The sequence below is a fragment of the Homo sapiens genome, chromosome 18, assembly GCF_000001405.40.
Source record: "Homo sapiens chromosome 18, GRCh38.p14 Primary Assembly".
Classification (NCBI taxonomy): Eukaryota; Metazoa; Chordata; class Mammalia; order Primates; family Hominidae; genus Homo; species Homo sapiens.
The window spans coordinates 60,001,361-60,073,449 of NC_000018.10; the positions used below are offsets into that span (position 1 = coordinate 60,001,361).

General features: G+C 38.0%; 1 long non-coding RNA gene and 3 pseudogenes across 1 annotated transcript, besides 2 other annotated features; 2 read left to right on the forward strand and 2 right to left on the reverse strand.

The window, feature by feature from the left end:
* Positions 1–8,424: 8,424 nt before the first annotated feature.
* ENTR1P1 (ENTR1 pseudogene 1) lies at positions 8,425–9,904 on the reverse strand (annotated as a pseudogene).
* A 5,325-nt stretch (positions 9,905–15,229) lies between these two features.
* SINHCAFP2 (SINHCAF pseudogene 2) lies at positions 15,230–16,124 on the reverse strand (annotated as a pseudogene).
* On the forward strand, positions 17,265–17,371 carry RNU6-567P (RNA, U6 small nuclear 567, pseudogene; annotated as a pseudogene).
* LOC105372152 (uncharacterized) lies at positions 25,706–43,100 on the forward strand. The gene is made up of 2 exons (XR_935549.2): positions 25,706–25,823; positions 42,943–43,100. It is a non-coding gene; the product is annotated as an uncharacterized LOC105372152 (long non-coding RNA).
* Positions 65,102–65,638: an enhancer, noted in NCBI's record as "OCT4-NANOG hESC enhancer chr18:57733694-57734230 (GRCh37/hg19 assembly coordinates)". NCBI's record gives its function as "activates a minimal SCP1, AML or CMV promoter by ChIP-STARR-seq in primed H9 embryonic stem cells {active_cell/tissue: H9 hESC(primed)}" and the evidence as "EXISTENCE:reporter gene assay evidence [ECO:0000049][PMID:30033119]".
* Positions 65,958–66,509: an enhancer, noted in NCBI's record as "NANOG hESC enhancer chr18:57734550-57735101 (GRCh37/hg19 assembly coordinates)". NCBI's record gives its function as "activates a minimal SCP1, AML or CMV promoter by ChIP-STARR-seq in naive H9 embryonic stem cells {active_cell/tissue: H9 hESC(naive)}" and the evidence as "EXISTENCE:reporter gene assay evidence [ECO:0000049][PMID:30033119]".

Genomic DNA, 72,089 nt, shown 5'->3' on the forward strand with positions numbered 1-72,089 from the left:
TCTGGGTGCTCCCGTGTTGGGTGCAGATATATTTAGAATAGTTAGCTCTTCTTGTTTAATTGTTCCCTTTACCATTATGTAATGCCCTTCTTTGTCTTTTTTGGTCTTTGTTGGTGTAAAGTCTGTCTTGTCAGAGACTAGGATTGCAACCCCTACTTTTTTTTTGCTTTCCATTTGCTTGGTAAATTGTCCTCCATCCCTTTATTTTGAGCCTATGTGTGTCTTTGCATGTGAGATGGGTCTCCTGAATACAGCACATTGATGGGTCTTGACTCTTTTTTTTTTTTTTTTTTTGAGACGGAGTCTCGCTCTGTTACCCAGGCTGGAGTGCAGTGGCACCATCTTGGCTCACTGCAAGCTCCACCTCCCGGGTTCATGCCATTCTCCTGCCTCAGCCTCCCGAGTAGCTGGGACTACAGGTGGCCACCACCATGCCCGGCTAATTTTTTTGTATTTTTAGTAGAGACAGGGTTTCACTGTGTTAGCCAGGATGGTCTCGATCTCCTGACCTTGTGATCCGCCCATCTAGGCCTCCCAAAGTGCTGGGATTACAGGTGTGAGCCATCATGCCCGGCCGGGTCTTGACTCTTAATCCAATTTGCCAGTCTGTGTCTTTTAATTGGGGCATTTAGCCCATTTACATTTAAGGTTAGTATTGTTATGTGTGAATTTGGTCCTGTCATCACGATGCTGCTGGTTATTTTGCACACTAGTTGATGCAGTTTCTTCATAGTGTCATTGGTCTTTATATTTTGCTGTGTTTTTGCAGTGGCTGATACTGGTTTTTCCTTTCCCTATTCAGTGCTTCTTTCAGGAGCTCTTGAAAGGCAGGCCTTGTGGTAACAAAATTCCTCCACATTTGCTTGTCTGGAAAGAATTTTATTTCTCCTTTGCTTATGAAGCTTAGTTTGGCTGGATATGCAATTCTGGGTTGAAAATTCTTTTCTTTAAGTGTTGAATATTGGCCCTCAGTCTCTTCTGGCTTGTAGAGTTTCTGGTAAGAGGTCCACTGTTAGTCTGAGGGGCTTCCCTTTGTAGGTGACCTGGCCTTTCTCTCTGGCTGCCCTTAATATTTTTTCCTTCATTTCAACCTTGGAGAATCTGATGATTATGTGTCTTGGAGTTGATCTTCTCATGGAGTATCTTAGTGGTGTTCTCTGTATTTCCTGAATTTGCATGTCGGCCTGTCTTGCTAGGTTGGGGAAGTTCTCCTGGGTAATATCCTGAAATGTGTTTTCCAGCTTGTTTCCATTCTCCCTGTCTTCTTCAGGTATTCCAATCAAATATAGGTTCAGTCTTTTTATGAAGTCACATATTTCTTGGAGGCTTTGTTCAATCCTTTTCTTTCTTTCATCTCTAGTCTTATCTGCATGCCTTATTTCAGCAAGGTAGTCTTCAAACTCTGATATTGTTTCTTTTGCTTGTTTAGCTTTTGATACTTGTGTATGCTTCACAAAGTTCTCGTGCTGTGTTTTTCAGCTCCATCAGGACATTTATGTTCCTCTCCAAACTGGTTATTCTAATTAGTAGCTCCTCTAATCTTTAATCAAGGTTCTTAGCTTCTTTGTATTGGGTTAGAACATGTTCCTTTAGCTCAGCGTAGTTTTCTATTACCCATTTTCTGAAGCCTACTTCTGTCAATTTGTCCAATTCATCCTCCGTTCAGTTCTGTGCCCTTGCTGGAGCAACACTGCAATCATTTGGAGGAGAAGAGGCAGTCTGGCCTTTTGGGTTTTCAGGTTTTTTTGTTGATTCTTTCTCATCTTTGAGAGTTTGTCTAGTTTTGATCTTTGAGGCTGCTGACCCTTGGATGGGGTTTTTTGGAGGCTTTTTTTGTTGTTGATGCTGTTGTTGCTTTCTGCTTGTTTTTCCTCCAATGGTCAGGTCCCTTTTCTGTAGGGCTGCTGTGGTTTGCTGGGGGTTCACTTCAGGCCCTATTCATCTGGTTTGCTTCTGTGCCTGGAGATGTCAGTCAAGGAGGCTGGAGAACAGCAAAATGGGTGTCTGCTCCTTCTGGGATCTCTGACCTTGAGGGGCACCAACCTGATGCCAGTGAGATCGCTCCTGTATAGGATGTCTGAAAACCCCTGTGGGAGGGTCTCACCCTGTTGGGTGGCCCGGGGAACAGGACCTGTTTAATGAAGCACTTTGTCTCTTGGTGGAGGGGGTGTGCCTTTCCCTGGGAGGAAACCCACTAGTCTGGGCTGCCCGGATTCCTCGGAACTACCAGGAGGGAGGGGTGGCTGCAGGTTCCCCCTACGGGCTCAGGCCCGGAGAGATCCAGGTTCTGTCCCTGAGCCTGTGGCTGGAGTTGTTGGAGTTTCTGCAGGGAAGCCTTGCCCAGTGAGGAAGGATGATTCAGGGTTAGGCCTGAAGAGGCACTCCGGTCGCAGTCTGCCATAGCTGGTGTGTTGGGCTGTGGGGACATGTCTTGAGACGAAGCCGTCCAGCTTCCCTGTCTCCAGCAGGGGAAAAGCGCAGCATGGAGCTATAGAGATAGATGCTGCCTTTCCCCCACCCAGAGAGCTTAGGGTGTTAGGCAGTTGTGAGTCCCAGCTCTGGCTGTTGCCCCTCCCTCAAGGAGCTCAAATGGCTTAGACAGCAGGCAGCTGTAGCTGTGGTGCTGCTCGCCCCTGCCCACCGGGAGCTCAGTAAGCTTAATCAGATTCCAGCTGAGAGGCTGTTGAGATTCTGCAGGGCTCTGGGGTTGGGGCGCTAGGCCCTGGAGGTGTGGGCTTGCGAGTGGGATCTTCCGATCCACGGGTTGCGCGGTTACATGAAAAAGCATGGTTTCTCCAGCTGGGTAGCATGTTCAGTTACCGCCTGTCTTGGCTCCAGGGTGGGGGCTTCCCTGCCCCGTGTGGCTCTCAGGTGGATCACCATACCACGCTGCTCTTCCTTCCTCTCTGTGGAACACGCCAGTCTCCTAGCCAGTTCTGAAGAGAGAAGCTGGATACCTGCTGGAAATAATGAAATCCTCATCCCAGAGGGTCCTGAGCCCCAAGTTCCTGTGCCCCTCTCAGTCTGTGGTTGCTATTCTTATGCCTTCCTCTGTTACTATTAATTGAAGGAGGGGCCTGTGGATCTCCTCCTGAGTCGTAATTTTATTTATTTTATGTTATTATCTTTTTTTTTTTTTTTTTTTGAAACAGCGTCTCACTCTGTTGCGTGGGCTGTAGTGTAGTGGCACGATCTTGGCTCACTGCGACCTCTGCTTCCCAGGTTTGCGATTCTCCTGCCTCAGCCTCCCAAGTAGCTGGGTTTACAAGCATGTGCCCCCATGCCTGGCTAATTTTTGTATTTTAGTAGAGAAAAGATTTCACCATGTTGGCCAGGCTCGTCTCGAACTGCTGACTTCAAGTCATCTGCCTGCCTTGGCTTCCCAAATTGCTGAGATTACAGGCGTGAGCCACCGTGCTCGGCCTTATTTTTTTATTTATTCTTTCACTTTTTTGAGTATCTTACAATTTTTAATTTCATTTTGTTATAATTTTTAAATTTATGTTTTATTTCAATAGTTTTTTAGGAGCAAGTGGTGTTTGCTTACATGAGTAAGTTCTTTAGTGGTTATTTCTGAGATTTTGGTGTACCTATCACTGGAGCAGTGTACACTGTACCCAGTGTGTAGTCTTTTATCTCTCGCCCCCATCATACCTTTTCCCCAAAATCCCCAAAGTCCATTGTATCATTCTTATGCCTTTGTGACCTCACAGCTTAGCTCCCACTTATGAGTGAGAACATAGGATGTATGGTTTTCCATTCCTGAGTTACTTCACCAAGAGTAATAGTCTCCAATTCCATCCAGGTTGCTGCAAATGCCATTATTTTGTTCTTTTTAAGGGCTGACTAGTATTCCATTATATATATATCTATCTCACATTTTCTTTATTCACTTGTTAATTTATGGGCATTTGGGCTGGTTCCATATTTTTGCAGTTGCAAATTGTGCTGCTATAAACATACATGTGCAAATGTCTTTTTCGTATAATGACTTCTTTTCCTCTGGGTAGATACCCAGTAGTGGGATTGCTGGATCAAATGGTAGTTTTACTTTTAGTTCTTTAAGGAATCTCCACACTCTTTTCCATAGTGGTTGTACTAGTTTACATTCCTACTGGCAATGTAGAAGTGCTTCCTTTTCACCACATCTTGCCAACATCTATTCTTTTTTGATTTTTTGATTATATTATGGCCTTTCTTGCAGGAGTAAGGTATTATCATGTTGTGGTTTTGATTTGCATTCCCCTGATAACTAGTGATGTTGAGCATTTTTCCATATGCTTGTTGGCCATTTGTGTATCTTCTTTTGAGAATTGTCTATTCATGTGCTTAGCCCACTTTTTGATGGGATTGCTTGTTTTTTTCTTGCTCATTTGTTTGAGTTCTTTGTAGATTTTGGATATTAGTCCTTTGTTGGATATACAGATTGTGAAGATTCTTTCCCATTCTGTGGGTTGTTAACTTTAGTGATTATTTCTTTTGCTTTGCAGAAGCTTTTTAGTTTAATTTGGTTCTACTTGTAAATTTTTGTTTTTGTTGCAATTGCTTTTGAGGACTTAGTCATAAATTCTTTGCTAAGGCTGATGTCCAGAAGGGTATTTCCTCAGTTTTCTTCTAGGATTTTTATAGTTTTACATCTTAGATTTAAATCTTTAATCCATGTTGTGTTAATTTTTATATATGGAGATAGGCAGAGGTCCACTTTAATTATTCTGCGTATGACTAGCCAATTATCCCAGCACCATTTATTGACTAGACAGTCCTTTTCTCCTTGCTTATTTTTGTTGAATTTGTTGAAGATCAGATGGTTGTAGGTGTGTAGTTTTATTTCTGGGCTCTCTATTCTGTTCTATTAGTCTATGTGTTTGTTTTTGTACTAGTACCATGCTGTTTTGGTTACTCTAGCCTTGTAGTATAGTTTCAAGTTAGGTAATGTGATGCCTTTGGCTTTGTTCTTTTTTGCTTAGGATTGCTTTGGCTATTTGAGCTCTTTTTTGGTTCCATATGAATTTTAGAATAGTTCTTCTAATTCTCTGAAATATCATATTTGTAGTTTGATAAGGATAACATCAAATCTGTAGATTGCTTTGGGCAGTATGGCTATTTTTAACTATATTGATTCTTCCACTCCATGAGCATGAAATGTTTCACCATTTATTTGCGTCATCGGTGATTTCTTTCAGCAGTCTTTTGTAATTTTTATTGTAGAGATCTTTCACCTCCTTGGTTAGATGTATTCCTAGGTATTTTATTTCCTGTGGCAATTATAAATGGAACTGCCTTCTTGATATGGCTCTCAGAATTACCATGATTGGTGTATAGAAATGCCACTGAATTTGTGCATTGATTTTGTGTCCTGAAACTTTACTGAAGTCATTTATCAGTTCTAAGAGCCTTTTGTTAGAGTCTTTAGGGTTTTGTAGGTATAGGATCGTATCATCAGCAAAGAGAGATGATTTGACTTCTTCTTTTCCTATTTGGATGCCTTTTATTTCTTTCTTTTGCCCCACTATAATTTTATATCCTAAAGACAATTTGTTTTGGAAGTGTCTTTTTAATTTAGTACATTGCAGAATACCAAGAAGGAGATAAAAGGGCTCCCAGTCTCAAGAAGCTTAGTTGTGCAATTATTAAGACATTCAAATTTAAAACAATACAAAGAAAAAATAGTGAACTGAAACAAAAAGAAGACAACCTTTGGATTCAGCATTCCTAGATTTCCCAGCTTCTCTATTTAGTAGCCATAATCTCTGAAAGTAACTTAACCTCCGAGCTTCAGTTTTCTTATCTATAAAATGGAAATTTTAGCAATACCAAATGTAGGTAATGAGGGTCAGGAGGTAACATCTAAATCATTTATTCATATGAGAGTTTATATAAAAATTAATAGCAGAATATGGGATACAGACAAATAATATTCTAGAATTATACAGGAATGATTACTTATGCTATAGTGGCTTGACAGGATTTTCAATTTTTAGCAGAATTTTGAAAAGTGTGGAATAATGAAGGAGCTAGTCCAATTATGGAGAATAATGTGAACAAAATTTTGGAGCATTATTTATCTAATGTAATAAAAAACGTAACCTTGTCCAAAGTAGGTTTGTTTAGGGAGCTGAGCAAGATAAGCCTGACAAAATGAAGACAATTTGAATGCCTGGATGGCTGTCTATTTAAGGAGAAGGATGAAACCAAGATGAGCTTTTAGGCTGTATTATGCAGGAATTCTTGGACACGATTCATTCTTAGCCCCAAACATCTGTTTACTGTCCCTATATTTTTGTCTTTTCTAGAATGTCATCTAAGTAAAATCATACACTATTAGCCTCTTGAATCTGGCTTCTTTCACTTATAATTCATTTGAGTTTCATTTATATGGTCGTATGTATCAGTAGTTTGTTCCTTTTTATTGCTGAGGAATATTTTATTGTATGGCTGTATCACAGTGTGTTTATTTACCAGTTGCAAACATTTGGGATGTTGCCAGGTTTTGGCAATTATGAATCAACATTTGTTTAAAGGTTTTTACATGAATATTCAATCTTCTTTTCTCCTGGGTGACTGCTTAGAAATGGGATTGCTGGGTCATATGGTATGCTTATTTTTATAAGAAATGGTCATACTGTTTTTCAAAGCGACTATAATATTTTGCATTCTCTTCAGCAATGTATGAGAATTCATCCATATGTCATTTTATTTGCTTGTTTTAAAAAATGAACTTCATTTTTTAGAACAGTTTTATGTTTACAGAAAAATTGCCAAGATAGTAAAAAGAACTCATATGCCCCACACTGAATTTCTCCTGCTGTGAACAACTTACTATTACATTATATAATTGTCACAATTCATGAAGCAATATTTATTCCAGCACTGAACCAACATTTTTCCAATATTGAGTATATTTTAATACTGAACTGACATTATTATTATTAATGGAAGTCCATCCTTTATTCAGATTTCCTTAGTTTTAACCTAATGTTCTTTTATTGTTCCTGGATGCCATCCAGGATCCCACATTACACTTAGTCACCATATCTCTTTAGGTTGCTCTTGGCTATGACAGTTTTTCAGACTTTCTTTGTTTTTGATGACTTTGACTGCTTTGAGGATTATGGTCAAGTATTTTGTAGAATATCCCTCCATTGGGATTTGTCTGATGTTTTTCTCATTGTTACGCTGGGGTTATGGGTTTTGGGGAGGAAAACCACAGAGGTAAAGGGGCTATTTTTGTGTCATAACAAGGGTACCTATTATGATTTAGGCATAATTTACCACTGTTCATGTTGACTGTGACCACTTGGCAGAGGTAGTGTGTGTCACATTCCTCCATTCTAAAGTTACCTTTTGCCTCCCCTTAACTCTATATGTGATTCTTTTTTAAAAATATTTTTAATTCACAAATAATAAGTATATATATTTATGGGGTAAATTGTGATGTGATATTTTGATATATGCATACAAAGTGGAATAATTAAATTAATCTAATTAACATATCATTACTTCACTTATCTGTTTTTGTGGTGAGATATTTGAAATGTACTCTCTTAGCAATTTTGAAATATACAATGCATTAACTATAGTCACTATGCTGTGCAATAGATTGCAAAAACTTATTCCTCTTGTCTAACTGAAACTTTTTCTTTGACCAACATCTTTCCACTCCCTCCCTCCCTCCATCAGTCTCCAGTTACCACAATGCTACTGTCTACTTCTATAAGTTCAACTTTTTTAGTTTCCACATATAATTGAGACCATGAGGTGTTTGTCTTTTTGTGCCTGTGCCTGGCTTATTTCACTTAGCAGAATGTATTCCAAGTTTATCCATGTTGTTGAAAATGACAGAATTTTCTTTTTTTTAAAAAAAGGCTGGCTAGTATTTCACTGGCATGTTTAAAAAAATACATGTATCCATTGGTGAATGCTTAAGTTTATTCCATGTCTTGGCCATTGTGAATAACGATTCAATAAACATGGAAGTGGAGGTTTCTCTTCAACATATTGATTTTATTTCCTTTGGATATGTATTGAGAAGTGGGATTGCTGGGTCACATGGAAGTTCTATTTTTAGTTTTTTGAGGAATCTTCATACTGTTTTCCATAATGGCTGTACTGTTTTACATTCCCACCAACAGTGCACAAGAGTTACCTTTCCTTTACATTCTTATCAACGCTTATCTTTCATCTTTTTTTTTTTTATAATAGCCATTCTAACAGGTATAAGGTAATATTGCATTGTGGCTTCCATTTTCATTTTCTTAATGATTAGTGATGTCAAGCATTTATTCATGAACCTGTTAGCTGTTTGTAAGTCTTCTTCTTCTTTTTTTTTTTTTTTCTTAAAATCGCTGGCTTTTATGACGATGTCTTCTAAGAGCTCATTAGAATCTATAAGATAGCAGGAATTTTGCCAACAAGGGCTGCATAGAAACCACAGGGGCAACTCGGCCAGGGCTGCTCCCATTGCGGTGGCCAAGAACTGGCTGAGGGCACGACACTGGACTCTTGGGATAAACACTTTACTCTGGGTGAAGGCTGCATATTTAAGGACACAACTGCACATTTAGATCAAGCAGTGGTGATCTCAGGGCATACACGGAGCTTCATGCTGAGAACACCCAGGGGTCCTCTAGAGTCTTCCTCCTCGTCTTTAATTTCAGAAATTCTGTCTACAGATTTAAGGATTTCGGCAGCAAGATTCAGTATCTCAGCTCTGGAAACCAGTTGCTTAATGGAAGCCTGTGCGCTGTTCATGACCACCCAGAGGTTCTGCAAGGCCACGTCGGCGTTCTGCTTCACCACTGTCAGGCTGGCCCCCTGGTCGCACCGCAAGGCTTCATTCTCTCGCTGGAAGCTGGAGACCTGCGCCTGCAGCAAACTGATTTCCTGTTTCAGTTTCACGACATGGTTTTCTGCCTTTACAGCCCGTTTGGTCATCAGCTCCAGGTTCTGCTCCACCTGCTGAACCACCAACTCCAAGTCGTGGTAGTCGCTTTCCTCGTTGATCATTTTTGCTTCTAATTTCCGCACAAGCGTCCTCACCATTTCTGTTTGAGCTTCAGAGAAGCTCTGAATCTCATTCAGCTTTCTTCTCAGCTTAGAATTTTCACCTTTCAGTGCTTCGTAACTTATCTGCAGCGTCCGCAGGTGCCTGTCTCCCAGAGACTCTCCCTGAGCCGCAAAATCGGTGCTAGGACTCCCTGCCGGAGAGGCCGGAGACACGCGAGAATCAGTGTCACTCAACGCCCACGGGAGCAGAGACTCGGGCCCTGCCAGCTCTGACGGGGTGGAGAAAAAGGAAAGGTATGTGCTGCAGGGCGACGTGCAGGCAGGGACCCTCTCCGGGTGAGTCTGCTGGATGGCGGACGGCAGGTAGGCCCCACTCCATCCGGTGTCCTCATCCTCCTCCTCATCCAGGAGGTCACCGGCCCCTGTCGGGTCCTCGAAAAATGGCTGCCGATACTCCAGGCCATACCCCCCGGTTTGGGAGAGTGGGGAGTTGTGGTCAAGTCCCAGTGAATGCCTCGACGCTTCCTTTGCATAAATTCTGCTGACCGGGTCCTCTTTTGACAGGCCGATGTTCTTGGTCTTCAGAAACTCTTTAAAGGAGAATGGATTTGCCTCTTCAAGATCTTCAAATTTGTCATCTCCAAAATGTGTCTCGTGGGCTCCTGACGGGCTCTGCTTAGAACATTTCCCCTTTCCATAGCCCAAATCGTCGGGAATGGCGAGGCTCCGGGCTCGGGACAGCGGGGTGACGCCCCGGCGGCGCGGGTAGCTCGACATCGCCGTGGGCCAGGCGGGGCAGGCGGGGCAGGACCTGCCTAGCCCGGCAGCGGCGGCTCAATGGCCCCTGCTCTGCCCGTGCCGCGGCCCGTGTCAACCGCCCCCGTCGCCCGCCGCTCGGCCGCCCCCGATCCTCCGAACCTCTCGTAAGTCTTTTGACCAATGTCTATTCAGGTCCTTTGCCCATTTTTAAAGCAGGTTATTTGTTTTTTTGCTATTGAGTTTAGTTCCTCATATGTTGTGTTAGGCCATTCTTATATCACTCTAAAGAAATACCTGAGGCTAGGTAATTTATTAAAAAAAAAAAAAATAAGAGGTTTAATTGGTTTATGGTCCTGCGGGCTGTACGGAAAACGTGGTGTTGGCATCTCCTTCCGGTGAGGGCCTCAGGGAGCTTACAATCTTGGTGGAAGGTGATGGGAAGCCAGCATGTCACATGGTGACAGTAGGAGCAAGAGAGAAGGGGGGAGGTGCCATACTCTTTTTAACAACCAGATCTTGCCTGAACTTAGAGTGAGAACTCTCTCATTACCAAGGGAATAGAACTAAGCCATTCATGAGGATCCATCCTCATGATCCAAACACTTCCCACCAGGCCCTACCTCCACTACTAGGGATTACATTTCAACATGAGATTTGGAGCAAACATCCAAACCATATTATATGTTTTGGATAGTAACCCCTTATCAGATGTATGGTTTGCAAATATTTTCTCCTATGCCATGTATTGTCTCTTCACTCTGCTATTTGTTTCCTTTGCTGTGCAGGAGCTTTTTAGAGTGATGCAGTCCTATTTGTCTCTTTTTGCTTTTGTTGCATATACTTTTGGGGTTATATTCAAAATATTGTCCAGACCAATGTCATGGAGCTTTTCCCTTATGTTTTCTTTTAGTAGTTTAACTACTAAAATAAAGTTTCAGTAGTTTAGTGAAACTACTAGGTTTCAGGTCTTAATTTGTCTTTAATCCAGTTTGAGTTGATTTTTGTATATGGTGAAAATAAGGATCCAATTTCATTCATCTACATTTGGATATCCAATTTTCCCCACACCATTTATTGAAAAAGCTGTCCTTTCCTCATTGTCTCTTCTTGGCACCTTTATTAAAACTCAGTTTTCCATAAATATTTGGGGTTATTTCTGAACTCTATCCTGTTTGACTGGTTTTGTGTCTGTTTTTATGGCAGTACTGTGCTGTTTTGATTACTATAACTTTGTAATATATTTTGCAGTTAGGTACTATGATGCCTCCAGCTTTTTTCTTTTTGGTCAAGATAGGTTTGGCTATTCAGGGTCTTTTGTGTTTCCATACAAATTTTAGGATTGTTTTTTCTATTTCTTTAAAGAATGACGTTGGAATTTTGACAGGGATTACACTGAATCTGTAGATTGCTTTGGATATTATGGATATCCTAACAGTATTAATTCTTTCAATTCATAATCATGCCTTTCCATTTACTTCTGTTTTCTTCAGTTCCTTTCATCAATGCTTTATAGTTATCAATATATAGATCTTCACTTCCATGGTTAAATTTATACCTAGGTATTTTATTTTATTTTTTTGCTATTGTTAATGAGATTGTTTTATTAATTTCTTGTTCAGATAGTTTGTTGTTAGTGTTGAAATGCTACCGATTTTTGTATGTTGATTTTGTATTCTTCAAATTAACTGAATTTGTCAGTTATAATGTTTTTATTTGGTAAAGTCTTTAAGGTTTTCTATATGTAAGATCATGCCATCTGTAAACAGGGACAATTTAACTACCTCCTTCCAATTTGGATGTTTTTTCATTTCTTTTTCTTGCCAAATTGCACAGGCTTGGACTTCCAGTAAAATGTTGAAAAGAAGTAGTGAGATTAAGCATTCCTGTCTTGTTCTAGATCTTAGAGGAAATGCTTTAAACTTTTCACTGTTACAAATATTAGCCGTGGACTTGCCATTTAAGGACTTTATTGTGTTGTGGTACATTTCTTCTCTACCGAATTTGTTGAGAGTTTTTATTATGAAACGAATTTGAATTTCATCAAATTCTTTTTCTATATCTACTGAGATGATCATATAATTTTTGTTCTTCATTCTATTAATAAAATCAGAAACAAAAGAGGAGACATTACAACTGATAGCACAGAAATACAAAGGGTCCTTCGGGAAGCCGAGGCAGGCGGATGACCTGAGATCAGGAGTTTGAGACCAGCCTGGCCATCATGGTGAAACCCCGTCTCTTCTGGAAACTACAAAAATTAGCCAGGTGTGGTGGCAGGCACCTGTAATCCCAGCTACTCAGGAGGCTGAGGCAGGAGAATCGCTTGAACCCAGGAGGCGGAGGCGGAAGTTGAAGTGAGCCAAGATCGTGTCATTGCAGTCCAGCCTGGGTGACAGAGCAAAACTCTGTCTCCAAAAAAAAAAAAAAAAAAAAAAAAAAGAAATACAAAGGGTCACAAGAAACTACCATGAGCAATTATACCCCAATAAATTGGATAACTTAAAAGAAATGGGTAAATTCCTAGACACATATAACCTGCCAAGACTGAATCATGAAGAAATAGAAAATCTGAATAGACCAATAATAGATAAGTAGATTCAATCAGTAAGAAAAAGTCTCCCATTAGGCTGAGGCAGGAGAATGGCGTCAACATGGGAGGCAGAGGTTGCAGTGAGCCGAGATCACACCACTGCACTCCAGCCTGGGCGACAGAGCGAGTCTCCGTCTCAAAAAAAAAAAAAAAAAAAAAAAAAAGTCTCCCATTAAAGAAAAGCTCAGGACTGATTGGCTTCACAGATGAATTCTACCAAACATTTAAAAAAGTACTAATGCTAATCCTTTTCAAACTCTTCAAAAAAAATTGAAGAGAAAGGAATATTTTCAAATTCATTTTATGAGGCCAGCATTACCCTGATACTAAAACTGGACACAGACACTACAAGAAAAGAAAGTTACAGGCCAAAGTCCCCGATGAACATAGATGCAAAAATACTCAACAAAATACTGGCAATGCGAATTCAATAGCACATTAAAAAGATCATTCACTATGGTCAAATGGGATTTATCCCTGGGATTCAAAACTATTGCAACATATGCAGATCAATAAATGTGATACTCTATATGTGGTTTTGATTTCACCCCCCCCCTTCTCAATTATTTTCTCTGTCCTATACCATAAGTGTTTTTTTCTATATAGTCTTACTATCAGCCTTGAATCATGCTTCAGAAAAATTATCAATCTTTTTGCTTTTAAAGCTTATCGATTTGTTCTAATTCAAGAAACTTAAAAAACAATGGAATTTGGGTGATTCTGAGTGAATTGATTGGGGTGGGGCACAGGCATCAGTATCTTTTAAACAGTCCTCACATTTGCCTTCCCACTGGGTACCCCCTTACCTGATGAAATCCTGTTTACCCTCCAGGGCTCACCTGCATATCATTTCCTCAAGGACATCTTCCTGAAGAGTTTGATCTAAATCAGGTGCTCTCATAGCTCCCTGTTTCCTTTCTTTCTTTTTTTTTATTTTCTAATAAGACTAGATTTATTCAATACCCTAGTAAAAGTTTTGATTATAAGTATCCAACAGTATAAAAAGTACAAAACAGATCTGTAGATTTCTAATATATTAATACAAAGTGCATGACTACATACAGTACATCCTACAGGCAAAGAGAGGTGGAAGGGGAAAAAGAAGACTGTGGTTGAGGTCTAGTAATAAATAAATAAATACAGAAGTAGAGATGATCCATATTATAGTATATTCTACCACCAATACTGCAGCCAAAATGTACAAAAAAATCATTTCAAAATAACTCAGGAGGATGATAATGGCTGGACTTTTGTAATTCGCCTCAAAGACTGTGGGAGAAGCCAACTCAACTCGCTGTATAGTCTGTGCATATGGTGGCTTGTAGCATGTAGGTTTTTTCCAAAAGAAGGAAATATAAAATGTTTAGATTAAGAACTATAAAACTACAGGGTGCCTATAAAAGGTGGCTTACTCCTTATTGTTATTATACTATCCAATTTTTAAAATGCAGTTTAAAAAATGAGCACTGAGTCTTGTTATTACAAGGCAGGCAAATGTTTCTCCCTCATTCTGAAAAGACCGAACTGGCGATGCTTTTCCTGAACATTTAGAAAAGAGGCAGTAAGAGTACTCTGGTTTAGGTTCAAGTGAGAGGCTTTTCATGAAAATCTTAGGATTGAAGAGCTCTAAGTTCAGGATATCTCAATGTTCAGAAAGCCTGACTAAAAGAAGCCAAACCAAAACCATTTAATGTGAACACAAACCTCTTTTCTTTTAGTAAGTTTTACTTTTAATACAGAGTGAAAGAAAATAAAAACTTAATAGGCTAAAACAAGTCAAACACCCATTCTACACAGATAAAAACCTTCACAAAGGTCAACTGAAGTAATCCAGAGCTGAAACTGAATTGTAAAGATTTTCAATGAAGTCACAGAACACAAACAAAAGTCGATTATATTTACACACTCAGCAAGCCCTCTAAGAAATGTGCCCCAAGAAGCATTAACCTTTGTTTTGTGCCATCCTGAGGACTTGTACATTTTATTTTTCAGATAGCTTAACATTTTTAATCGAGTGTGTTCTCTACCATGCGGTAATGCTTTGGTACTATTCATACAGGGTCTCGCCTGTCCTAAAGACTTGCCATTTCCCCAAGAGGAGCTTTGATTCTGCTTTAGAAGTTTTACAAAAATTAAAATCTTTATCAAATATTAATATGAAGGGAGGCACAGGATGCAACATATATAGTCAAGTTACCTCTCTGTATATTTAGAAGTTACTTTCTCCTCCAAGGTATTTGCAACAGAAAGCTCAGTCTGTCCTGCTTAATAATCAGTAGTACAGGTTTGAATCATCACAAGCTTGGCAAGACCTTAATATTTCAAAATCATTAACAACTACCTCTAGGGGCAAGTTCATGTTACTGAGTTATGACAAATTTATTATCATGAGGGAAAACAAGTAGCCAGCCATCTTAAAAATGCCCCAACCACTGCATCTCAATACAGAAAGACTAAAAACTACATACAGTTTATCATACAACAAATCCCATCTCTGTCCCCTGAAATTCCCCTAGTTTCATTCATTAGAAGGGGATTAAAAAAAAAAAAGACTTAAAGAGTACTTTACAGCAGCATTCATCTTTCCTATGAAATACTCAGCATCTTAAATATTATGTACCACTCTTTTTTTAGTAAGCTGGACACTGGCTTCAGAGTTTGTGGGACTAGGGGATATCAACCCATTCAAAACTACTGTAGAAATTGTCTTTTGGCAGAATAGCAGGTATCCAAGTTAAAAATAAGAGGGTCATTTGAGACCAGCCTGGCCAATGTGGTGAAACCCCGTCTCTACTAAAACTAAAATATTAGCCGGGTCTGGTGGCGGGCACATATAAACCCAGCTACTTGGGAGGCTAAGGCAGGAGAATCACTTGAACCCGGGAGACGGAAGTTGCAGTGAGCCAAGATCACGCCACTGCACTCCTGCCTGGGTAACAAGAGCAAAACTCCGTCTCAAAAAAAAAAAAAAAAAAAAAAAAAAAGAGGGTCAGTTTGCTGCTTTGTGGTCTTTTCAAAATTCAGATTTTTTTTGTTCCCCTTCTACATAAAAACCTCAGTCACCACTCCTGAGTGGAGATGGGCAGAGGCTCTGGCCCCTGCTCCTCTGGCTTCTCGGCAGCTGCTTTCTTATTGCTGCAGCAAGGCTTGAAGGGATGTGTGTCAATGAGGACTTCCCCAAAACGGCCTTTATAGTTGATCCCACAACATATCTTCTGTCTTTTCCAGTATGTGAGATCTAAAAAGGAAAAAACTGGTGTTCTGTTAGAACCAGAAGCCATCTCTGTATCTGAGCCGTCATCTGACTGGTTACTGTAACGAGGAGATGGAGCTGGGGAGGCACTTGAGGTGGTATTGTGAGCATCAGAATTATGACGTTTAAATTCCTTCTGCAGTTTACTGATCTGGTTGCTTTTTATCCTGTTCCCAGATAGAGTTTTCACTTTCTTTGGTTTCAATGTAGTCTTTAGACTGGGTCCAACCCTTGCATCTACCACATGATTCCAGTTTTTTTTTTTGATCCTGCTGGCAACTTCTTCCATCTTTTCACAAGCAGGACACAGGCATTGCAGATGTCTCCTGAACGAGTCTCATGCAATCCAAAACAGCTCTGGAAGTCCTTTTCATAGCGTTTACTGTCAGTGAATCGAGAACTGGAGGACTTAGCTCTGCAAATACAGTAGCCCTCTATACTTCGGTACATCTTTGGCTTGTGAAAAACAAACATCTTTTCTTCTGGGTAATAGTCTTCCGTAAATCGCGCTTCCCCCTCCGGCACTCCGGTGACTGCTGAGAGAGACGCCGAGCCAGCAAATAAGAATGCTCCCTGGTGGATTTGTTGGTAAATAAGACATCTCGCGTCGGGGGCAGCTCGCCGGGGCGAGGGCGAGGACAGCAGGAGGTGAACCGCGTCGCTGGCCGCCGCCTCCCTCACCTGCCTGTTTCCATTCTTAGAGCGTTGATCATATCTCTAATTCAGAGTTTCTTTATTATTATTATTATTATACTTTAAGTTTTAGGGTACATGTGCACAATGTGCAGGTTAGTTACATACGTATACATGTGCCATGCTGGTGCGCTGCACCCACTAACTTGTCATCTAGCATTAGGTATATCTCCCAATGCTATCCCTCCCCGCTGCCCCCACCCCACAACAGTCCCCAGAGTGTGATGTTCCCCTTCCTATGTCCATGTGTTTTCATTGTTCAATTCCCACCTATGAGTGAGAATATGCGGTGTTTCGTTTTTTGTTCTTGCGATAGTTTACTGAGAATGATGATTTCCAATTTCATCCATGTCCCTACAAAGGACGTGAACTCATCATTTTTTATGGCTGCATAGTATTCCATGGTGTATATGTGCCACATTTTCTTAATCCAGTCTACCATTGTTGGACATTTGGGTTGGTTCCAAGTCTTTGCTATTGTGAATAATGCTGCAATAAACATACGTGTGCATGTGTCTTTATAGCAGCATGATTTATAGTCCTTTGGGTATATACCCAGTAATGGGATGGCTGGGTCAAATGGTATTTCTGGTTCTAGATCCCTGAGGAATCGCCACACTGACTTCCACAGTGGTTGAACTAGTTTACACTGTTGGTGGGACTGTAAACTAGTTCTAATTCAGAGTTTCTAACCCTCTGCACCACTGACATTTTGGGCTGGATATAACTGTGTTCTGGTGGTCTGTCCTGTGCCTTGTGGGATGTTTTGCAGCATCCCTGGACTCTGCCCACTGGATGCCAGAAGCACCTCATCCCCAGATATGGCAACTGAAACTGTCTCCAAACATCGCCAAATGGCCCCAGGAGGGAACCTCTATCCCTCACTCCATTAGAACCACTGCTCTAACACATGGTTATTTTATATGTAGTCTGTCTCCCCCCCATACTATAAACTCCAGCAGGGTGCTTGCTTTGGCAATACATATATACCCAAATTGGAATGATACAGAGATTAGCATGGCCCCTGTGCAAGGATGACACACACTTGTGCAGCATTCTACTAAAAAAAAACTGCAAAACCATCAGAAGAGCTTTCTTCTCTCCTAGATTCCCAAGGACATACCCCAATGCCTAGGCACATCCCAGATGGTGGACAAGAATTTGTTGAATAAATGAATGACTGAGATGGCTAAGCCAGGATTTCACAGCTCTAATGACGGTGAAGACCACAGGTGTCAACAGCAGAGAAGAAAAGGAAGGAATACATCTGAGCCACATTTAGAGAGCAGAAATTAAATTTTATGGGAACACAGTCACTTCCATTCATTTGCATATAATCTACGGCTGCTTTTTGTGCTACAGAAGGCAGAGCTGAGTAGTTGCAACAGAGACCACATGACTCATGAAGCTTTAAATATTTACTTTTTGACCCTTCACAAAAAGAGTTTGTAGACCCCCTTTTTAGAGATTGTGTTTAGAATATAAATCCTAAGTAAACTATTATGAAAGTAGCTAAATGATTTTAATTATTTGCAAAACAGATTTCTATTTTTACACATTTTACCATTGCCCTATTTCTCACACACATGAGAAATTTGCATGCACAAACATGCATTGCAGAGACGTTCTTTCCTGATAAATAGTTTATCCTGTTACTGGATTTTTTTTTTTGAGGGGTTTTGAATGCCTTCCACTCCTCTTTTCCTAGAATGTCAGAACTTCTTTTTTTAAAAAATTTCAATCTTCTAGTTTTCTAAAGATTTTGTTGGGAACAAGGGAAAATTAAGAAAAAGGGTCTCAGTCCTCTGTGTAAAAAACTATTTTTTTTACAGCTTTTGTCATGCTAAAGACACAAATCTGTTTATTTTGTGGTTGCTGACGGAATATATAAATTCTGTCTTGAAGATTGTGTGAAGCTTTCATAGTTCATTCGCTGATTCATTCAACAAGCATTAAGAAATGCCTTCTGAGCACTGGGCCCTGCGGATGCAGAGATGCATAAAATGCATTCTTTGCCGGTAACCTACCAGCAGCAACAGACTGGAAGCAATTACCTGGAAGACAGCCTTGTTTGTGCTAAAATAAAGTGAAAATGGGAGTGCAGGGAAGTTCCAACCAAGGCTGCTTTACAGAATGGAAGGAAGCATAGGTTTTGTATCTTAAATTATACTTTTACTTGTTATTAATAGATCCTAAGGTGCCAGTATCGTTGGTTAGAAAAAGTTTTACCCCCAAATCTAAAACTCAAATGTAGCATCAACTATAAGAATCATGTTTAATTATTTTCCACCAGTCCTCTCCCTATTAGCATGAAATATAAGAATCAAGTTGGCCGGGCGCAGTGGCTCACGCCTGTAATCCCAGCAAATTAGCCGGGCGTGGTGACGGGGTGCCTGTAGTCCCAGCTACTCGGGAGGCTGAGGCAGGAGAACGGCGTGAACCCGGGAGGCGGAGCTTGCAGTGAGCCAAGATCGCTGGGCGACAGAGCGAGACTCCTTCTCAAAAAAAAAAAAAAAAAAAAAAAAATCAAGTTTTATTTGATCATTTCCTGAAAATCCTCTCCTAACTGCTGCTGTTAGCACAGGTGATGTCCTTAGGATTGAGCTCTGCGTGCAGCATGGAACATCTGGGTACTCAGGAGAAGACTGTGGGATTCAGTACAGTTCTGGGTAATCGGGTACCTGCATCTGAGTTCACATGTAACCAAGGTCTCTTCAGGAAGGGTACCTGAGGTTTGTGTCCTTTACTAAGTATCTCTTAGGTTCCAGCCCACTGAGCTGGCATCTTTTCCCAGACAGTATTATTTTCATGGGTGGAGTGAAATAAGGTCTGAGGCAGTGTTTCTGTCCTTGAATGTTGCTGTGTATTGGAATTACCTAGCGAGCTTTGAGTCCTGAAACCAGGCTACTTCCCAGACAAATTACAGTACAACATGGTGTCTGAGGGCAGGACCCAGACAGCTGTAGTTTTTAAGCTCCTTAAGTGACTCCAATTTGCAGCCAAGTTTGAAATGGCTGCTATAAAATCAACAACTCTGAAATGTTAGCTTGCCCTAAAAGTTCCCACTGGGCCTGTTAAACAGATTGCTGGGCTCCAGCCCCAGAGTTTCTGATTCAGTGGGTGTGGGGCAGCTGGGGAATTTGCATTTCTAATAAGTTCCCATGTGATGCTGATGTGCTGTTCTGGGGGAAAACACTTTGAGAACCACTGCTTTAAATTAAAGTAATGAGAAGGAATGACTGTGGGAGAATAGTGGTTCTGCCTATTTCTTCACTAAGTTGGTCCAGTCTGCTTTTTGAAGAACGAGAGTGGAGAGGGTCAGGCTGGAGATGTTACTGCAGTAGTTACTGTGTGCCTTTAAGACATTCTTGGAATGATATATAACCCATCTTTAGAATGCACTTGCCCTATTTGGGAAAACACAGTACTTTTCAGGGTCTCTCACTTTGCCTCTCTCTCTCCCCCTTTCTTTCTCTCTCTCTCTCTCTCTGTCTCTCCCCCTTCCTAGAAAAAGCTTGAGAAGGGAAATTTGTTAAAATACTAAAGGGCATCTAAGGGAATCAGTTGCATTCAAAACACTTTTAATGTTAGAGGAAATTTGACATGTGAAAAAGTTTTTGTAAATAGCGATCTTAAATGCTGTAGGTATTTCTGATGGTTTTTTTTTTTAGCCCTACGGGAACAACTTGTAGCTAATAGCAGAAAGACTCATTCCACATTAAATAACAGTGAGTTCAAAAGTAATACTAAATACAACACAAATAAATAAACATATTTTAACTGTCTATATTGACATCAGCAAAGAGCACCATGGCCACACCTTAATTACCTTAAGCATTTATGAAGCAGTCTCATACCACCCCAAACTGATTTTTCCTTCAGCCCACCTCTTATGTGACATAAAACCAGATATTTATATTACATTCTAAATACCCTTTCAAACACTTCATATCCAACTGAAGGAATACTCTTCTTGCTAGTCATGATTATTTAGCATCTTCTATTTATATATGCCATTTAATGAGTGAAAATTTCCCAGTGGCTGTGAAATTCTAGAAAGTAAATCAGAACAGAGGACACATTCACTAGTAGATAATTACAGTCCCTGGAGAATTTATAACAACATAGATATTTTAGGAAGGAAGTGGTAAAGTCAATTAGGCAAAATCTACAGAAGTAAAATGGCAAGCTGGCCAGTGTTCTCTGAATTTGAGTCCTTATCCTCTGAAAACCCAAGAGCTCTTTGATGTGATGTTTTCCTTTTCCTTATTTAAAGAAAGACTTTATTTTTTAAGAGCATTTTTAGGTTCACAGCAAAATCAAGAGGAAGGTACAGAGATTTCACACATATCCCTTGTCCCCATACAAGCACAGCCTCCCCCATTACCAACATCCCCCACCAGAGTGGTACGCTTGTAACAATCCACAAACCTACACTGACACATCATTGTCACCCAAAGTCCATAGTTTACATTAGGGTTCCCTCTTGGTGTTTCACATCCTATGGGTTTGAACAAATGTAAAAAGACGTGTATCCACCATTGTAGTATCGTACAGAATATTTACCCTTCCTACAGATCCTCTGTGTTCTGCCTGTTCATCCCTCCCTTTCCCAAAAACCCTGACAATCACTGATTTTTTTTTTTTTTTTTTTTTTTAAGACGGAGTTTCGCTCTTGTTGCCCGGGCTGGAGTGCAATGGCATGATCTCGGCTCACCGCAACCTCTGTCTCCCAGGTTCAAGTGATTCTCCTGCCTCAGCCTCCCTAGTAGCTGGGATTACAGACATGTGCCACCATGCCCGGCTAATTTTGTATTTTTAATAGAGACAGGGTTTCTCCATGTTGGCCAGGCTGGTCTAACTCCCGACCTCAGGTAATCCGCCCGCCTCGGCCTCCCAAAGTGCTGGGATTATAGGTGTGAGCCACCGCGCCTGGCTCTGACAATCACTGATCTCTTTACTGTCTCCACAGTTTTGCCTTTTCCATACTGTCATCTCATTGGAATAATACAGTGTGTGTTGCCTTTTCAGATTGGCTTCTTTTCCTTAGTAATAGGCATTTAAGTTCCTTCCATGTCTTTCCACAGCTTGATAGCTCATTCTTTTAGGACTGAATAATATTCCATCATCTAAATGTACTTCCTTTTCTTTTTTTATTCCTTCAAATGATTAATCTTTCTTTCCACTCTCTGTTGCCTGTTTATACAATCCAAGGACACTTAAAAACTCCTTGCTATAAGAGATTATTCTTGTATGACTAAGAGTTTATAAATGATCCAGAGTTGTAGAAAGCAATCTGTTTTAAGAAGAAGAAGCAAGAAGGAGCAGAAAGAAGACATGCTTTGGAGTTGCCTTTCAGCAGTTCCGGCAGGTTGAATGTGAAAGCTAACATAGCCCCTTGCAAGGCTCTCGTGACTACTAACAGGGAAAATACAGAAGTGAGTCTGCTACTGAGTGGGTTCTCAGTCTGTAAATGTTGGTTCCTTCACTTTCAATTGCTTGAAGAGTTTATTTCCTTCAGCAAACATTTACTTAGAGACTTCTCTGTGGCATGTTTTGGGAATACAGAGATATGAAAGATAGTTCCTTCTTCTGGAGGACTTCATAGTGTAAAAGAAAGGTAGAAAAATAAACAGGCGGCCAGGGGCGATGGCTCATGCCTGTAATCCCAGCACTTTTGGAGGCCGAGGCGGGTGGATCACGAGGTCAGGAGATGGAGATCAACCTGACTAACATGGTGAAACCCCATCTCTACTAAAAATACAAAAATTAGCCGGGCGTGGTGGCATGTGCCTGTAGTCCCAGCTACTCGGGAGGCTGAGGCAGGTGAATTGTTTGAACCCAGGATGTGGAGGTTGCAGTGAGCCGAGTTCGCGCCACTGAACTCCAGCCTGGCAACAGAATGAGACTGTCTCAAAAAGAAAAAAAAAAAAAATATATATATATATATATATATATATATATATATACACTGATTGAAAAACTTATTGTAACATTAGTACAGCCAGAGTCTGTGGAAAAACACAAGGCTCAAAAAGTTCAATTTAACAACAATTTATTGAGCATCTACTATGTTTTATATATTATTCTTTGCTCTTGAGATGTATTTGTTACCATTAATAATAACAACAACCACAGTGAACCAAAAAGATCCCTGCCTGAGGAACCAGGGCAGGGTAGGTGTGTATGTGTACAGAAATAAACAGTAAACATCATAAGTTATATGACATTTATAAGTCAAATCCATGTTACTTTAGAGGGTAATAAGTAATAATGATAAGCTGTAGAAGAGAAAAGATCAGAGTAAGTAGGATGGGTCAGGTTGGGGCAGGCAGTTTACGATTTCACATAGGGTGGTCAGCGTAAGCACAGCTGGCCCTTGAACAGCATAGGTTTGAACTGTGTGGGTCCACTTACATGTGAATTTTTTTTTCAATAAATATATTGGAAAGTTTTTTGGAGATTTGTGACAATTTGAAAAAACTTGCAGATGAACCACATAGCCTGGAAATACTGAAAAAATTAGGAAAAAGTTATGTTATGACTGCATAAAATATATGTAGATATTAGTCTATTACTTACTATCATAAAATATACACAAGTCTTATAAAGGTAAACATTTATCAAAAAGTGCACACACTTACAGACCATATGTGGCACCATTCATAGTAGAGAGAAATATAAATGAATGTAAAGATGCAGGATGGAATCATAACTGCATAAAATTAACTGTAGCACATACTGTACCACTGTAGTAATTTTGTATTCACCTCCTGTTGCTATTTCATGAGCTTAAGTGTTGTGAGTATCAGCTTAAAACTGTGTGACCCTAATCATCTCTGAGTGAGCAGTTAATCTCGCCAGTACATTGTGTATGGAAGTAAAAAGTGATGTCTCAAGGTTCTGGCACATTGTGTTTATTGCAATACCATAAACCTTGAATAACATCATGGGGCTCATACAAAGTGCCACCAGTGATTCTGGGAGCACTGCTGAGATGCAGAGAAACGTCAGACACGTCTTGTAAACAGGCAACATATTTATGGCATCAATAAATGCAGTATGGTATTGTGAATGTATTTCTTCTTCCTTATGATTGTCTTAATAATATTTTCTTTTCTATAGTTTGTTGTATGAGTATAGTCTCTAATATATTTAACATTAAAAATTGTGTTAATTGGCTGTTTACGCTATTGATAAGGCTCCCAGTCAACAGTAGGCTATTAGTAATTAAGTTTTTTGGGAGCCAAAAGTTATACATGGAGTTCTGGCTCCATAGGTTGGCACCCCTAACCCCTGCATTGTTCAACTGTGGTCCTCATTGAGAAGATGATCTTTAAGCAAAGACTCAAAGGAAGTGAAGAAATTTACTAGGCTAATTTTAGAACAGACTGTTCCAGGAAGCAGGGATTTGTTGAGTATGCCTGGAGTATTCTAGGAAAAGCTGAAAGACCAGTATGGCTGGAGAAAGAACAAGAGAGAAAGAAGGAAATTATGGTCAGGAAAGGGAACAAGGCAGAGAGAGATCATTTAGGGCCTTAAAGATTGAAGAAAAATCAGTGTAACCTATGACATAGTTTTCAACATTAACTGAATAAACACTATTCTCTACTTGTAATTTTCTATAACAGATATTTCTAATTTCACCATTACAAGTCAACAATCCTCAGAATTTTTGAAATAGATTTCTGAATAATGCAGGGAGGATTGCTGACCTTATTAAACAGACATACTGAGGAACCTAGCTTTATCATGACAAGATTTAATAAGCAGTGATTCAAGATAAACTTTGTGGAAACTGTCATTTCACTACTTTTTATCCTTCTTTCTACCTAATTAAATAAATGTTAATGGGTGGCCTAATGCTTTGTACCATCAAAAGCATGTGATGTGTTTCAACAGCTCCTTTCCTTAAACATTGTTAGGTGCTATTTAACATATCATTTCACACAAGAATTTTACAATGGTTGAATTAAAAAATTTAGAGCTTTTAGTAACTTATTTTTTTATTTCCTGATTTCTCATCAAATATCAGGGAGGATACCCAAAAAGACAGAAGTAAAAAGAAATGTTAAGGAAGCAAAAAAATAGAAGCCTCAACCAAATGTGTCAGTTGTAACAAGAAAGTACATAGAACATCCCTCCCACCATTTTTTTGTTGATATAGATATTTTATTGGTGGTTGTCTGTTTTAGACAGTTGTGCTATATGAACATTGTTATTATTTTAAATGTTGAATTATAACAGAAGTATCAATATGTCACAAATTTTATAAACACACATTTGGAAAATGATACATTTTCCATTTACCATGGTTTATTTCTCCCTACTATTATTGTGTTTTTTGAGCTCTTTCTAATTTTTCTTAGAATAACTAATGATATTGGGCACTTCTTCACAGAGAAAACATCCCTCTCTTTCTCTCACTGTCAATCTATTTATCATATTTTTCTGTGTATATGAAACAAATTCTTAACCTAACAGAAAAAAGGAAATTTACAAGGAAAAATATGTATTGTCTAAGAACATGCCCCTGGGCTTCTGACGCACCTGCTTTTGAATCCTGCCTCTTCTGTGAGACAAACCTGCTTATTGCTGAATCTATTTAATATTTGAACTTATTATATATAAATTTACTATCTACCGCACAGAATCATAATGCAGAATAAATAAGATAAAAGTAAACTATTTTATCACACCCCTTTTCAAAGGACAAATGTTTGACCTTCCAGCAATGTAACAATCTGAGCTTATGCAAATGGGACATCTTGTAAATGCTTATAAACATAAAATGAGCTCAAAAGACTGTAATTTCCAGGACTAACGCCAAAACTGGAAATAAAAATGAGAATAGCAAGGAGACACTGAAAGCCCACAGTGATTGGGGACTGGGTATATGTGATGGCCAAATAGTGGTCGCAGGTGCATATGAAGTGAAAGAGCTCGGAGCAAGTGTCATGCCTGAATCTTAAACTTCAACTCCACTCACTTTCCTTGAACAGTACTGGGAAGCCTGGATGGGAAAAACAAGTCAGCCATGAGGAATTTGTTCCTTTGGCCCTTTCTCAGATGCAAATGTAAAATTTTCTTGTAACCCAAGGTACAGGAGACACTCATAGAATAATAAGTCACTGCTAAAGACAAACTCAAAAAATAATAAAAAATATTTCTACTATAAATATATCAAAACATCCCATCGAAGAGCATAAATTTATACAATTATTATTTGTCAATTAAGAAAATCTAGTGAGGAAAGCAAATGATGTTGCAAAGATGAGTGTTAATTGCATAGGAATTGGAAATACTAGAACAATTTAAAAATTTTAAAAAGGGTTAAAATGATGAAAAAGAGAAGTCAATTTTTTCCCTTTTTTTTTTTTTTTTTTTTTTTTTTTTTGATACAGAGTCTCACTCTGTTGCCCAGGCTGGAGTGCAGTGGCATGATCTCAGCTCATTGCAACCTCCACCTCCCAGGTTCAAGGGATTTTCCTGCCTCAGCCTCCGGAGTAGCTGGAATTATAGGTATGTACCACCACACCCAGTTAATTATTAAACTTTTAATAGAGTGGGGTTTCACCATGTTGGCCAGGCTGGTCTCGAACTCCTGACTTCAAGTGTTATGCTTGCCTCAGCCTCCCAAAGTGCTGGGATTACCGGTGTGATTCACTGTGCCTGCCAGTGAGAAGTAGATTTCAAGTAAAACAAAAGATTATGAAAAAGAAACAAGGGATTCGAAAATAAAGTCCTAGGAATGAAAAATAGGATCGCTAAAATTAAATACTCAATGAATGTACTAACAGCAGACAAAATACAGATAGGAACAGAATTGTACAGGGATTGGTATATTTGAAGAAACTATATCCAAAATACACTGTGAGAGATAGTATCTGAGCAGATACAGGACACAGAATGTAGAATGCACATATGCCCGTGGGGCTGGGCATGCAGGCTAACATGACCAAGCAACAATTGGCCCTGTGTGTCTCTGTGTGTTTGTTTCCAGTTGCTGCTGGAACAAAGTACCACAGTTTCACCAGTTTGTTCATCATTGAATCAACATCATGCTATTTGAATACTGTGATTTCATAATGAATCTTGTTGGTAGTGAAAAAATTTCAAATCTGTTCTTAAAATTCGATCAGGTTTTTTGTTTTTTGGTCTTTTTCATTTCCATATAAAATTTAGAATCATCTTATTGATTTCCCCAAAACACCTGCTGGATGAATGGGGTAAGATTGAATATGTCGATAGATTTGGGGAAAATTGACGTCTTTACAAATGAGTCTTCAATTCATGAGCATGGTGTGTTCATTTATTTAGTTATTCTCTCAGCAACAGTTTAGTTTTCAGTAAATCAAAGGGCACGTCTTTCAATAAGTTATCCCTGTGTATCTGGTTTTTTGCATGCTGTTGTGTACGGTATTGATTTTTATTTTATTCTTCAATTTTTAAAAGTAATATGTACATATATACCATATGAGTTTGCATCCACCAACTTTGCTAAATTCTTTAAAAAATCTTATCGTTGGAGTTCTTTTGGCTTTTCTATGTATGCAATCCTGTCATCTGTGAATAATTACATGATTACTTTTTTCCCAATAATTATACTATTTATGTATTTATTTTGGCCTTATTCCACTGGCTAGGTGTAATAGAGGTGATGAACATCTATGTTTTTTCTGATCTCAGGAAGAAAGCTTTCAGTGATTTCTCTATTATGTATAATGTTAGCAGTAGGTTTTTTCATACATAATATTTATCAGAAGGAAGTTCCCTTTTAGAGTTCATTTGCTGAGAATTATTTTTTAATCATGAAATGATATTAAATTTCATCAAATGCATTTTCTGCATGTCATTTCTCTCATTTATTCTATCAATGTGGCAGAAATAAAGCTATTAGTTGCCAATATTGAGACAATTGAGGAAATTTGAATATGAGCTGTGTATTAGATAACATAGTTAAAGCAATCTTAATTTTTTTCATTATGATGATAGAATTCTGTTTATGTAGGAGAGTGTCCTTGTGTCTAGGGTATACATGTTGAAATTTTTACATCTAAAACTTATTTTTAAGTACTTGTACAATAAATAATATCTATCTCTGTATTGAGGTCCATGAAAACACATACAAGTTGTATCTCTCTCTCTCTTGTTATTTCTCCATCTCTCTATCTATCTACAAATGTAGCAAAATGCTGACAGTTGGTGAATCTAAGTGAACTGTAAGAGTGCCTGGAGTATTCCTTTAATCTTACTATAGGTTTGCAAACAAAAGACGTTTGGGGGAAAATAAGGATAAATCAAATGCAGATTTAATATTGAACTTTTTACCCTTTTAAGTAACTGTACTTTATTTCCATTGCAAAGGTAATATTTATAAAAGCATTTGTATGTGAAACCCAAAGAAATCTCAATAAATCTAAAAACTGAAGTTAGAGACATAATTATCTTACCATATGAAATGAAATATAACTAAAAATTAGTTATAATGTTTAACTATAATACAAACACTTTTAAAGTTTAAGTGAAAACTTTAATTATTATTTAGAAATTAGAAACAGAGATAACCATATCACAACATACCAATTCCGAACAACCAGTAACCAGAGAAAAATTCACATCTTAAATATTTTATCTTGTTGTTACATAAGAAAGATTTAATAATGAACTAACATCCATTATATGCAATAAATATATACACCTATTATGTACTTTCATAAAAATTAAAGTTAAAAAATTAAAACACTCCATCCATTTTATGAATATACCACAATATGTTCATCTAGTCACCTGTTGACAGACATTTGGATTGATTTCAGTTTTGCTTATTACAAATAATACTGCTATGAACATCTGCATACTACTCATACGGGAATACATTTTTATTAACTTATTTTTGGCAAATACTAGGAGCAGAATGGTTGTGCCATGTGGTAGGTATATATTTAACCTTTTTTTTTTTTTTTTTTTTTTTTTAAGATCAGAGACGATCTTTATTTTTCTTTGTGCTCTATATATTTTTTTTTTTATTATACTTTAAGTTTTAGGGTACATGTGCACATTGTTCAGGTTAGTTACATATGTATACATGTGCCATGCTGGTGCGCTGCACCCACTAACTCGTCATCTAGCATTAGGTATATCTCCCGATGCTATCCCTCCTGCCTCCCCGCACCCCACAACAGTCCCCAGAGTGTGATATTCCCCTTCCTGTGTCCATGTGATCTCATTGTTCAGTTCCCACCTATGAGTGAGAATATGCGGTGTTTGGTTTTTTGTTCTTGTGATAGTTTACTGAGAATGATGATTTCCAATTTCATCCATGTCCCTACAAAGGGCATGAACTCATCATTTTTTATGGCTGCCTAGTATTCCATGGTGTATATGTGCCACATTTTCTTAATCCAGTCTATCATTGTTGGACATTTGGGTCGGTTCCAAGTCTTTGCTATTGTGAATAATGCCGCAATAAACGTACGTGTGCATGTGTCTTTATAGCAGCATGATTTATAGTCCTTTGGGTATATACCCAGTAATGGGATGGCTGGGTCAAATGGTATTTCCAGTTCTAGATCCCTGAGGAATCGCCACACTGACTTCCACAATGGTTGAACTAGTTTACAGTCCCACCAACAGTGTAAAAGTGTCCCTATTTCTCCACATCCTCTCCAGCATCTGTTGTTTCCTGACTTTTTAATGATTGCCATTCTAACTGGTGTGAGATGGTATCTCATTGTGGTTTTGATTTGCATTTCTCTGATGGCCAGTGATAATGAGCATTTTTTCATGTGTTTTTTGGCTGCATAAATGTCTTCTTTTGAGAAGTATCTGTTCATGTCCTTTGCCCACTTTTTGATGGGGTTGTTTGTTTTTTTCTTGTAAATTTGTTTGAGTTCATTGTAGATTCTGGATATTAGCCCTTTGTCAGATGAGTAGGTTGCAAAAATTTTCTCCCATTTTATAGGTTGCCTGTTCACTCTGATGGTAGTTTCTTTTGCTGTGCAGAAGCTCTTTAGTTTAATTAGATCCCATTTGTCAATTTTGGCTTTTGTTGCCATTGCTTTTGGTGTTTTAGACATGAAGTCCTTGCCCATGCCTATGTCCTGAATGATAATGCCTAGGTTTTCTTCTAGGGTTTTTATGGTTTTAGGTCTAACGTTTAAGTCTTTAATCCATCTTGAATTGATTTTTGTATAAGGTGTAAGGAAGGGATCCAGTTTCAGCTTTCTACATATGTCTAGCCAGTTTTCCCAGCACCATTTATTAAATAGGGAATCCTTTCCCCATTGCTTGTTTTTCTCAGGTTTGTCAAAGATCAGATAGTTGTAGATATGTGGCGTTATTTCTGAGGGCTCTGTTCTGTTCCATTGATCTATATCTCTGTTTTGGTACCAGTACCATGCTGTTTTGGTTACTGTAGCCTTGTAGTATAGTTTGAAGTCAGGTAGTGTGATGCCTCCAGCTTTGTTCTTTTGGCTTAGGATTGACTTGGCAATCCGGGCTCTTTTTTGGTTCCATATGAACTTTAAAGTAGTTTTTTCCAATTCTGTGAAGAAAGTCATTAGTAGCTTGATGGGGATGGCATTGAATCTGTAAATTACCTTGGGCAGTATGGCCATTTTCACGATATTGATTCTTCCTACCCATGAGCATGGAATGTTCTTCCATTTGTTTGTATCCTCTTTTATTTCTTTGAGCAGTGGTTTGTAGTTCTCCTTGAAGAGGTCCTTCACATCCCTTGTAAGTTGGATTCCTAGGTATTTTATTCTCTTTGAAGCAATTGTGAATGGGAGTTCACTCATGATTTGGCTCTCTGTTTGTCTGTTGTTGGTGTATAAGAATGCTTGTGATTTTTGTACATTGATTTTGTATCCTGAGACTTTGCTGAAGTTGCTTATCAGCTTAAGGAGATTTTGGGCTGAGACAATGGGGTTTTCTAGATATACAATCATGTCGTCTGCAAACAGGGACAATTTGACTTCCTCTTTTCCTAATTGAATACCTGTTATTTCCTTCTCCTGCCTAATTGCCCTGGCCAGAACTTCCAACACTATGTTGAATAGGAGTGGTGAGAGAGGGCATCCCTGTCTTGTGCCAGTTTTCAAAGGGAATGTTTCCAGTTTTTGCCCATTCAGTATGATATTGGCTGTGGGTTTGTCATAGATAGCTCTTATTATTTTGAGATACGTCCCATCAATACCTAATTTATTGAGAGTTTTTAGCATGAAGGTTGTTGAATTTTGTCAAAGGCTTTTTCTGCATCTATTGAGATAATCATGTGGTTTTTGTCTTTGGCTCTGTTTATATGCTGGATTACATTTATTGATTTGCGTATATTGAACCAGCCTTGCATCCCAGGGATGAAGCCCACTTGATCATGGTGGATAAGCTTTTTGATGTGGTGCTGGATTCGTTTTGCCAGTATTTTATTGAGGATTTTTACATCAATGTTCATCAAGGATATTGGTCTAAAATTCTCTATTTTTGTTGTGTCTCTGCCTGGCTTTGGTATCAGAATGATGCTGGCCTCATAAAATGAGTTAGGGAGGATTCCCTCTTTTTCTATTGATTGGAATAGTTTCAGAAGGAATGGTACCAGTTCCTCCTTGTATCTCTGGTAGAATTCGGCTGTGAATCCATCTGGTCCTGGACTCTTTTTGGTTGGTAAGCTATTGATTATTGCCACAATTTCAGATCCTGTTATTGGTCTATTCAGAGATTCAACTTCTTCCTGGTTTAGTCTTGGGAGAGTGTATGTGTCCAGGAATTTATCCATTTCATCTAGATTTTCTAGTTTATTTGCATAGAGGTGTTTGTATTATTCCCTGATGGTAGTTTGTATTTCTGTGGGATCGGTGGTGATATCCCCTTTATCATTTTTTATTGCGTCTATTTGATTCTCCTCTCTTTTTTTCTTTATTAGTCTTGCTAGCAGTCTATCAATTTTGTTGATCCTTTCAAAAAACCAGCTCCTGGATTCATTAATTTTTTGAAGGGTTTTTTGTGTCTCTATTTCCTTCAGTTCTGCTCTGATTTTAGTTATTTCTTGCCTTCTGCTAGCTTTTGAATGTGTTTGCTCTTGCTTTTCTAGTTCTTTTAATTGTGATGTTAGGGTGTCAATTTTGAATCTTTCCTGCTTTCTCTTGTGGGCATTTAGTGCTATAAATTTCCCTCTACACACTGCTTTGAATGCGTCCCAGAGATTCTGGTATGTTGTGTCTTTGTTCTCGTTGGTTTCAAAGAACATCTTTATTTCTGCCTTCATTTCGTTATGTACCCAGTAGTCATTCAGGAGCAGGTTGTTCAGTTTCCATGTATTTGAGTGGTTTTAAGTGAGATTCTTAATCCTGAGTTCTAGTTTGATTGCACTGTGGTCTGAGAGATAGTTTGTTATAATTTCTGTTCTTTTACATTTGCTGAGGAGAGCTTTACTTCCAAGTATGTGGTCAATTTTGGAATAGGTGTGGTGTGGTGCTGAAAAAAATGTATATTCTATTGATTTGGGGTGGAGAGTTCTGTAGATGTCTATTAGGTCTGATTGGTGCAGAGCTGAGTTCAATTCCTGGGTATCCTTGTTGACTTTCTGTCTCGTTGATCTGTCTAATATTGACAGTGGGGTGTTAAAGTCTCCCATTATTAATGTGTGGGAGTCTAAGTCTCTTTGTAGGTCACTCAGGACTTGCTTTATGAATCTGGGTGCTCCTGTATTGGGTGCATAAATATTTAGGATAGTTAGCTCCTCTTGTTGAATTGATCCCTTTACCATTATGTAATGGCCTTCTTTGTCTCTTTTGATCTTTGTTGGTTTAAAGTCTGTTTTATTAGAGACTAGGATTGCAACCCCTGCCTTTTTTTGTTTTCCATTGGCTTGGTAGATCTTCCTCCATCCTTTTATTTTGAGCCTATGTGTATCTCTGCATGTGAGATGGGTTTCCTGAATACAGCACACTGATGGGTCTTGACTCTTTATCCAGTTTGCCAGTCTGTGTCTTTTAATTGGAGCATTTAGTCCATTTACATTTAAAGTTAATATTGTTATGTGTGAATTTGATCCTGTCATTATGATGCTAGCTGGTGATTTTGCTCGTTAGTTGATGCAGTTTCTTCCTAGTCTCGATGGTCTTTACATTTTGGCATGATTTTGCAGTGGCTGGTACCGGTTGTTCCTTTCCATGTTTAGTGCTTCCTTCAGGAGCTCTTGTAAGGCAGGCCTGGTGGTGACAAAATCTCTCAGCATTTGCTTGTCTGTAAAGGATTTTATTTCTCCTTCACTTATGAAGCTTAGTTTGGCCGGATATGAAATTCTGGGTTGAAAATTCTTTTCTTTAAGAATGTTGAATATTGGCCCCCACTCTCTTCTGGCTTGTAGGGTTTCTGCCGAGAGATCCGCTGTTAGTCTGATGGGCTTCCCTTTGAGGGTAACCCGACCTTTCTCTCTGGCTGCCCTTAACATTTTTTCCTTCATTTCAACTTTGGTGAATCTGACAATTATGTGTCTTGGAGTTGCTCTTCTCGAGGAGTATCTTTGTGGCGTTCTCTGTATTTCCTGAATCTGAACGTTGGCCTGCCTTGCTAGATTGGGGAAGTTCTCCTGGATAATATCCTGCAGAGTGTTTTCCAACTTGGTTCCATTCTCCCCATCACTTTCAGGTACACCAATCAGACGTAGATTTGGTCTTTTCACATAGTCCCATATTTCTTGAAGGCTTTGCTCATTTCTTTTTATTCTTTTTTCTCTAGACTTCCCTTCTCGCTTCATTTCATTCATTTCATCTTCCATCGTTGATACCCTTTCTTCCAGTTGATCGCATCGGCTCCTGAGGCTTCTGCATTCTTCACGTAGTTCTCGAGCCTTGGTTTTCAGCTCCATCAGCTCCTTTAAGCACTTCTCTATATTGGTTATTCTAGTTATACATTCTTCTAAATTTTTCTCAAAGTTTTCAACTTCTTTGCCTTTGGTTTGAATGTCCTCCCGTAGCTCAGAGTAATTTGATCGTCTGAAGCCTTCTTCTCTCAGCTCGTCAAAGTCATTCTCCATCCAGCTTTGTTCCGTTGCTGGTGAGGAACTGCGTTCCTTTGGAGGAGGAGAGGTGCTCTGCTTTTTAGAGTTTCCAGTTTTTCTGTTCTGTTTTTTCCCCATCTTTGTGGTTTTATCTACTTTTGGTCTTTGATGATGGTGATGTACAGATGGGTTTTTGGTGTGGATGTCCTTTCTGTTTGTTAGTTTTCCTTCTAACAGAGAGGACCCTCAGCTGCAGGTCTGTTGGAGTACCCTGCCGTGTGAGGTGTCAGTGTGCCCCTGGTGGGGGGTGCCTCCCAGTTAGGCTGCTCGGGGGTCAGGGGTCAGGGACCCATTTGAGGAGGCAGTCTGCCTGTTCTCAGATCTCCAGCTGCATGCTGGGAGAACCACTGCTCTCTTCAAAGCTGTCAGACAGGGACATTTAAGTCTGCAGAGGTTACTGCTGTCTTTTTGTTTGTCTGTGCCCTGCCCCCAGAGGTGGAGCCTACAGAGGCAGGCAGGCCTCCTTGAGCTGTGGTGGGTTCCACCCAGTTCGAGCTTCCTGGCTGCTTTGTTTACCTAATCAAGCCTGGGCAATGGCGGGCGCCCCTCCCCCAGCCTCGCTGCCGCCTTGCAGTTTGATCTCAGACTGCTGTGCTAGCAATCAGCGAGACTCCGTGGGCGTAGGACCCTCCGAGCCAGGTGCAGGATATAATCTCGTGGTGCACCGTTTTTTAAGCCTGTCGGAAAAGCGCAGTATTCGGGTGGGAGTGACCCGATTTTCCAGGTGCCGTCCGTCACCCCTTTCTTTGACTCAGAAAGGGAACTCCCTGACCCCTTGCGCTTCCCAAGTAAGGCAATGCCTCGCCCTGCTTCGGCTCGCGCATGGTGCGCGCACCCACTGACCTGCACCCACTGTCTGGCACTCCCTAGTGAGATTAACCCGGTACCTCAGATGGAAATGCAGAAATCACCAGTCTTCTGCGTCGCTCATGCTGGGAGCTGTAGACTGGAGCTGTTCCTATTCGGCCATCTTGGCTCCTCCCCTGATATTTAACTTTTTAAGAAACTGTTCAACTCTTCTTAAGTGGTTATATCATATTTGCATTCCCACCATCAGAGCATGAGACTTCTAGTTGCTTTACATCCTTAGGGTCAGTTTTGTAAATTCTAGTCATTCTAATAGGTGTGTTATGGAATGAATATCACTGTAGTTTGAATTTGCATTTCCCTAATCATTAGTGATGTTGAGTATCTATTTATTACTCATTTGTCATTTAGTTATATTCTTTGGTGAAGTGTCCAAATATTTAGCACAACATTTTGTTAGATTATGTGACTTTTTAAACATTGAATTGTAAGAGTTTTATGAGTATTCTTGATACAAGTCCTTTTTCAGATGTGCAATTTGGAAATATTTTGTTCCAGTCTGTGACTTATTTTTTCAATCACTTACCATTGAGTGAAAGAGCAAAAGTTCTAAATTTTGATAAAATCCCGTTTATCTTTTTATTTCTATTTTTTTTTTTTTTTGCTTAGAAATCATGCTTTTAGAAGTCTTATGTAAGAAATCTTTACCTTGGGGGCGGGGCGGGGACAGGGGCGATCCCCACCCACATCCTGGCTGATTTAAAAAAAAAATCTTTGCCTCACCCAAGGTCAAACATTTTTTTCAATTTCTAAAATACTTTCAGATTTAACATTAAGGTCTATGATTCATTTTGAATTAATTTTTTTTTTTGCATATGGTAAAAGGTATGGAGTAAAGTTTATTTTTTTTTTAAATGGATATCCAATTTTTCCTGTACCATTTGTGGAAAAGGCTATTCTTTCTCCACTAATTGCCTTTACACTTCGCTAAATACGAATTAATCATACATGTGTATGTCTACCTCTGAACTGTATTCTGTTCCATTGTGATTTATCTTCTTGCCAATACCATACTGTCTTGATTATTATAGCTTTATATTTACTCTTGAAATCAGATAGTATGCGTTCTCTTTGTTCTTTTTAAAAGTTGTTTTGGCTATTTTATGTCCTGTGCACTTTCATATACATTTTAGAATCATCTTGTCAAATTCTACAAAAATATTTTGTAGATTGGATTGACTGTATAAATCAGTATTGAAGAGAACTGACATTTAACAACATTCAGTCTTCCAATCCATGAATTCATGAACATGACATGTCACTTCCTTTATCCAGGACTTCTTTAATTTCTCTTAGCATTTCTTTTTAGTTTTCAGTGTATAAGTCTTGTATAACTTTTGTGAGATTTATTCTTAAGCATTTCATATATTTAGATACTATTACAAATGATTGATTTTCCAGAAGATATATAGCTTATTGAATTATATTTTTGGGAATAATATTTTAAAATTTAAATTTCTAATCATTTATTGTTAGTATATAGAAATAGAATGGTTTTTGTATATTGATCTTGCTTCCTGGAACTTTGCTATACTCATTTAGTTTAAGATTTTTAAAATCTAAGATTACATTTATTGTCTTTTGTGTGTTTATATCTTTTTTTTTTTTTTTTTTTTTTTTTTTGAGACAGAGCCTTGCTCTGTCACCCAGACTGGAGTGCAGTGGCAGGATCTCGGCTTACTGCAACCTCTGCTTCCTGGTTTCAGCCTCCCAAGTCGCTGGGAATACAGATGTGTCCAACCACACGTGGCTAATTTTTGTATTTTTAGTAGAGACGGGGCTTCGCCATGTTGCCCAGGCTGGTCTTGAACTCCTGACCTCAAGTGATCCACTCGCCTCAGCCTCCCAAAGTTCTGGGATTACAGGTGTGAGCCAAGGCACCTGGCCAGATCATTGATATTTAATGTAATTGTTAATATCGTTGGAGCAAAAATTACCATTTTGCTTTGGGACAGCAAGAGCAGCCACTGTGAGGAAAGGCATGGACCTGCACCCAGATCCTTCTTCTCTATCTCCTCTGTAGAACAAAGTCCTTAATCTGCTGAGGAAAGGGCAGCACATTTGTGACCTTCAGGTCACAGATGAAGATCCAATGCATCTGGGGGAAGGAAAGAAAAAAGTACCCTCTACTCCTGGATGAGAGAAATATGTCCTGGGCCCAAACCATTAGAAACTTTCTATCATTGAGTGAGAGGCAAGTTCACCGAGAAGACCTTGTCCAGGAAATTCAGGGGCACAGTGTCTACCTAAGAATAAATCTGAGCAGCAACAACAAGGAATGCACATGCCATCTGCCAACAACTGGGGAGAATAGGGCTCCTGACAGCCACAGCCACAGGAAAATTCAGATCCTTTTGCAGACGCCTCTCCACAGACCTCACTAGGTGATCACAGGAAAGACTGGGGGCACGGGGAGATGCTGGAGAAAGCTCCTGATGAAGACATACCCGAGACTGGGAAGAAAAATAGGTTTAATGGACTCACAGTTCCACGTGGCTGGGGAGGCCTCACCATCATGCGAAAGGCTAAAGGCACTTCTTACATGGCAGCGGGAAGAGAGAATGAGAAAGAAGCCAAAGCAGAAAGCCCTTATAAAATCATCAGATCTTGTGAGACGTATTCACTACCATGAGAGCAGTATGGGGGAAACCACCCCCATGATTCAATTATCTCCCACCGGGTGCCTCCCACAACATGTAGGAATTATGGGAGAACAATTCAAGATGAGATTTGGGTGGGGACACAGAGCCAAACCATATCAGTCCCCTTTCTGATGGGGGTGTCTGTGTGCGATTCTCAGGAGTTCTGTACTCTCTTGCTATCCCACAGCAGGACTACAGTAATTTATTAAGAATTTTAGCTGAATTCTTCCTACTAGTTCGACCAGTTTCCAACCTCTTCAGACACACATGTGCTCACATTCTGTCTTTTATTTGAAGCTTTTGGATGTGTTGGTTGTCCCTGAGTTCCTTTCTTTGATGGGTTTTAAATAGTTGTGATTTTGCAAATTATCCAGCTTTTTTTTTTCCTTCAGTGGGAGCACACTCTTTCTAGTTTCTTACATTCTAAGCAGAAGCCAGAAGTTAGTAAATGTTGTTTGAATGTGTGTGTGTGTGTGAAATGATGTAAGGATGAGAGATGTCTTGAAATTGTACCTCATAACATATTTTACTCCCTAAAGTTACAAATATATATGAAACAATTCTATAATGGGAGTCTAAATATTTTAAACATCTAAACATTAGAATTTCTATAAAAGCTCTTTTCAAACAGTTGTTCCTGATTTTACAAAATGCTATGGCAATAAATGAAGCAGGATTTATCATAGTGGTGGTATTTGGTGATGGTGTAATCTACCCACAAGCAAGTGGCTGGTTAAATCAACTCAGTTCATTAGAGACTGACAAAGTATTGCCTTCTTGCTGGTGATGGAGTGGCTTAACAACTCCATTAAAATACTGCATTGCAACTGTGTGCACATGGTATATTCATTCTCCCTCTCTTGTCTTTATGCTCTTTTGATTTTAAGAGACATAAACTCTAGATACATTTTAATCTAGAATTGTTTCAGGTTCCAGATACTATGGATACGCAATATTGTACATTAAAATAAGAACCTACCTTGATATCCTTCTTAATTTACAATATTGTTACAAAGCTCAAAAGAAATGAATGTAATAGAAATGAAAGTACTTAGACTCCAAAATTCTATACAAATATAAAGGTTTAGGATAAGAACTGTCTAAACATAGTGGCTTTTTAGTTACAAAATTAACCATTCCTAGCAAAACAGCAAGAAAATGGACTGGAATCTTTTTCAGATTTCTAGTAAACTACAGGCACAGGAAGATTTCTCAGGTCTTCCAAAGATTGCTGCAAATAACACAGAGAAATTTTAGGAATTGTGTCTTTCCTCTGAAAAGATAGTTTCTTTGTTGAACTATCTATCTTTAAGTTAGACGTTAGCACAATGTTTTTTTTTTAATCATAGGTAGGCTTGAAGCCTAGTATATAAACATTTTATTTTACAGGAAGGAGTTAACCAAATGTAGGTAGGTCCAACAAGATGTGCCTTTATAAATAAACTAAAATGTCATTGTTGAGGTTACACGGTGAATATAGTTTGCTAGTCATAGGCAATTCCTGTCTTTCTTTGGTCCTTATGCTTTTCTGCTTTTAAGAGGCATAAGCTAATCTCAGACATAAACTTTATAAAATCAAAAATGATTGTTTGAAAAGAGCTCTTTTACAACAATTCCATGTCTCTTTCTCAGCCATCTACTTGATGTTAGTTGTATGGTACAAGAAGTATTAGAATACATTATAACTGACCTTAAGCTAGTCCACATTGCTGTGCTAGGCTTTATTTAATAAGAAACCTTAGCAAATCCATTAAATATTGTTTGGGACTATTTCTTAGTACTTTTAAGTGACCAAGACCATTGTATTAGCCAAACATAAATATAAAATCTGCAGTGATCAATAGTATTCGTGAGGAATTTCATACAAAGTAGCATAATTTTCTTTTTTCTTTTTGACAAAATCTTGCTGGAGTGCAGTGGCGGCAAGATCTCGGCTCACTGCAACCTCTGCCTCCCAGGTTCAAGTGATTCTCATGCTTCAGCTTCCCTAGTAGCTGGGATTGCAGGCATGCGTCACCATGCCTCGCTAATTTTTGTATTATCAGTAGAGATGGGGTCTTCCTGTGTTGCCCAGGCTGGTCTTGCACTCCTGGCCTCAAGTGATCCACCTGCCTTGGCCTCCCAAAGTGCTGGGATTACAGGTGTGAGCCACCGCGCCCAGCACAGTAGCATAATTTTAGAGAAGTTCATTCATAGCTGTCCCAGGAAGTAAGAAGGGAAGATTCAGGATAAACCATCATGTGACTTGCTCTCAACTGGATCTGGTAAAAATCGTCATTGAGCTCAGGATTGAAAGGAGAAATCATACAACATGAAGCCTGAGGAAGAATTGTAATATTTGTGAGATAAACTATTCCTCCATTCAGTATATACTGATTGAACACTCCTTTTATGGAAGTAGCGAATCGTAGGATCCTTTCCTCCTTTAACTAGCAACATTACCCCGGTTCCTTTGTCTCTCCTTCACTTGTGGTAATGGGCTAGTACACCACGATGCCCTTCCCCCCTCAACCATATTAACGAAGCTGGTTACATGTAGCAGCCTGTTCCAAAAGTTTACTCCATCCCTCTAACCACAGAGTTTGATTTAGAGGTAAATAAAGGCCCTAAACTTGACCAATGTGAACTCTTTCTAAGACTTAAACTATCACTTGGAGAAATACAGGGAGAGACACACTGAACTCTGACAACATTATTTAAGACTCTGGGTCCAGTGATGCCTATAACTAGATGCACTTCTGAATTTCTAATTTCTTAGGCCAAACTTTTCCATTTATTCTTAATCTAGTTTCTAGTTTTCTAGTTGGGTTATTGTCACTTGCAGCAAAAAGGTTACTAATAACTTATTATGAGTCAGGCATAGTTCTGGGTATGTACTGAAGAAATTATGGTGAAGAACATCCAGGCTTCATACTTGTGGGTGTAGTTGTAGACTTGGTGTGTATGTGTGCACACATGTGGGGGACCGATGTCCTAGGCATTGTGGTTTCTACAATCATGTTGGAGGAATGACCAAATATCATAGTCTACTGCTGAAACTCTTCATGCTTCTGATTCCTCCCCAATTCACTTGAGCTGCTGAATCTGAATTGATGAGGTATGTTTGCACTAAATACACATGTTTTCATTGCTTGTTTGATCAAGAGAAGGTCTCACAGGTCTCTCAGGTTTGATCATAAGCTACTATTAGGGAGTTTTAGAAAAATACCTAAAAGTATCAGTATTTAGAAAAATATTTGCATATGTGCAATAAACATCCTAACTTCTGTGACTAGGAATTGGAGATCAGGAAATATTGTGGGATGATGAGAACATAATCACCAGATAGAAAACCATGATGGAGGTGCTGAATGGAAAATTTTATTCTTTTATTTTTTAGACAGTCACACTCTGTTGCCCAGGCTGGAGTGCAGTGGTGTGATCTCAGCTCACTGCAAGCTCTGTCTCCTGGGCTCAAGTGATTCTCCTGCCTCAGCCTCCTAAGTGGCTGGGATTACAGGTGCACACCACCATACCCGGCTAATTTTTTGTATTTTTAGGAGAGACGGGGTTTCACCATGTTGGCCAGGCTGGTCTCGAACTCCTGACCTCAAGTAATCTGCCCATCTCATCTTCCCAAAATGCTGGGATTACAGGCATGAGCCTCTGTGCCTGGCCTTGGAAAATTTTATTATAATGGAAACATAAATAGGATTTAAAAGAAAAGGATGATGAAATTAGAAATATGAAAGAAAATAGGACAGATAGGAAAGTCATACCTAGAGGATTCAATCTAAATTGTAATCAGTACCCCAAAAGGAAAAATAGAACAGATGAGAGAATCAGAAGCAATAATTAGAGAAATAAGAGAAAAAACATTATCTTAAAAATGACATTAATCTAATAAAAAATGCTCATTCAGTGTTCAGCAAAATAATAAACATGAAACAACACCTAGAGCCATGCTTCCTGAAGTGTGTCCCAGAGACCAATATTCTTATTTGATATTCATCTGAAAAATGATTTTGTGGCCTGGAAAGTTTGGAAAATTTTACGTAATATAATGGCTTCTGAAAGATTCACATTGTGCATTTGCTAGTTAAGTGAGATAATACTAAGACAAACAAATCTAACATATTTTAACACAGAATTTACCTAACTTCTATGACCACTTTTTCGTGATAACACTAATAAAATGTGTCAGAATAGAGTTCCACAGAATTTATTTTGGTGAAACAATGACTTAGACATTTCCTGATTACATCATTAAATTTTAATATATTGATATCTCTATTTCTATCTATTTCAGCTCTATATCTACATCCTCAACTACAACTATTTCTACCTCTACATCTCTATCCCCATCTCTATGAATGCTTAAAATTAAAAAACTATAAATATTCATAAAATAAGAAATGAAATGACTATTTTCTAAACCAGTGAATTAAAAAAAGACATTATGAGTGATTTAAAAAAATAATTTATTGCATTTTACTCAGACTTGACACTAAATGTATATTAATGTAATAATTACTAATATAATAGTATATATTTCTATAATTGTTTATTTTTAAATTATATATTCTAGTATATATACATAATAGTATATATTTCTGTAATTATTGTTTATCTATAATTGTTTCTATAATTATTTCTATAAAAGAAATAATAGTATATATTTCTATAAATTGAAGTCAACATATTTTAGCAATATAGATAGTCTTAAATTTTTTTATATCCTTTAAGCCAGTGATTTTAATCCTGGAAATCTATTCTAATGACTTCATATGAAGAATGGACAAAGAATATACAAGAGAGTTCATTTAATCTTTAAAAATGAAGATACAAGTCATACAAAATGTTTAAAAAATTGCCTATTTGGAAACCATGTATCTGATAAGGGGTTAATATTCAGAATACATAAGGAATTCATATAACTTGATAGCAAAAAATCCCAAATAACCCAATTAAAAAATGAGCAAATAACCTGAATAGACATTTTTCCAAAGAAGACTTGCACACAGCCAACAGGTGTATGAAAAGTTGCTCAACATCACTAATCGTCAGTGAAATGCAAATTAAAACCACAACGAGATATCAACTCATACCTGTTACGATGGCTATATAAAAAAGACAATAGAAAACAAACGTTGGAGAGGGAACATTGTTGTACATTGTTGGTGGGAAGGTAAATTGGTACAGCCTATAAGGTAAACAGTATAGAGGTTCCTCCAAAAATTAAAAATAAAACCACTATATGATTTAGCAATCCCACTTCTGGGTATATATTGAAAGGAAATAAAGCAGTATTTTCAAGAGATATCTGCACTCCTATGATCATTACAGCATTAATTCACAATAACCAAGATATAGAAACAACCTAAGTATCCATTGATGGATGAATCGATAAAGAAAATATTTTATATATATGTGTGTGTGTGTGTGTGTGTGTGTGTATATATATACGTTCACACATATAATTCAGCTGTAAAAAGAAGGAAATCCTGTCATTTGCAACAACATGGAAGTATCTGGAGGACGTTATGCTGAATGAAATAAGCCGGGTACAGAAAAACAAAAACCACATGATCTCACTGATGTTTGGAATCTAAAAAGGCTGAACTCATAGAAGCAGAAAGTAGAATAATAGGTGCCAGGAGGTGAGGAAAATGGGAGATTTTGGTCAGTGGATATAAACATTACAAGGTGAATAAGTTCTGGAGATCTGATGTACAGTGTGGTGATTATAGTTAATAATACTGTATTATTTACTTGAAATTTGATAAGAGAGCAGATTATAAGTATCTTCACCTCTCTCTACCCTCACACAAATGGCAACTATCGGTGGTGATGAGTGTCTTACTTAACTGGCTATCGTAATCAGTATATTATGTATATGTATATCAAATAATCACATTGTACACCTTGAATATATGACTTTTATTTGCCAATTAAATATTTTAAAATTAAAAAATCCTTGTTTACATTTCACTATTATGTTGACTGAGTTTGTGGTGGAATTTTGAGAAAAGTATCCTTGCATATGAAATTATTGGTTTTAAAGTCTTTTTCTTCTCTTTTTTTATGACAGCAATACATGTCTACTGAGAAAAATTATGAAGAAAAAGATAAAAGTAGAAAGATGTGTCAATGCAAATATAACAAAGGATGCTACAAGGATGATTAGGTATTGTGCATATGCCAGGAAATATTTTTCAAATGAGTGAGTCAATAAATGAGAGAATAGGTTCTGGCTGACTCATGGTTTCAGTAAGCTCCTGATGGATTGAATTTATGGTATTTCAGTGCAAATTAACATTTAGCATTCCTTCCAATAGTTATCCTTTTATAAGCAGTTTCCTTGAAAACATTGTGACTATAAACAGCCCTCCTCAAAAAGCATATAAATTGCTTATGAATGAGGAAATGAATATTTTATTTGCTATAGAATTTTATGTTCAATAGTTTTGTGATAGAGTGAAGTTAAAATGGATGGTATGGGAATATGTACTCCTTTGTTTTATCCCTACATTTTTAAGAACTGCTGTACAGCTGTTGAACAACTCTTAAAATGTCTCAAGACATTCATCATTCGGTGCACTGTGTAAATGAAACTTGGCACCAACAATAATCAAGAAACTTGAGTGTCAGCGATGGCTCCCAGTAGGAGATAGGACATGCTTCCTGGACCAGATGGAAGCCCAGGACACAGGGGAGCAGCAGCAGGTAGGGGTGGAAACCTGGAACAATCAAAGACACTGACAGTGGTTCCCAGGGAGAGAATTAACTATTGGAGATCAAGTTCAAATAAGGGCCTTGCAACTCACATCACACCCAAGCAGGCAGTAAGTGTCTAAGGAGAAATCTACTGGTATTACTTAAGAAGGGCAGAATGGAGACAGCAGGATGTCAATCAAAATAAGTCCCTTTTAGGAATTCAGTCCAAAATTAGGAAGAACAGAAACAAGAATGACCCCTTGATGGAGTATACTGGTTGGAATGTGTTAATAATGAAAACGGGAGGATGTCTAATACATAAATCTTCCAGGTTTCCAGAGTTGTCTGTGGGTCGTTTAATAAGAAAAGAGTTCTGAGATTAAGATCTTAACACCAGGTGGTCAGTTTATGCAATATCAATGTGGAAGGAAACCTGAAGACTTGCTAGAGCCACAGGATGAAGGAGTGGGAATTTTGGCATAAGAGCAGACAACATAGGCATGAAAGAAAAAGAGGTTGTCTTTACTTCTAACACCATAACAAACCTGAATGACTTGGAAGGTTTATTAAAACAGGTTGTTTGCCTCCACTCCTAGTTTCTAATTCTGGAGTGGAGTAGGGCCAAAAAATTTGCATTTCTAACAAATTCCCAAGCGATGCTGATGCCGCCTGTCTGGGAACCACACTTTGGGAACTACTACACAGAGGATGCCATGTTGTGTAGGAGGCTGGGAGGAAAAAGCAAGGATACCAATCGTAAGGCGGATAGAGACAGGGTGAAATGCAAACACATTGGAGCTGCTCTGGAAGACACCGAATTCTGATCAGTATCTCTTGTAAAAATGGTGTGTCATTCCAAATAATCTAGGTACTCTGCTTCAAGGAGGTGAAGGAATTACTCCTCACTCTTTAAGCGTGGCCTGTGTATACTGACTTCCTTTAAAAAAGTAGACTATGGAAAGAGGAGAAACATGGAGTAATTTATTGTGCAGAAACTTGACCAGTACTACTTCAACCAGGTGATTAAGGTCAACATCATCAGATATAAGTAATGATGATAGCATGTACCATGATAAGTTGATATGTTGTGATGAAAATGGCAGTTCATCCCTGTGGTTTTCCTTCCAAAAACACTTAACCATAATCTAATCATGAAAAAAAAATCAGACAAATCCCAATTGAGGGATGTTCTACAAAGTACTTGTCTAATACTCTTCAACATGGTCAAAGTCATCAGAAACAAGGCAGGTCTGAGGAACTGCACAGCCAAGAGGAGCCTAAACAGACATCATGACTGAATGTAACGGCATCCTGGAAGAGAAAAAAGATGTAAGGGAAAACCCGAGGAAGTCTAAATGAATAATGGACCTCAGGTAATCATAATGTATCACTATTGGTTCATTAATTGTTAATAAATATGCCATACTAATATAAAATGTTAATAACAGGGGTAACTGGGTGTGGAATATGTTGGAACTCTCTGTACTATCTTTGCAATGTTTCCGTTCTAAAGAATAAAGTTTGTTAAAAAAATCCAAAACTTGGAAATATGGCAATAAAAAGTGGTATGCCACATTACTTCTTGGCAAGGTACAGACCTTTACATGAAAGGTTCATGTCCAAAATAGATATTGGGTGCCTGAATTGTGAGAGTGCGAGGGAGGCAGTAAAATTCTCTTTTAAATATTTTTAGCACGTTGCCTTTTGTGTATGTTACTTATGATGGTCTTTGGAGAAATTTCTCTGATTGCTCTAGGAAGAATAGTTGTTTGTCTTCTGAGCCATTGATTTTTTGCTTTAACATTTATAGATAGTGTGAATCATGCCGCAGATGGTGTCTCCTTCATTGTGACACTGCTAGAAAATTTTGTGACCTACCCCTCGCAGATTAGCAGGGTCTTTCAGCATGCACACCATTCACCCAGAACAATCTTTGTTTCGTGGAACCCCCTTTTCTGGCATTTTCTTTACATTTACTTAAGCCACATTTATTCTGTGAGTAAGTGAAGAAGATGGTTTGCCTTTTTATCCCCCTATTTTACAAAAAGTTCATTCAATAAATACAACTGTTAAATATTTCTTTTTGGATTCATTTCTAAGTAAAACAAATATTATAAGATCAATTTCTTCTATTTTTCCTATTTAAAGGCTAGCACTTCCCTTAATACTGCTGGTTCCTACATTCCTATCTTATTGTTGCCTTTTCACCTGTTCAAAATTCTTAAGAGGGTTATTTCATTAACTAGAACTAATCTATTGGCTTCTTTTCACTCATTAAAATACTTATGAAATATTTTTTATTACATTTTAATCTTTGTTTATTTTGAGACTGGGTTATGAGACTGGCTAATTTTTGTATTTTTGGTAGAGATGGTGCTTCACCATGTTGCCAAGGCTGGTCTCAAACTCCTAGGCTCAAGCAATCCACCCATCTTGGCCTCCCAAAGTGCTGGGATTACAGGCGTGAGCCACTGCTCCCAGCCAAAATATTTCAACAACAAAAATCTCATTGATTGCCTTTGGAAAATGCTGGGGAACCAACTCATTATTTTGAAAAGTGATATATAAAAGGTAAGAATTAGGCATTTACTCTTCCTTTCCAATATGAACTGAATTTAAACAGTTGATGATGGAAGTTTTTATTTAAAGGAGAATTGCAGCTAATAAATGAAGAAGACATGACAGCATTAGAAAATTACAATTTTGTGATTACTAATGACTGACAGGATTAGATAATGATCATCAGTTGCTGCTATCATCACAAAAATGGAGAAAAACAGAAATTATGTATGTCCTGATAGCAACATACTGTGTCACTTAAAAAATATTCTTACCATGAATCAAACCTGAATCTAATCATGACTCTAGGCCTCATGACTAAATTACAGGAAATTCAAGAGGCAGAGGAACAATTAACATTGAATGTGATCAGCAAAGTTCAGACTGAGAGAAGCACTACAGGAAAAAATGGTCAGTTTTTTTTGGTACATAAACTGCAAAAGAAAAAAACTGGAGGGAAACCTATGGGATGAGAGAGACTTAAGACATGTATCAACCACATGCTATAAATTTGGATTTGAGCAGATTTTTTAAAAAAATAAAAAATTGGGACAATTCATACATTTGATAATATTAGGTATTATTGCTAATTTTAAAGACATAATATGGTATTGTGATTATATTAAAATGTTCTTATCTTTTGGATATACATACTGATTTTTTTATTTTTATTTTTATTTTATTTTTTAAATTAAAAAAATTTTTAACTTTTAAGTTCAGGGGTACAAGTGTAGGTTTGTTACATAGGCAAGCTTGTGTTTTGGGGGTTTGTTGTAGAGATTATTTCATCACCCAGGTCTTAAGCCTAGTACCCATTAGTTATTTTTTCAGATCCTCTCCCTCCTCCCAACTCTCCACCCTCCGAAAGGCCCCAGTGAGTGTTATTCACGCTGAGGTATTAATGGATGAAATAATATAATTCCTTCAGTTTCTTTAGCAATAATGCTTGTGTGAGGTTTTTGATGTGACTATGTCTTGAACAAGGTAGTCTATGAAATTACAAAAGTTGAAGCTGGGTAATGTGTAGGACATGGTGCTGTATTATAGTATTTTTCTACTTTTGTATATATTTAAAATTTTCCATAAAGTAAGGTTTAAAATATAATACTAACGTTTAAAATATAATACTAATATAGTGACAACCGATGTCCACAACTCCAAGTTTAAGGAGAAACATTAGGGATGTAGCCAAATTTCTCTTTGTGCTGTTCCCCAATTACATTTCAGTCTCTTTTCTTCAGGCATACTGTTTCCCAGAATTTATCATTTTTTACCCTCATTGATACCTTTACAATTTTACTGCATATACTTATATCTGTAAACTTTACAAAGAATTTCTTGCACATTAAAAAGCTCTGTCTGTGGTGGTGTATCATATATACAAATATATTCAACATTATATTTGTGGGGTTCATTAATGTTGATACATGACATAAAGCTTCAGTTCATTTTTTTACTGTTGTTTAGGATTTCATTGTAGGAATATGAATTTGTCTATCTATTACCTGTTGATGAATATTTGGGTTGTTTCCAATTATTTGCAATTATAAATAATGCTGTATGAAACTTGTATACATATTTCCTTGGCATCCTGAGCAAGAATTATTCTAGGGCTTGTTGCTTAGAAGTAGAAATGTTACATTTCATGGCATGCACACCTTAAACACTGCTAACTATTGCCAGTGGCTTTCCAAGTGTTTATACCAATTTGCATTTTTTCTACCAGCAATGGCTAAAAGTTCCCATTTCTCAAACTTTGACAAGTATTTGCCAATATTTTAATTTTTGTCAAATTGATGGGTATGAAATAGTATCCTTTTTTGTGTTAGTTTGCATTTCTCTGCTGACATCTAGTGAATTTGACTACCTTTTCTCATGCTGTTGGTCATTTGATTTCCTTTTCTGTAAACTGCCTGTTCATATCTATTGCTCCTTTCTCTATTGTGTTTGCTTTTTATTATGCTGATTTGTGGTAGTTCATATATATGTACTGTACTTTTTGTTATTTTTATATATTTCAAATACCTTCTCCCAGTATACAGTTTTTCACACTCTTTTAATCATATTTTTGATCCATGGAAGTTTTAATGTTAATTTAAATGCATCTATCCTTTTCTTTATGGTTTATGCTTTCTGTATTTTTAAAATTCTTTCCCATCCCTAATGCAATAGGAAATCCTATATTTTCTTTTCAAAGTTTAAAAAATTTGATCATTTAATTTGGACCTAAATCCAACAGGGACAGTGGAGAATATGTGTTTTTTGATGATAGAATAGCATCCTCAGCTTTCTTCCTGTCTGAGAAATTGGAAGCCCAGAAGCCTTTTTACACATACAATAGGCTAGTACAACTTTTGCTAATACGTCTCTCTCAAAAACTTTGTGGGTTTTCTGTGTATCTGTTTCCAGTTAACTCTATTTGCCCAAAAATATACTCACAATTATTTTTAATACATCATTTTCTCTATACTTAATTACAAGTATTTTAAGCATATTGCATCTGTGGGACCATGCCCCTAAATATTATAGATGCTGTTTTTGTCAGTAAGACAGCCTACTGAAATCATCTAGAGATGGCTACACTCTTGCCTTGGTCTTTGATACGGGGCTATAACCTAATTTGAAAATCTAGTGGCTGGAGAAGCTGGAGAAGGGAAAGAGTTCAGTGTTTTAGTTAATAAGCTTTTGGTTTTCTTTTCTTTTTTTTTTCAATGAAAGCAAGTTTATTAGGAAAGTAAAGGAATAAAAGAATGGCCACTCTGTAAACAGAGCATGGTTATTTTTTTGGTTATTTCTTGATTATATGTGAAACAAAGGGTGGATTACTTATGCTTCCCCTTTTTAGACCATAGAGGGTAACTTCCTGACGTTGCCATGGCATTTGTAAACTGTCATGGTACTAATGTGAGTGTAGCAGTGAGGATGACCAGAGGTCATACGTTGCCATCTTGGTTTTGGTGGGTTTTGGCCGACTTCTTTACTGCAAACTGTTTTATCAGCAAGGTCTTTGTGACTTGTATCTTGTGCCAACCTCCTATCTCATCCTATGACTTAGGATGCCTTAACCATCTGGGAATGCAGCCCAGTAGGTCTCAGCCTTATTTTACCCAGCCAGCTTTTGGTTTTCTATGTTCCCTCTCATTCTGCTTGCCAAGGTGTCCAGTTGTTTTCTGAGGTTGTGCCTTTCTCATAGAGCCTTTCCAAATGCACCTAAAAGCAACTGATTGACACTTTCAACATTTTGCCTGGAAACCATGAGGCACAGGTTCACATATTTATTTTCTTTCTTTATCTCAGGTGACAGTGGTAGCCATCTTTTGGTTACTATGTAACACAAGTTGTTATATTTCTAGCCACCCATAACAGGCGTTATGGGTGGAACAATAATAGTTTTCTCACAAATTGTCCAGCCTCCTATGAAGTTTCTTTGTCTTCTGTTGTCCTATACCCAAATCAATACCACACATGTTAGCTTTTCATTTTAGCATTTTATGCAAATAAAGTCATGTAATTCTTGCAACTTTACAAGACAGGTACTGTTATTACTCTTTTTGTGGCTGAGAAAATGGGGACTCTCCTCTGATACAGGAGTTTTGATATTAATAGATATCCAATAGATTTTGCTAGATAAAATGAATAAGCAAATACTTTTTCTGATTAATCCTAATACTTGAATATTTCATTCATATTTCAACATATTTAAATACTTTTTTGAAATTTAATGTATGTTCACTGGACTGAAAAATGTTTCTTTGATCTTGTTTGTTTATTTCTTTATACATCTTATGTTTTTCTTGCCTGACAGCTTTCCTCTAGTTAAGGTAGGCTACATTGTTTTCTTGGAACCAGTATTTCTTGAAAATATTGTTTTCTTGGAACCAGTATTTCTTGAAAATATTGTTTTCTTGGAACAAAAATACTCTTGAAAATATTCTCAGAGGAAAAGAGTATACAGATATAGAGAATAAAAACAGTAGTCTGAATAGTGACAGAAATTACAGTAACAATTAAATTATGATTACAGATTTAAAGATAATCCCAAAAGTCTTCTTCTCACTGCTGGTACTGCAAATGAGGTTAACATCCATTCACAGTTGTACTACCACTGAAGGTTCCTGGTGATTCTCCATATCTGTGCTATATATGTATGCCTTTCCAGACTAGAAACAATTTCAAAATAAATTTGTTTTTGGTGTTGATATTTTGCAAATGTTTTAATTTTCCTATTATACTGCAAAACTCTCATTTTTCATGATATAAGAGAATTAATGAAGCAAAGTAAATATTTGGATTTTATTTTTGGCTATGAATTTCCCTAACTATAAATAGCAAGTAGTATATGCAGTATTTGTTCAGCACCAGATGACTCACAAGAGATAGAATATACAGTTCTGCTTTTGATAACAGTCCAGATAATGTACAGTTCTATTTTTGATAACATTTCAATACAATTGAAGGGAAGACTAAGACTATTAATGCTAAATAACTGCAGAATTATGGCCATATAAATTTATTCGTGTGGGCTGAGAAAGGAGATATACTATGGATAAGAAAGGAGAGATGAAGTATTCAAAGTATCTTTCTTAGTACTGATGGGATGTGAACATATTGATAAATTTGTTATGAATAGGCGGAAGAAGGTGAACATGTGCTAGAGTATATGCCAGAGGCAATAATGCACCTTGTATTTTGGTATATAAATTGGGGCACTAACTGCTACAGAGCAGCACATTTGAAGCAGGAGTGAAGTCTGGAGTAATGCCATAAATTGGTACCTAGCACTGGCTGGGTGAATAGTAGCAACTAAATAAATATAGTAGGAGGGAAATGACTGAAATAATGCATTATGGGGAGAAAAGAATCAACTTTTGTTGGGCTTTGACTGCCAGATCAAAAAGTTAGATTTGATGTCATATGTGATGGGGAACTTTTTTTTTTTTTTCCACTCAGAGTTATTAGGAACTAACACTTAGCTCATCTCCCAGGTTAGACACATGGAAATCAGCTTTTCTCTCTTCTCTATCTTCTCACTGCTGGTACTGCAAATTAGGCTAACATTCGTTCACAGCTGTATTACCATGGAAGGTCCCTGGTGATTCTCCATATCTGTGCTGTATGCTCTTCTTGGGTTAACCAGTGCTGGCAAAACTTCACTATTGCTTGACAATATACGAAGGTTCCATATTGCCTTTAAGGTACATTTTAATCTTCATACTTTAAAAGCCTATACTGTCTGTTTTTTATTTTCCACTAGTTTTCCATATCTCCCTGCAGACCTTTTTTCTTCAGTAATTATGTGTACCCTGGTTGTTCCCAGTTCACACCAAAGTTTGTTCTAGACTAAGTTAATTTATTCATTGTAATTTCTCAGTCCAGAAGGCCATTCTCTTCTTTCAAACTTACCTCACTTATTAATTTTTTTCACCTGTTGCTCCTTGAGTTTTAAAAAATGGTTTCAGAATGCCTTTAACCCATTTCCCTAACTACCAGACCTAATTAATACACATATTGAAGAAATGTTAAGACTATAGTTCCTTTCCATGTCTTTGTGCAAATCATATACATAAATAAATAAGTAGTGAGTGGGTGAACAGAGCTGGGTTCATTGCAGGAATTTAATACACTGTATGTTGATTTATGGCTAAGTAGAGAGGCAGAAAGCAAATGAATCAGCCTCATTGAGTTGAGGAAGGTGAGACTTGTACCCACTGTTAGGCACTGGAGTTAAAATTCTATAATGATTCCAATCTACTGCATGAATAGGAAGCTCCAGTTTGAATATATATGATGTTCTTGTATTATTATGACACGCTTGTCTTACATCCTCCACTCCAGCAGTGTTTTCCCATGAAGCCTATCATTGCATTTACCTGCTGCTGTTCCCTGATACCTGGAACTGCTTATCATCCTCATCATTTGATGTCACATTTTCCTTTATGACTTTCACTGGTTTAAACTTTATAACTCTTACAATATCTGTTAAATTTTCTTTTTTAGCTTTATTGAGGTATAATCGACAGATAAAAGATTGCACATATTTAATTCATACTTCCTGATGAGTTTGGATATAAGCATACACACGTGAAACCAGAACCACAACCAAGATACTAATTATATGCATTACCTCCCCAAATTTTCTTGTGTGTCTGTGTTTCCCCCAATTTTCTCTCTATTTTTTCTTGATATTATAGATCAGGTTAGCCTGGAAAGTAACAATCTTCAAAGGGATAAAAAAAGGAAGTTCTGCAATTTTTTTCCCCTCAGCAATTTGAGTCATTTTCATTGTTTGGGAAAGCCAACACTGTAATAGCTCAAGTGAATAAAATGCCTCCCTGTCATTTACAGAATCTATGCCTAAGCTCAGAGCCCTGATGAGTCATGCTGAGTCACTGTAGGATGAGTGTCCGCTCCATCTCAGCTGATACCGCTGACCGTTTGTCCTCATAACTCTCTAGGTAAAGGTTGACTTAACCTAGCACACTGTAAAGCCACGTCATCCTAGGTGCAGCCTAGCTTCAACGTTTCCCTCCGGCACATGAAACTAATGAAGTTTCCACTTAAGCTCTCAGCCTTTGCAAAGTGTCTTGATGACCCAGCTTTTAATCATATGTAAATGTGTTTTTAAAAGTCACCTGCTTATGCTTTTGGAACTATTTGACTCAGTGACTCTCTACTCAGTGAATGTTTATAAAAGTGCAGGAATGTTGGTCACCACCCATCCCTTGGTGTTTCCACGGAGAATGATGAAAATGGTCAGCAGCTGAGACCACGCACAATGTGCCCTGCTGTCTCCAAGAGCCACATCTGCCCCCTGTTCTGCTGCTCGGTCTGACTTTAAGCATTTGGGTGACTGGAAGGTGGGCTAGGACACTAGACATGTGAATGGGGACAAATGGACAAAAGATTCCTCATATACTTACATCAAAAAAATAGGGATACTGATCTTGATCTTTTGAAAAACATACAGATTCTCCTCTCCATCCTTTTAAGACTTTCTTACCAAAACTTCAGAAATATACATATTAAATTCTACCTTTTCTGTATATGCATATATAGAATAAATTATGGAAGAAAAGATACCCGATGTTAATAATGGTTAATTCTATGTGGTAGATTAACCACATAGATTTTAATTTTTTTGTTATATACAGGGGATTTTAATTTTTTTCTTATACATTTCTCTCTTTTCTTATACATTTGCTTTTTTCTTATACATTTCTTTCTTTTGTGTATTTTTGAATGATTAGAAAAATAGTAGGCCAGGAAGGGTGGCTCACACCTGTAATCCCAGCACTTTGGGAGGCCAAGGAAAAAGGATCACTTGAGCCCAAGAGTTTGAGGCCAGCCTGGACAGCATAGTGAGTCCTCATTTCCACAAAAAATTAAAAAGAAAACATGACCTGAGTGTGCTGGTGCGTGCCTATAGTCCCATCTACTCGGGAGGCTGAGGTGGGAGGATTGCTTGAGCCTGGGAGGCAGAGGTTGCAGTGAGCTGAAATTGTACCACTGCATTTCAGCCTGGGCGACAGAGCCAGACCCTGTCTCAAAAAAAGAAAAAAAATAATAATAGTAAAATATTAAGCTTTTCTCAGATTTTAGATGCTCCTGCTGAAAGGGTAATAGACCTTATTACCAAAGTGACAGAGCTGCATACCCACCAGGTGGCAGATAACAAAATCAAAATTTGAATTGTTGAAGCTTCACATATGATTCTGATCATCAGTTTTGGAAACCACTGCTTTATGCACGTGACTTTATTAAATTTCTAACTGAAGTGCGCTGCCTTACTCATTTAGGCTGCTGTAACAAAATACCACAAACTGGGTGGGTCATAAACAATAGAAATTTATTTCTAAGAGTTCTGGAGACTGGAGGATGGGAAGTCCAAGATCAAGGCACCAACTGATTTGTTGTCTGATGAGGGCCCACTTCTGGGCTCATAGACATAAATATTCACACCATAGCAGGGGCAAGTCCTGAGTTCATGGAAATGCTCAAAAGGATGGTGGGGCCGGGTGCAGCAGCTCACACCTGTAATCGCAGCACTTTGGGAAACCGAGGTGGGCAGATCACTTAAGGCCAAGAGTTCAAGACCAGCCTGGCCAACATGGTGAAACCCCATCTCTCCTAAAAATATAAAAATCAGCTGGGCATGGTGGTACATACCTATAATCCCAGCTACTTGGGTGGCTAAGGCAGGAGAATTGCTTGAACCTGGAAGGCAGAGGTTGCAGTGAGCTGAGACTGCACCACTGCACTCCAGCCTGGGTGACAGACTAAGACTCTCAAAAAAAAAGAGAAAGTTTTGAGGAAATAGCAGCAACCTTGCTTTTGAAAATTTGAATACAACAATGTAATTATCTGATAAGGAACTACTGTGAGAAAGGAAAATGTTTTCTTTCCATTATAGTAGCACAGTCTTGCTGCACACAATTAGTACCTTAAACAAAGAGTGCAACTTAATTTATAGGAGTCCTTTGTGTCTTGACTATGTGGAAGCCCAGAGCTAGATGTTTTGCTCAGTTTTGGCAACTATCCTTAATAACATTTTTTTCAGCAGTACTATATTCACCTGTTCATCACTGGCTCTTTTTAAATTTATTATTTATTTCTATTTCTATTTGTTTAGAGACAGGGTTTCATTCTGTCACCTGGGCTGGAGAGCAGTGGTGCAATCATAGCTCACTGCAGCCTCAGACTCCTGGGATTAAGGGATTCTCCTGCCTCAGCCTCCCAAGTAGCTGGAACTACAGGTGCACACTACCATGACTGCTTACTCTTTATTTTTTGGTAGAGATGAGGTTTCAACATGTTGCTCAGGCTGGTCTCAAACTCCTGACTGCAAGTGATCCTCCGGTGTTGGCTTCCCAAAGTGCTGGGATTACAGGCTTGAGTCATCAGGCCCAGCCTGGCTCTTTTTAAAAATAAATAATTTTAATGCTCCTCTCTTATATTTGTCTTTTATTGTCAGCTTCTTCAACTTTTTTTGGAAGTGAGAGATACAAGCAACAAACATACAAGCAGATATTTGATATTACTTGCTTTGTCTATTGTATGGAGAATGTATTTTTAATAATAACTGCTCCATAAAAGTGCAATAGACATAAAATGTAATATTTAAATGTTTTTTCCAACTTGGCTTTGGATATTCAATTTTTGCATTAAAAATTATCACCATTTTTATTTCTTTTGATCTTTTAATTCTCTGCTGTTTTATTCAGCACTGTTTAATTTAAAGCATACATAAATTATTATCTCAATTGCCAGGGACATCTTGAACATTAATTTGCATTTTTATTGGTGGAATAAAAATATAAATGAAATTAGTACAAAATTCTGCTAGTGAGTTCTCTATTTAGAGAAGCGAACATATACTATAAGAAACAAAATCATTAGGATTTAATGTAGAGAAGACAAAGTTTTAAAGAAAACTTTACAGCTTTGGTGTGATTCACATGTACAATTGACTCTTGAACAACTTGGGGATTAGGAGTACCAAACATCTGAAAATCCACATATAAGTTTTGATTCCCCAGAAATCTAACTACTAATAGCCTAAGTTGACAGGAAGCCTTACCAATAATATAAACTATCAATTAACACAGATTTTGTAGGTTGTATGTATTATATTTCTTCAAGTCTTCAAAGACTTGAAGAAAGCAAGGGAGTGCAGCAGATATTTGATGGAGAAATATTCTAGGCATTGAAGATGACCAGTGCAAAACCTAAGGCATGCTTGGTGTGTTTGAGGAATAGCAAGAATGCCAGTGTGGCTGGCATAGAGCAAAAGGGAGAGTATTAGGGGATGAGCTCAGGACTCTGAGAAAGCAAGGGAACCCCACTGGAAGGATCTGGGGAGAGAAAGTGACATGGTCAATGATATGATTTCACTGTGTGCCCCACCCCCATATTTCACCTTGAATTGTAACGATACCCACATATTAAAGGTGGGGGCAGATGGAGATAATTGAATCATGGGGGTGGTTTCCCCCATACTGTTCTCATGGTAGTGAATCAATCTCACAAGATCTGATGGTTTGATAAATGGGAGTTCCCCTGCACAAGCTCTATTGCTTGCCGCCATGTAAGATGTGACCTTCCTCCATGAGTGTGAAGCCTCCCCAGCTATGTGGAACTTTGAGTCAATTAAACTTCTTTCCTTTATAAATTACCAAGTCTTGGGTATGTCTTTATTAGCAGCATGAGAACAGACTAATACAGTCTGACTTCTGATTTAAATAGAATCTATTTGGCTGTCATTCAAATTGAATCCTGGAAATGACTTTTGACTCTTCCTTTCTTCCTTAATTTCTGATTCCAACCAACCACTAAGCCACCCAGTTCTGTCTTCTTAACACCTCTTGTGTTTGTCCATCCACTGCACTTCCATTCATGGTATCTTAATTTACACGTAGCTCCTCCTAGATTATCACAATTGATAGATGGTGAGATGCCTTCTTTCTGCTCCTGTCTTTAGGCCCTTTGCTTGAATGTACTTTATCATGTTTCTATTTCAAAATAACTTCAAAATTTATGCTATTTGGAATTATCTTATACTTGGAAAGCATAAAAAGAAAAGAAGAATGGTATTAATTGCATGCTTTTATTGTATGAAATCCCTATTGGGTGATGAGAGAATCCATGGACGCTGACAACACACTGGGAGAGATCTCAGGTTTCTGATTTCTTCTTGCACATTAAATAACAAAGCCTGTAATCCTAGCACTTTGGGTGGCTGAGGCAAGAGGACTGCTTGAGTTCGGGAGTTTGAGACCAGCCTAGCAACACAGGGAGATTCCATCTCTACAAAAAATTAGCTGGGCGAGGTGGTACACACCTGTAGTCCCAGCTACTTGGGAGGCTGAGGCAGGAGGATTGCTTGAGCTCAGGAGTTTGAGGCTGCAGTGAGCTGTGATTGCGCCGCTGCACTCCAGCCTGGGTGACAGAGAGAGACTCAAAAAACAAAAACAAAAATCAAACATGATCTATCTCCCCTACTCCTTTTGTTCTGTTTATCTGGGCAAAAGTTATTGTCTTCATGTGTGATATGGTTTTCAAACTATTTAATAACTAATATTATAAAACTCCAGTTTATCTTGGAGTACCTGTAAGGGAAGAAAAAAATTATTCTAATGTAATTCCTTACTTTATAGGACTTGCAAAAGGAAATGGAATGGTAGAGTACTAGATTTAAAATTGTGGTATTCATATTTATATTTATAATATTGTATTTACAAATACAACATTATTATAATATTATGTTAAAAACACATTACAAATTTCATTAATTTGCTTTACTTATTTAATTATAAATTCTGGTTTATATTTCTCCATTACCTTCCCAAATTTGTACTTTTTCAGTCGACCTAGCCTAACTGTGGTTTTAGCAAAATTATTCGGCATTATTTTGGCAAATATTAAGAACAAACTTTTAAGGTTCTGAATCTTTTAATTTTATACACAACATATATTAACTAGAATAAGAATGATTTGCAGTAGATAATTCATCAATTAAAAGCCATTCGTCCAAGGATTCCATTAGTGTTCTGGAAACCTGTATTTACATTTTCTACCACTCTCTGTATCTCCCTATCTCTCTCTCTGTTTCTCTCGCCATCTCTATTTCTAGCTCTCTCTCTCTCCATTTCTTTCTTTTACTCCCTCCCTCCTCTGTGTCCCTCTCTTTCCTCCTCTTTATCCAACTATATCGAGCCTACTCCCTATTGAATCATCTTGCGTACTGCTCCAAGGTGATTTTCTTTGTGTGTGTGCTGTTCTATTTTCCCAGAATACCCTTGTTTTTCAAGAGTAAAGTATTTGTCCTTTAAGAATAAGACTAAACTGAAACAAGTATTCCTCTGTGAAGAATTCTCAGACTTATCTGAGGAGAGCTGTCTACTCCCTCCCGTTTGCTACATTTCTGAAGCATTTGGATATGAGTATCTTGTCATACCATATTGAGAACTGGTTCAATCTGAAAATCTGTCTTTTTCATTTCTGAAACCTCACTACATATTACGACTCAATGTCTGTCAGTTGAATAAAGGAATAGTGAGAAAATAGCATTAAAGGTTGACTATCCAAATTTGATGATATTAAATAACTATCACAAATTTTGATTTCCAAGATTCCTTTTTTTTCTCTCATTTAACTTGTTTTAGATATCTTACCAACTTCTGTGTTGTCATGGAATGTAAAGTAATTTTGATAAGTTGCTAAATAGAAGCATATTAAAGGTAAAATTATAGGAAACAATGATGTTCTCTCTTGTAAGTTTCAGACCTATCAGTCTTCTATATATCCTCTCTCATCTGTAGTCTGGCTTTATTTTCAATAAATGGTTGGTCTGGGACTCCCAGTCTAATATCCTAGATGAGGAACAAGCTGAGTTTGGGCACAGATTGCTATTATAGTTTTGATTTGGTCTGTTACCCTTAATTGAGAAAAGTCTAGTTTATGATTAATTTATATTTGATTTCTAGACACTGATTATAAAAATACATTTAGAATTTAACTCCTTAGAGTTTATTTATCTTTGATTTCTTAAGTCCATTTTAGATCAATTTTAGAATATATTGATCTTTATTTCCTTAGACAGGGACCTTCTATGTGCCAATCTTGATGATGCTGATTTGTATTCCAAATCTTTTGTGCTCTAGAGAGGCTTTTATTGCAATACTACCATGACAACCAGGGTGAAAAGGAACAGAGCCTTGCAGATGAAATTCCGGAACAGAGTTTTATAAATAGTGCTGTGTCCTAGGTCTCCTTAATTTTAGATTTTGTTTTTATAACTCAATAGTTTTTAGAAGAACTGAAGGTATGGCTTCCTGCCACAGCAAATATTTATATCCACAAAGCACAGGTTTTAAGTACTGGAAATGATTCAAAGTGGCATTTTAAGTTCTAATTTACATGTTCTTCAGCAGTCAGTCTTATTAACAGATGAAATGACTTTTCATTTATGTAAGACAAAAAATCAAATTATTTACTTTTGTAGCAACATATGAACTTTGCAACTTAGATGTCCTACAGGTAACGAAATGTATATGGATTGCATCCTAATCAATAGCACTGAAAGATGAAAAGCCAGTCTTTAGACTCAGTTTCTGTTACCCGTTTCTGCAAAACAAACATAACTGATGGCTTAGTAGCTTAAAACAGCAACTATTTAATCATATCTTCAAGGTGTGCATGTTAACTACGCTCCACTGGGAGCTTCTCTACATGATGTTGACTGGCACTGGAGTCATCTGAGGGCTCCCCTGGGCTGGAATCTCCAAAGTGGAACACTCACATGATTGCTAGTGGGCTCTGACTGTTGACTCAGGAATCTTGCTCTTCTCCATGTGGCTTCTCTTTTTGGCTTGGTCTTGCCATGACATGGTGGCTAGATTCCAAGAGGAGGTAAGTGGAAGGTATCCTCTTCTTAAGGCCAGGGTTCAGAAAGTCACTTCCACTGCATTCGGTTGGGCACAGTGGCCTGATCTCTTTCCAGGGAAGACCTCTTTCTAGGTGGAGGGGGGCGGGGGGCGGTGAAATTATCTCTGTCTCTCAATGTGGAGTGATACATATGAACAGGGAAGGCAGGAATTGATGGTAGCTATTTCTGGAGATGATATATCACAGACCCCTAATAGAACTCTCTAGGATAATAGCAGTTTTATCTGACCAGCTGTTTAGCTCTCTTTAAAACCTAGTTGGTATTGCTATTATTTAAGGAAGTTGATGGTTTAGGCTATTTTTCTATAGAATTAGTAAATGAGGGTTTGTGAAGCTTCTGAAAATGTACGCAGGATTTTGTACAGTGGTAATTTTGGGGTGGTGGTGGTGAAAGAAGCAGTAGTACTTGGTAATCAAATGTCTTAGGCTTAGGAGTCTCACGTAATTTTCCTATTAATTTAGGTGGTGCAACTTATGGATGTATTACTTTGGGTTAACTAGTTAGCCTCTCTAAGCCTCAGTTTCTTTATTGATGAAATGGGCATAATAATATATGTATTTCATTGATTGTTGTAAGTCAATACATGTAAAGATCTTAGCACAGGGCTTGGCACATAGTCATGGTCCAATAAATTTTTTTTATTAACATCATTCTCAATAAGTCAGTGAGCACCAGAAGGAGGAATACCATGGCCCTCTGTTTTCTGAGCACAAACCCTAAATTAGAGGATCAGAAATTCACATTCTTGGACTAAATTTCTTAAGACTCCAATTGAAGTACTTTTGTAAACTATGATAGAACAGGATGATTTCAGGTTGAATCAGGTATTGATATAAGAAATGGGCAGGAAAAGAGTTTCCATGTATTTAAACTTGACTTTGGAAGTATTGTTTGTCCTGTGGCCCCAGTGCCTATAAAGTTTGATAAGATAGGGTAGTGGGATGGGAAAAGATTTGCTCAGTCTTAAAGAACTTGTAAAAATTCCCCAGTCTACATGTGGAAGGTAGAATATAGAGAAGGATCCTGGGATTGATTTAAGGAGTGGGCAGAGAATAGCTGCAGACCGTGGAGCAAAAGGGAAAATGAAAAGCATCCTTGGCAAATGCAGTGTTGGGAACCAGAGACAGAGTAAGATGGCAGCATGACATTTCAGCTGTGTATATTTCACCCCTCAGTTCACCACCCACAGTTCCCAAGCCCTGTGCTAACATCTTTACATGTATTGACTTACAACAATCAATGAAATACATATATTATTATGCCCATTTCATCACCCCTTAACACCCATATAAATGCTTTCTCCAGATGATCTTCTTGTTTATCTTCTTGGTCCTCTTTTCTTTTCTCTTGTCTCCTTGTTCTTTTATTCACCTGACCTTTTAATTTTCTCTGATTCTTACCTGACTGAATCCTCAGGCCAGTATACTGACAACCTCTTGGACATGTGCTTTAGGACTGCTAACTGTGGCCCATATCAATTGTATTAGCCAGGGTCAATTATGGAAGCAAAAACCCTCTGAAGGTTATGGCTTAGAGATGTATTATTGGGATAAAACCTTACTGGCAAAGTGGGGAAATAAGGTTCCAAAGAGGGAATTGGAGGATCAAAGAAAAGTTGGTAACCAGCTCTGAAGCATGGCATGGGAGGACAAGTCAGAGCTTGCAAAAACTCTGGGAAGCCAGGCAGTTTTGCTGGGATGGGATCATGTTGCTTCTGTGTCTGGTGGTGGTTCTTGGGTCGCTCTTGAACACAGCCTGGCAACTGGGAAGAAGAGCTGAAGTGGAGGAGAGTGAGACGACCTGGAATCTATTGGTACCTCTGCTTTGTCTCTTGCTATATCTACCACATTGACCCTATGGAGTAATGGCTGCTACTTCACTTCTGGCATCCAAATCTCACTCAGAATTCCTTGTCAGCTAAGTCTAACTTACGGTTCTGATATGGTTTGGCTGTGTCCCCACCCAAGTCTCATCTTGAATTGTAGTTCCCATAATCCCCACGTGTGGTGGGAGGGACTCGGTGGGAGGTAACTTAATCCTGGGGGTGGTTTCCCCCATGCTATTCTTGTGATAGTGAGTAAGTTCTCACAAGATCTGATGATTTCATAAGGGGCTTCCCTCTTCACTTGGCTCTCATTCTTCTCTTCCTTGCTGCCATGTGAAAAAGGATGTGTTTGCTCCTTCTTTCACCATAATTGTAAGTTTCCTGAGGTCTCCCCAGCCCAGTGGAACTGTAAGCCAATTAAACCTCTTTCCTTTATAAATTACCCAGTCTCAGGTATGTCTTTATTAGCAGTGTGAGAACTGACTAATACAGATCCTATAGGGAAAGAGTTCTGGGAAGTTTGGTTTCAGCCCAGCCAAGTTGATGTAGTGCAAAGTACTACACTATTTGACTCTTATTTTTTCTCATCTCTAATTTTAATGCACCCAGAGCTCTAGGTAATAGATGCTCCTGTCCCCAGGCTTTGCCCTGTGGGACCCATACTCAGGCTATTCAGTAGGGAAATTGGGCAATGTGGTTCTGTTTATGAATAATGATTGTTATATAACTTATCTTGTTTTCCTTGATTCCTTGACTTCCAGGGAATTCAAATCAAACTTTTTTTGCCACCAAACAATAAGTATCTTAAGACTCTCCCACCTTTTTCTTTTTCAGTGCTTTCATCTTCATTATTCTTCTTCATAACATGGCTCCTGTTTATTTATTTCGCATATTTTAAAATAAACATTTAAATACATACATTAAGTATCTTTATATTTTAAAATGCTTTACTTTTTAAAGAGGAAACAATTACATAAATAAAATTTCCAAAAGTAGAAAGTGAATATACATTGAGAAGTCTCTCTCTCTCATTCCTGCCCCTATATATTGGGTTTTTGTTCCTGCATGCCTTGCTGATCTTGCCAGAGATTTTTCTTCTTTGAGACAGGTCTTGCTATGTCACCCAGGCTGGATTGTGCAGCCTTGAACTCCTGGGCTCAAGCTATCCTCCTGCCTCAGGCTCCTTATGCCAGAGATTTTTTAATGCATATAGAAGAAAACAGAAATTTATCTTATTTTCATCCCTTCTTTACATAAATGGTAGCATTCCAGGTACAGTGATCTATGCATTTTATTTTACATGTAACTATAAATATGTATACAACCATGAGAGATTTTTCTAAATAAATGCACATAAATACATAAGACCTTTCTCTTCTTTTGGGAGTAGATAGAATAGTAGATAATAGTAGATAGCAGAACCACAAATTGATGAATGATGAACCAACTATAAGCTATATTCCAAAGTTCAATCAAAATAATTACTGTGTCATCTGTTGTGTTGGATGGTATATATTATTACTTGCCTTCTTAATCCTCACAATGAAATTGGCCCCATTTTAAATTCTGGAATCAGTTTATTTACTCATTGCTTTAGGCTTACTCATCACCCCTCAGTTTACCACCCACAGTTCCCAAGTCAATCCTGAATGATGTGAAAACCATCTTCACATTAATGGTTAATGGTCTTGAATGACTCAATCTGCTGTAGGCACAATTGCCAGTGTGCCTGGGGTAAATCTGCAGAACCAAGGAAGCATAGGCTTTCCGTGTTGCTCATCCATGACTGAGATGCTGGCTCAGGCCCTCCATTTGTCCTCCAGTTAGTCCTCTCTTTAAGACTGGATCTCTGTCTTGAAAGCCTTCCATATTTTCCCCTAGTTAACTTTGACAATCTTTTTCTCAATGTTTGCCTGAATTATCTCTATATTTTCAGCTGTGTACTAGAATCCGGTTCAAAATAGATCCTCTTGGAATCACATTGTTTACAATCCCTTTCCTATGTCTTATCACTACATGGAAACTCTTGTTGCCATATCTCAGATAGTTGATTCAACCCCCCATGCACACTGCTAAGTTAAATCTAAATTCACTATTCCACTATGAATACTCTAGTGGAATCTTATTCACTATTCCACTATGAATTTAAATTCACTATTCCACTATGAATATTCTAGTTTGTACTATAATGATTTGAATGGAGAAATTATCACTAAAACTAGTTCAACAGCTGGGTGTGGTGGCAGTTACCTGTAATCCCAGCTACTCAGGAGGCTGAGGCAGGAGAATCTCTTGAACCTGGGAGGCAGAGATTGCAGTAAGCCAAGATTGCAGTACTGCACTCCTGCCTGGGCGACGGAGTGAGACTCCATCTTAAAGAAACAAACAAAAAACCAAACCCCCCCCCCCGCCAAAAAACCAAAAAAACCTGAAAACTAGTTCAAGTTCTCTGTTCTTGGTCTTCTAGATCTGTTTTCTTTACATTTTCCTTTTAGTCTGGCACACCATGAAACCAGGCACGCCTTACTCATCAAATTTGAATATGTGTTGTGTTTATTATTTTTGTGGATCAGACAGTAGAAGAAATATTGTTGAACAACCTAGTTGCATTAGGGTTAAATAAAAAATTTTAAAAGAATATGTAATTTTACTGACTTTGAAATCTGTAGAAAGTATTTCAAAGAGAAAAGTAAAACTAGCATAGAGTTGTTTCTCAGATCACTGGCCAATGAGTTGCAGGGTGGCTTTAATAATACTGGTGGACTCTTTCTTGGATTACAAAATTTTGACGATTACAGCTGGCTCTTCTCTGATTATACTTTCAAAGACATTCACTCTATTTCCTTTTAAATAATAGATGAACTGTATTAGAAAAGAATTACTCTGAAACTAAGGTACCTATTAATCCAGGGGTGTCCAATCTTTTTGCTTCCCTGGCCACATTGGAAGAAGAATTGTATTGGGCCACATGTAAGTAAAATACATATAACATTAATGATAGCTGATGAGAAGAAAAGATTGCAAAAAAATCTCATAATGTTTTAAGAAAGTTTAGGAATTCATGTTGGGCCACATTCAAAGCTGTTCTGGGCTGCATGTAGCCTGCAGGCCATGGGTTGGACAAGCTTATATAAATCAATTTCTTTTCCAAGTCTTTCAAAAACCTCACAGTCAAAGTGAGGTTCACCTCTTTTGACAACATCTTAAAAATAGAAACATTGTCAGACCTGGTGCAGTGGCTCAGACCTGTAATTCCAACACTTCGGGAAGCTGAGATTCGAGCCCAGGAGTTTGAAATCAGCCTGAGCAACATGGCACAACCCCATTTCTACAAAAACAAACAAACAAACAGACAAACAAAACACAAAAATACAAAAATTAGCTGGGCATGGTAGAGTGTGCCTTTAGTCCCAGCTACTAGAGGGTTGGCAGGGGTAGGAGGTTGTGCCGGGATGGGAGAATCCCTTGAGCCAGGAGGTCGAGTCTGCAGTGAGCAATAATCACACCACTGCACTGCAGCCTATGTGACAGAGAGGGACCCTGTCTCAAAAAAAAAAAAAAAAAAAAAAAAAAATTACATGATACATTTTAATTGCAGATAAATACTGTATCTGGCGGGCTTAAGTCTATCAACTGTTTATTGCACAAGAATAGCCCTAACTGATGAAATATTTATGTGGTATAGTCACAGATACTATTAAATAGGGATTTATTTTACAAGTAATTTAAACATCAGAATCATGAAATCAGAGATAGTAACATTACAGGAAAGGGGTCCGGGTCCAGACCTCAAAAGAGGGTTCTTGGATCTCGCACAAGAAAGAATTCAGGGAGAGTCAGTAAAGTGAAAGCAAGTTTATTAGGAAAATGAAGGAATAAAAGAATGGTTACTCCATAGACAGCAGGCCTGAGGGCTGATGGTTGCCCATTTTTATGGTTATTTCTTGTTGATATGCTAAACAAGGGGTGGATTATTCACGCCTCTCCTTTTTAGACCATAAATGGTGACTTCCTGACATTGCCATGGCATTTGTAAACTCTCATGGCCCTGATGGGAGTGTAATAGTGAGGATGACCAGAGGTACTTTCGTGGCCATCTTGGAGATTTAGCCGGTTTCTTTACTGCAACCTGTTTTATCAGCAAGGTCTGTATCTTATGCTGACCTCCTATCTCATTCCGTGATTTAGAATGCCTTTACTGTCTGGGAATGCAGCTCAATAGGTTTCAGCCTCATTTTATGTAGTTCCTATTCAAGATGCAGTTGCTGTTGTTCACATGCCTCTGACAGTAAGGACCAAGGATTTTAGTTGAAATGCAATAAAAGCACATGGCTCCATGCTTATATTTCACATTATCCTCTAATTAATTGTACATGAAGTTGGAGAATGATGTGTGGGAATAAATTGATCTACTTTGTGATTTTCCCTAAAATTTTAACTTAATTGTAGCTAACAGGTATTTTATCACATATACCATTTGTAGCAGACTGTTTCCTGTAATTATTCAAAATATGATTTCCCTCTTTATGCCCATAAAATGGAGAGATAAAAGTGATTTTTCTTAAAAGGAGGCTTAGAATGTACAAAAATGTACCTTTCTTATTCAGTGCTCTGAAAGGAGGCATTTTCTTCATTAACAGCATAAAATTATAATTCAAGGAGGAAATCTGATACAATGATTTAGAAGTAAAAGAAGCACATTGATTCTCCAAATCTTTAGCTTTTTGTTAGCACTCTTATAATTGCTGTTAAAAGAGCAATTTAGCTCTTAGAAGTGCTGGGAGATAATGCCTTTGTTAGCTGAGAGGCAGGAGAATGCAGTCAAATGGTGACTGTGAATTAGTCTAGGCAGGTTTCTGCTAGCAATCCGGGCTGTATTCAGGTCTGGCTTTGGAAACTCATTGCATCTCAGGTTGCCTATTCATTCACAGGGGAAGGTTGGCTTCATGGGGCAGCCGTGTTGGCACTCTTGGAAGATACAGCTGAAGTGCACGGGGCTTTTTCCTCCTAGGTGCTGACTGAGTGCAAAATTGCAGGCTGTGCTTGGACCACACAAATGCTCGTTCTCACAGCAACCTCTTGTGTGTTCTGAGTCTAGCTTCTATATAAAACCTCAAAGTGTGTGACTGAAATCCTGCTTGGGGAAGAGAAATGTCAAACAAAGATTACATGGAGAGAGTAATTTATAGAGTGGCTGCAGATGGGAGATGAATACAAGTGAGAGAGCCATCGTGGATTTCCTCCAAGGTTAGAAGTGATGACTCCGGAGATCAGACTCCAGGTCACCTGCTCTGCTCATTATGCGCTGGATCTGTCGGAGGCATCTTCTGTTGGAGGCTTAGTCACCTTCTCTTAGTCAAGTCAATAATTATTTTCTTCAATAGATGTTTTATATGCAACAGATAGTTTCTAAATGCCCAGCATTGAGATGGTTGCTGTTAGGAGATAACAAAGAAAAATCAGGTGCAGCATCTAATCTCAAGCATCTTGCAAGACTATTGAAGAGATAAGACAATTAAAATATATGAAAAGACAGCTTGTAATACAATATTTAAATGAAGTTGTGATAGATGGAGCACACCACAGGAATTTAAAGAGATAAGTGTTAGTTAGATGAATTTTTTTTTTTTTTTGAGAGGGAGTTTCGCTCTTGTTGCCCAGGCTGGAGTGCAAAGGCGTGATCTTACCTCACCACAACCTCTGCCTCCCAGGTTCAGGTGATTCTCCTGCCTTAGCCTCCCAAATAGCTGGGATTACAGGCATGTGCCAGCACACTCGGCTAATTTTGTATTTTCAGTAGAGACGGGGTTTCTCCATGTTGGTCAGGCTGGTCTTGAACTCCCAAGCTCAGGTGATCTGCCTGCCTCAGCCTCCCAAAGTGCTGGGATTACAGGTGTGAGCCACCATACCTGGCCTAGATGAATTTTAAGAGATGACTTTATGGGACTAACCTCTGTACTTTACAGGATGGATGGGATTTGTGTGTGAAGATGGGGTGAGTAAATAGGGTAGTTGGGTCAGCCCAGCCCTAGTTGCCCTGTTCCCACTTCCCCACATTCCAGCCCACTGATCTTGCCTCCTACGGACTCAGCTTTAACCCAGTTTCTGAGCCACTCTGAATGGGCCATTTCTGAACTTTTACCTGCTGCAAGACTCCCAGGTCTTTTTTGCTGCTGCTCAGCTACAGGATCCGATGCCTTGTTGATGACTAGAATGCTCCCTTATTTTAAGGTTCACATGTATTGTGGGTTAAATTATGCTTCCCCCTTTTGTCTGAATATGTTGAAGCCCTAACCCCCTGTACTAGTGAATGTGATCTTACAGAAATAAAGTCTTTGAAAATGTGATCAAGTTAAGATGAGGTCACAATGGATTAGGGTGGGCCCTAAATCCAATGACTCTTTCCTTACAAGGAAAAGAGAAATGGGGAACTTTGGACACAAAGATATGCAGAGAGGAAAACATCATATGAAGAGACAGAGTCACACAGGGGAGAAGGCCGTATGCAGATGGAGGCAGATTGGAGGGATGAAGCTACAAGTGAAGGAATGCTGGCTCCCACCAAAAGTGAGGACAGAGGGAAGGATCGTTCCCTAGAGCCAGTAGAGGGAGCCTGACCCTGTTAACAAGAAATTTTTGACTTCTAGTCTCCAAAACAATGAGGGAATAAATTTCTGTTGTTTTAAGCCACCTGGTTTGTGGTAATTTGTTATTACAGTCCTGGAAAACTCATGCACATAGATTTAGAAAACAAGAGCTGCTTGCAATTTTCTTCCAGCACTCACTTAGCTTACATAACCAGAACTTTGTTTTGGTGGCTGTTTCCAGTAATCATTTTATATAGCATTGATGCGATCAGGAATAATCAAAGCAATCAAAACAGTAGACTGGTTAAAATAATGGTAGTTTTGCATGTTCTCACTCATAAGTGGGAGTTGAACAATGAGAACACATGGACACAGGGAGGGGAACATCACACACAAGGGCCTGTCAGGGGGTGGGGGGCAAGGGGAGGGAGAGCATTAGGACAAATACCTAATGCATGTGGGGCTTAAAACCTAGAGGACAGGTTGATAGGTGCAGCAAACCACCATGGCACATGTATACCTATGTGACAAACCTGCACATTCTGCACATGTATCCCAGAACTTAAAGTAAAATAAAAAAATAAAAAAAAATGGTAGTTTATCTCTGCAGTGTTTGCTATGTAATCATTAAAATGAGGTAGAAAGAGATACTTCTTGTGGTGGAAATGACATACTTTTAAGTGAGAAAGGCAAGTTTCCAAACAGTATCTACTGTAATATTTGTACAAAAAGATATATAAAAGTTGAGTGTGAAAAAATATATATCAAAAGGTGAATTGTGGTTACCACTGGGTCACAGGATTATGGATATTTTCTATATTCTCACTTACTAATGTCAATGTTCTAATTTATGTAAAGAACATTTATTTATTGTATGATCCAAAGTCATTTTAAAAATTGATGGCAGATAAATGCAGTTTATGTTCAATTGCATCTTTTATGTGCTAAGCTTTTCTTTTCAGCTATGTTTTGAACACGATACTATCCTTTAAGTTGGACTGTGTTTTATTTTTGCAGCCACAAAATCAGAATATATGTTCTACTTGTAAATAAAGCAGAATCATTTTAATGGGTAAATGAGAAATATCAAATAGAAATATAAACATATTTGTCATTTGCTATTACTATTTAAATTCTGAACATTGTGAAATCTTTAAACAAAGTAAGTTTGGAGCCTCCCTATTAAATTAGATTATATATGTAACAATCCCTTCTCCCCTGGTGTTTCTTAGAAACCACTACAAATTAATTGTTCCTGAGCGTTGGCCTCTGGAATGCACTTCTGCGAAAACCTGATGTAAAAATCATTTCCCAAGTCCTTGACTTGGAATTTGAGTTTTTCTAAGACCTGGGCTCAATCTGCCTCCCATTATTTCTCTGCTGGAGGGAGCCCTATGCTCCAGCAGAGAAATAAATGGAGGTAGATTGAGCCTGGCAGGACTTCTGAACTTACTGTTCAATAACACACCTCTTGCATGTCCACATTCATGTTTGTTTATCTTACCACAGCCATGAATTTCCGTTTCATGTTTCTTTACCTCAGAGGTTCTTCTTCTCTTCTGAGTCATAGACATAATTGAAAATGTGCTGAATCTAGGCTCCTTCCTAGAAAAGTGCTCAGAAATGCTCACAAACGACTTCAGGGCCTTTCTACAATCCTTGAAGCTGGCTCGTGTTCCTGTGGATGCTGAGTTAGGAAGCCCTGAATGTGACTCCCATACATTGCAACCACTCAAGGTAGTCCCTTTTCCACCCTGAAGTCTCTTTCTTGTTAAGTTCAGACCACATTAATTCTTCCTCTTCATAATTCTTACCACTTATGTTTTGTAGGACTTATTTCTAATACTGTGCGTTATAAATTATGTTTGCCTTCGTTTTCTCCTTGGGGATGGAGACTCTATTATAACACTTTATATTACCTATAGTTTTTAGGAAAAACATACTAATAATAGGGTCACCCTAAATATTTGCTCATGCACAGTTGCCTTCACATGGGCTTTTTCTACAGTAAATTAGTTGTGTAATTTTCGAGGTTTTGTATATGATTTTAGGGTAAAGTCCAAATATTTGATAAATTTATAATTTAGCTATTCCCTTAGTACCATAGTACTAACATTTACATTAGAGGCAAATGGACCAGGTTTAACTCTGGCTTTGCCACTTAACAGTTTGATGAGCTGAACATTTTCTTAATTTCTCTTAATTTCTTTTCTATACATAAAGATAATAATACTTACATATTTTCCAGTGTAGTTGTGAAGATTGGATAGCTATTTAAGTAGATTATCACAGTAGCTCCCATGAAAGAGGCTCTGAAAAACATTAGCTATTGTAATTCTTATAAAATACTCTAAATTTCATTTTGCGTTATACAGTTGTTCTCTCAAGGAGAAAAAAGCACATTTGTTGTATTTCCAATATCACGTTTGAGGATAATGCTTATTTCCAAAATTTAAATTTTGTTTAGGTAATCTTTTGTCATTCTGGTTATTAAAACGTTCAGACAAGTTCTTGGTTTTCATATTTTTTGTTGAAAGGAAATTATTTTCTTCCCATCACCTGGCAAGAAATGAACATCATATTCACTTTAGTAAAAGAGACAGTATAACACAAGCAAAATAAGAAATGGGAATAAAAAGTGACTAAAACATATATTTTGTTAGCTTATTTCTAAATATTTCTGTCACCACTTTTTATTTTAGTTTCACAATTTATTAAAAAAGGAAAGACTATTAATTGAATATTGCATATAGAAGTTATGTTAGTCTGTTGCATTGTTATAAAGGAATACTTTGGACTGGGTAATTTATACTTGATCTTAGCCAAAAGGTGGAAAAGTGATGGACTGGGTAATTTATACAGAAAAGAGGTTTATTTGGCTCATGGTTCTTCAGGCTGTACATGAAGCATGGTGCTGGCATCTACTTCTGGTGAGGGCCTCAGGAAGCTGACAATCATGGCAGAAGGCAAAGGGGAACCAGTGTGCCACATGGTGAGAGAGAGAGCAAGGGGGTGTGGGAGGTGCCACATGCTTTTAAATGATCACATCTTCTATGAACTTAGAGTAAGAACTCACTCACTACTTCGAGCAGAGCACCAAGCTGTTCATGAGGGATCTGCCCCCATGACCCGAATACCTGCTACTAGGCCTCACCTCCAACATCGGAGATTTTAACATGATATTTGGAGTGGAAAAACATCAAACTATATCAAAAGTTAACATACCAATAAAGCTCATGGAGACCTTGAATATTACACTTTGTTGTTGTTGTTTTTGTAGCGCAACAGGTTTTTTTTACAGTAACAGTTTGGTTCCGTTATATAAACTAAACTTTGGAAGAACCCTTCAGAAATAGTTTAGTTATTTATTTTTTTATATTGTGCCACAAATGCTCTTCAGCATGCATGCCTTTCACTTTCCACTTGGGGGTTTCTTTGATGAAGACAGTGCGAGCTGGTCAACAATGTTTGCTTCTCAGAGTGTTGACTCAGTGTACTAGCCCAAATACAAGGACACAACCAATATGGAAAAACGACTTCACCCATGAGTCCTCATTGTCACTGTCAAATCTAACCTTTGAAACTACCATTATTTTTAAATTTTTTTATGCTTTTACTTTTATTTTTTTTTAATGTTTTAAAAGTATTTACTCTTTGCAGTGTTAATATTCCCTTTATATTGCTTTTTGTTTGCTTTCTTTTTTTTTCTTTTTAATTTAATTTAATTTTATTATTATACTTTAAGTTTTAGGGTACATGTGCACAATATGCAGGTTAGTTACATATGTATACATGTGCCATGCTGGTGTGCTGCACCCATTAACTCGTCATTTAGCATTAGGTATATCTCTTAAAGCTATCCCTCCCCACCCCCACCCCACAACAGTCCCCAGAGTGTGATATTCCCCTTCCTGTGTCCATGTGTTCTCATTGTTCAATTTCCACCTATGAGTGAGAATATGCGGTGTTTCGTTTTTTGTTTTTGCGATAGTTTACTGAGAATGATGATTTCCAATTTCATCCATGTCCCTACAAAGGACATGAACTCATCATTTTTTATGGCTGCATAGTATTCCATGGTGTATATGTGCCACATTTTCTTAATC